The sequence below is a fragment of the Leopardus geoffroyi genome, chromosome B1, assembly GCF_018350155.1.
Source record: "Leopardus geoffroyi isolate Oge1 chromosome B1, O.geoffroyi_Oge1_pat1.0, whole genome shotgun sequence".
Lineage (NCBI taxonomy): Eukaryota > Metazoa > Chordata > Mammalia > Carnivora > Felidae > Leopardus > Leopardus geoffroyi.
The window spans coordinates 202927723-202996158 of NC_059327.1; the positions used below are offsets into that span (position 1 = coordinate 202927723).

Here is a 68436-nt window from a genome sequence, read left to right on the forward strand (position 1 = left end):
CAGAGCCTGGAGCCTGTTTCCGATTCTGTGTCTCCCTCTCTCTCTCTCTGCCCCTCCCCCGTTCATGCTCTGTCTCCCTCTGTCCCAAAAATAAATAAACGTTAAAAAAAAAAAAAAAAAGAGCCCCCAGTACCCGTTCCCAAATGGGAAGTGGGGGGTCCGTGTGATTCTGTGCTGCCGAAGGGCCTCCGTAACCTCGAACCCCGGCCTGGCTGGCTCCCCACTGCTCCCGGGTCCTGGGCTGGGAATTCTCGGCGGTGTCTCCTTCCAGGGCTCTGATGCCAGGGACAGATGGGCGCCGCAGACGGGGAGGGCGGCGGAGAGGAACGTCCTTCTGTGGCCCCAACCCCAGAGGACTTCCCACCCCTGGAATCCTGAGGACGGTCCCCTAGGCAACAGCAAATCCTGCTTAGCCCGGCTTAGCGAAACACGAGCGTTCGGAAAGATCTCGCCGTGAGGTTCCTCTTCTCCCCGGCCCCGCGTCACCCCTTCCATCCAACCACGGGGGTTCCTATGTGTCCAGAACAGAACAGCCTTCCTCTCCCTCTTGCCTCATCAAACCTACGTCCCTCCCCCTGTTCTCAGCGCCACCACCCCCATCCTGGTCAAGAGCTTCCCTCACTCTGCCTCCTCTGGTCAGAGCCCTCAGAGCCCCTTCTGCTTCCTGCGCCGACAGCCCCGAGGGTCATTCTATTGCCTGTTGACTTCATCCAGTGTGAGCCCCTGGAGGACACACATAGCATCCGACCCTCTCCGCGTCTTCAGAGCCCAGCCCAAGGCCTGATGCTCAGTCAGCACTCGGCGAGGGGGTAGATGAATGGTCGGGCCTCCCTGTACTGTTGCACAGGTTGTGCATTGCTCAACAATGCCCGGCCCAGGGAGCAGGCCGAAGCTAAAATCCAGCTTCATCTCCGCTCACTGCTCACCAAGCCGAGCGGCCCTCTGTCCAGAGAGCAAGGCTTTTCGTGATTTTCACGACACAGGCTGGCTGCCACCCAGCCGGAAAGCAGAGACGGAAGGAGGAAAAAGAAAGGAGGGTGGGGAAGGTGAGCCATGTCTACTGCTCAGAATGAGCGTTCACACACATTTTTACAGGTGCTCGCCGGGGCAAATCCCCCGCCGTCGGAACGGACGGACGTGTGTTCATCAAGGCAGGCTGAGTGACGCAGCAGTGACACGGAATCTCCGAGGGTTGGCACAGTTGAGGTGCATCTCTGCTCACGCTGAAGGTCTGCTGCGGGGACGCGCTCGGCCCAGTCGCCCTGGGACCCAGGCTGACGGAGGCTCCCGAGGTCGTGGCTGCGCCATCCGACGCATGCAGCTTCCTCGGCCGCCAGCGCGAGGGAACGGAGCTGTTCTGTCCACGTGGGACTGGCCCGGACCCGTCACCTGCCTGCGCTCACCGTGCGGCTGAGAGGCGCGGCCTCCTAGGTGCCTGTGGGGGAGAAACGCCAGTAACAGGCCCTCACTGTGGCGACACGGGCTGTCACGTGACCCTAGGCGCTCCGCTGACCTGGGCCAGTGGCTCAGAACCGAAGCCTGGCTCACAGAAGCGGTGCGCAAAGCACAGGGGCCTAGGAGCCCCCGGGAGGTGACCGACGTGCAGGTTCCCACCCCAGGACTGATGCAGGAGGGCCAGGCTGGGAAGCCGGGGTCCGGGACCGCCTCTGGGCAGCACTGGCCCGCGCAGGGTGAGGCACGTACCCCCTCACGCTGCCCCGTCGGCGCGCCCCGCCCCACATCGGGCACCAGCCCACGCACAGAGCTCCCCCGAGCCCGCTTCTCTCAGGCACCAGAAGCCCCTTCCCCACCCTTACCCCGTTTGGGAGGCTCACCCTTCAGACCCGGTTCGGACGTCACCTCCTGCCGACGGTGCTCCCTGACCCTCTGACGGGGATCACCTGACCCTTCCCCGATTGTTGGAGCTCTTCTCTTCGGGTCGTATTCTCATCAGCGGTCACCGGCCGGTGCCTGCCGCGGGCCGGGTACAGCCAGGGGTCTGTGTGTGCAGAAGTGCCGTGGGGCCACAGGATGAGTGTTACCCGGGTCCTCCCTCAAAGTACCAGACCCAGGGCTCTCAACGTGCCAGCAAAGTGGGGATTCCCTGCCTTACTTAGCTTGTCACAATTCACACGGCCACATCAAAGGCTCTGAGAAGTCCTGCAATTCAAGAAAAAGCTTCGGGGCGCCTGGCTGGCTCAGGTGGCAGAGCACGTGATGCTTGATCTTGGGGTTGTGATTTCGAGTCCCATTTTGGGGGTAAGGTTTACCTTAAAAAAACAAAACAAAAAAAGCTTTGAGTTTCATTTGACCCAAAGTCTGTGGGACCCAACGGCCCCTGAGCATCCGTGACTTGATGAACAACGGGCCTCTGGGAGCGTGGGTTTGGGGAACGCTGTCCAGGCGAAGCCTCGTCTGTATCCACTGCTTCTATGACGGGGTGCTGACAGCAGGCCGGGACCGCCGAGCCACGCTTGCCGGGAGGCGCTCACCCTGTAGGGCTCCAGCTCCGAGAGCCACGGCTCTGAGGGAGCATCAGCCACAGGCACCCAGAGCCCAGCAGCGAGGGAGGCTCCTGCGGCACGAGTGGAAACTGAGGCTTCCGAGGGGCTGGAGACACCCGAATTTGAGCTGGGGGCTGGAGGGCCCACTCTACCTCGGCCTGTTCCTTATCACACGCTGCATACAGGCAGCGCCCCATAAATGCTTTCTGGACACAATGGTAAAGAGACGCGATTCAGAAGCAGGCCACGAGCGTGGAGGGAAGGGCCTTCGGAGGAGGGGGGCGTGGCTCTAGAGAGGCCCAGCCGTCAGTGGGTGACTCAGGACGGGAGTTAAGGCAAGGGCCCAGCGGGGCAGCCGGGAGCCCCGAGCCCCAGCCGCCTGGCGCAGCTGAGGAAGGGAATGGCAAACCTAAACACTGATGCTCGGGGTGCCTGGGTGGCTCCGTTGGTTGAGCACCCGACTTCAGCTCAGGTCACGGACTCACAGCTCGTGAGTTCGAGCCCCGCGTCGGGCTCCGCGCCTAACAAACGGCTCGGAGCCTGGAGCCTGCTTCCGATTCTGTGTCTGCCTCTCCCTCTGCCCCTCCTCGGCTTATGCTCTGCCTCTCTCTGTCTCTCAGAAATAAATGAATGTTAAAAAAAAAATTACCAAAAAATGAATACATAGACACTGATACTCAGCGCAGACACCAGACTCTAGTACGGACTAGGATAGCTCTTGGGTGTCTGGAACGACCCGGCTGCGAGAAGTTGCTCTCTCAAGGGCTCGATCCGTGGCGCACAAACTATTTCCAGTGCAGACTAGGCATCCGATCGAGACACGAGTATACGACAGACAGCGGTGCCCAAACGTGAAATGTCCCCATATTGGCTAGCGATCGGAGCTGAAATGGTACTAATCTTGAACGTGCTGGATTAAATGATCACTTAATTATTCGCACCTGTTTCCTTTAAATTTTTTTTTCCAAAGGTAGGATTCTATTTTTTTTTTAGTTTAACTTTATTTATTTATTTATTTATTTTTAATTTTTCAACGTTTATTCATTTTTGGGACAGAGAGAGACAGAGCATGAACGGGGGAGGGGCAGAGAGACAGGGAGACACAGAATCGGAAACAGGCTCCAGGCTCCGAGCCATCAGCCCAGAGCCCGACGCGGGGCTCGAACTCACGGACCGCGAGATCGTGACCTGGCCGAAGTCGGACGCTCAACCGACTGTGCCACCCAGGCGCCCCATAGTTTAACTTTATTTATTTTGAGAGAGAGAGAGAGAGAGAGCACTGCTGGGGAGGGGAAGAGAGGGACGGAGGGAGAGAATCCCACGCAGGCTCCACACCGCCCTCACGGAGCCCAGCGCGGGGCTCAAACTCACCAACCGTGAGGCCACGACCTGAGCCGGGATCAAGCGGCAGACGCTTAACCGACTGCACCCCCCGGGCGCCCTCCTTTTACCTTCTTACTGTGGCTACCGGGAAACTGAAATCGCCCACGCGGCTCTCGTATTTTCTATCGGACGCCATTGCCTTAAAGCCTAGGAGGGCGAGTGAGTCTCCTGGGGTCACACAGCATGCTGCAGGCGTAGCGGGGCCCAGAACCGGCACTGGGTCCGGACACGCTTGCAGGGGCCAGCCGCTCTGCGACCAACCTAGACTGGGCCCCCCTTCTTTGGAGAGAGGCTCTTTACCGAGGTGCTCAGGTTAAATGAGGTTCTTGGGGGGCGGGCCTTGACCCAATAAGTGTGTGTGTATAAGAAGGGGACATTTGGGGACAGAGACAGATGTGCACAGGGGGAGGAAGGCCACGTGACCCGGGCCGTGGAGTCGGCCAATACCAGAAGCTGCCAGAGGCCGGGAGGGACCCCCCGCCTCCTCTGGAGCCTCTCGAGGACCTTGATTTCGGGCGCCCAGCCTCCAGACCGCAAGAGTCTACCTCAGCTCTCGTCAGCCCCGGTGCCCTGGTACGGCCACCCCGGGACACCGACAGGACAGCTGTGAACCCTGGTCCTCCTGGAGCCCCCCGACTCCATTCTCACCAGGCCCTGATGGTTTTGACCGGCTCCCCAGCCCCCCCTCCCCACTGCCTTCCCTCTGCCCACTCCACCAGCCCTCGCCGGCTGGGGCGGGAGGAAAGGGGGGAGGACGAACAGTGCCTTTCCTGGAGGCTGTGTCGGGTGTGGACCCAGCCAGAGTCACGCTGCGTGGTCTGCAACCTGTCACCTAACTCCACCTGCGGCTCGTGTGCCGCTTGGGGGGAGCCTCAGCCCCCGCTTTCTGCCCCCTGGGCCCAATGAGGAGACGCACACGCGGTAAAAGGTATGACCCGGCTCCTGGGGCCCTAGTCCCTCCGGGCCCCCTGGGCCCACGGCTCCAGGCGTCCCCCACCCCACCCTTGAAAGATCCACCCCTAGAGGGCCTGGCTCCAGACAGGTGGGCAGTGAGCGTTTGTTGAATGACTGAGTGAGCGAACGCGTGCAGACAGGGTCCTGGCTGGGTGAGGGCTGACAGAGTAGCTTTGAGGAGGGGCTACGGCTTCTGAGCGCACCTGTTGCTGTTGGCAGGAAGCAAGCGGGGCTTCGGAGGGAGCCCCCCAAGTCAGCTAAACACTCAACCCCAAGCACCGGGCCCCCGGGACTGCGCGTCCGAGCCCATAGCTGCCGTCCACCCGCAGGAGCCCCCGCACGACAGGGGAGGCCCGGATACCTCCTCCGGGCTGCTGGGCTCTGCCCTTCGTCACCTTCCCAGCTCTGGAAGCGTTCCAACTTCCCGGCTTCCTCCATCCGGCTCCCCCAAGTCCGGAGCACTTAGCACCCAGCACCGCCCCCTCCCCTGACCGTGGCCCTCGGAATGGAGCCCGGACTCCCGGCCAGGGGTCCGAGTCGTGCTTCCCCCTCCGGCCTGGCCACTGCTCTCCGGCGGGTTCCCTGGATCTGAGGACCTCGGCCCGGCGACGCCCATCATTCACCTCCACCACGCCCCTTGTCGCTGTCACCTCTGCGCAAACCGTGCCCTCTGTCTGGAACATCCCCCGGCCACTGCCCCCAGTCTGGGTAGTTCCCACTCGGCCTCGGGGTGGGTGCCTCCTCGCGCCCAGCGTCTAAGCCCCTCGCCACACTCACCAGCCACGTGACGGGATCTGCGCCCTCCCTTTGCGCGAGTCTCTCCGGCTGGACCGTGGAGCCGCGTTCTCCTGGAGCCCCGGTGCCCGGCAAGGCGCCTGCACACAGCCGATGCCCCGGGAAGCTGCGCCGTGCCCAGCGAGGGGGGCTGCAGCCTCTGGGCTCCCCCGCCCCTCAGCGAGCACGGGACCCCTCAGACCGAGCTCCGGATCCCGCGTGCAAAGGGGCGCCGTGTGGACGGCTGGAAGCCTGAATCGCTTCCCTGAGCGGACGCAGGAGCCGAGGGTGCGAGGGGACGGCCGGGGCACCCAGACCCACGTGTGCGCCGCTCTCACGACGTGCCAGGACAGGCGGGGTCGGAAGAGTGCCCGGGTCTGGGTCCAGATGGCAAAACAAAAGGCCTGTGAAGGGCAAGGCTTCCTTTCCCGGGGCCTGAACCCAGAGACGGCCCAGAGTCCCCTCCAGCCCAGGAAGTCGGGTGCCCGGGGGATGGGGGTGCCTTCCAGCACGGCTGTGCCCGGCTGGCTCCAATTCCCAGGACTCCCCATCGAGGTCGGCGGGAACAACGGAGGCACGGAGCGCCCGCATCGCCATCCGGGCACGGGGGCCCCAGCAGCGTGCAGGGGCGGCCCGTGGGAACGGCCCCTGCAGGGCTCCCCGGGGGCGGGGGTGAGGGCCCTCCCTGCGGGACAGTCGGGGAGGGGGCACCCCTGCCCAGGGGCTCCATCGCTCTCAACCTTCGGGGGCATCCTGTAAGCGCTTGACGCAGTCCAGGATCCTGCCCAGCACACCGGCAGGCACACACAGGTTTGGTGCAGTCCAGGGGGTCCGCAGACCTCCCGAAGCCCACACGTGGATCACCGAAGGCTCCGGGGGCCTCGGGTGAAGTCCCTAGAAGGGCAAGAGGAGCCCCGGGGTCCCACTATCACCAGCTGCCGGCGGCTGAGTGCCCTTGGGTCCGTCTCCGGGCCTCTCCATTTCTCCACCGAAAGACAAGGAGACTGAACCCCGCTCCCCACGTCTGAGGAGGGCTCCCTGCGCCTCGGCGAGCTGGCCGCCACCTGTGTCCCGGGCTGACAATCCCCCGGGACAGCAGAGACGGCCGGGCACCGCGGGGCCCACACGCCTTCCGCCGCTGACCCCCCGAGGCCAGGCCAGTGGGTTTGGTCACAGGTTGGGCAGGCGCTCGAACCCGTGCCTGGTCTCAAGGCGACACAAACAGGAAGCGGGTCCCGCCAAAGTCCTCGGAGACTTCAAATAAAGCCGGGATCTTCGAATAAAGCTGGTTCTCAGGCAGGGTGCCCTCCCCGGGCATGAGAGGTGCCCGTTGTGGGAGCTCTCCCCGGGGCCCCGTCCCTCCTGACTCCGAGGGGCTGCGGTCAAGGAGAACAGAGACAGCATTGACCCTGCATTCCTGGGGCAATCACTCACTCACGTTATTTTGGGTAACAGGCCTTGGGTGAAGCCAGTTGAGTGGCAACTTGTAATCAAAGTCACAGATGGGCTCAGCCAGCGGGGCAGACATCCAAGGAGCGGGGCTTCAGGGGAGGAGTTTAGCGGCCGGAACGGCCGGAGGCCCCGGCCCCGCGTCTGTCTGGGCGCTGGCGACCTTGCACTCTTTGGAGCAGCAGAGACAAAGCTGGCTGTGCACCTGCTGTCCTTTCCCCGCGCGCCTACTAGGCCCCACGTGATAGGGTGGCGTGTGCACGGGGCTACCTCCTGTGACCCTCTCCGGGTAGCAAGAGCTAAGGCAGGATGTTGCAGCTCAGAGAGGTCCGGGGCCTTGCCCAAAGCCACACAGCTGGAGAGCCGAAGCGCCGGGACTCCCTGGCCCGGCTGGCCACACCCAGTCCCCCTGCCCTGTTCCACCCCGCCTCGCAGGCAGCTGCACTCCTCTTGGCAGTCTAGGGCCTTCGGGCTGGGTGGGGGGGACCGCCCACCTCCCACACCCCCCAGCTGGGCTCCGTGGAGCTGCCACCCAGGAGGTTGGTTCCATCTGAAGATCTTTTTTAAAGTTTATTTATTTATTGGCGGGGGGGGGGGGGGTGCAGAGAAAAAGGGAGGGAGAGAGGGAATCCCACGACCCGTGAGATCATGACCCGAGCCGAAACGGAGTCGGACACTCACCGACTGAGCCACCCAGGCGCCCCCTCAACTGAAGATCTTCTAAAAGTCAGGGCCTCCTGCTTGCCCCCTACTACCCACCCCGCTCTGCGCCAGGAACAAAACTGTCTCTGGAAGTCAGGGGTGGCCGGAGAGGTGAAGGCAGAAATCAGTGAAAGGGGCCTCTGGAACATCCCTAAAAGCTGGGAGGAGGCTCCTTTGCCTCCTGCCCTTCCCCTTCCTGAAAGGAACAGAGATATGAAGGCTGGAGCTTCAGCAGCCATCTTGCGACCTGGAGGACAGAACCCGTGTATTGGGACGGTGGAAAGGAAAAGCAGAAGGAGTCCCTGGGTCTCTGGTGTCTTTGTGGAGCCCCGCACCAGCCCCGGGCTGCCCGTCTCCAGACTCATTTTACGTCGCTGTGGTCAGTGTTCTGTCATCAGCAGCCACACGCAGATGCCGACGGCCCAGTTTAGAAAGTCCTCCCGTGTTAGTTAGGATACTGACCCAGCTTCCTGAATAGAAACCAAGTCGCAGGGGCTTACGCCAGACAGGTTTCCATCTCCCTTACGAGAACGCAAGGTGAATGGTCCAGGGGTGGGGCGACTCTGACCAGACCCCGCTTCTTCTGTTTGGGGTTCTGCTCTGCTTTAAGGGACAGGTCCTCACCTGACTGTCACAGCCCCGTCCCGGCAGCCAGGAAGAGGAGAGAAGAGCACCGAGGGCTGCCAGCTTCCTGCTGAAAGAAAGATCTGGAGTCGCACACCGGTCAGAGCCTCGTCACGACCGGGCCGAGAGCTGCAAGGAAAACTGGGAAGTGTGGTCTCTGGGTGAGTGGCCGGCCCACGCTCAGAGGCCAGAGGGGAGAAGAGAGAGGCCTCCGCTCCCCTGGGACCAGGTAAAAACTGAAGAGTCTGTTCAGCTTGTTATGCTTTTTCATTTTGCATTTACGTCTTTAACCGCCGGAAATGGACACCGATGTCTGCTGTGGGCCAGTCTCCCGGCCCCCACGGCCCCCTCCGCTGCCCCCACCTGGACAACGCGGGAGGAACACCTACCACCTCTCCCTGTGCCGACCCAGCTTCGGTGGGCCCGGGGAACACGGAGGTGAGGGACGCACATCGGGCGTGAAAAGTGCCAGAGCCCAGCCCTGCGGTGTGGCAGCTGGCCGCAGGCCATGTCCTGCTCCCCACGGGCCAGTGCCCAAACGGGGGCCGACCCCGGGGAACCCTGAGTGGGCAAAGAGCCTGAGGCTCCTGGAGACGGCTCAAGTTCAGGTCCTGCTCCTACAACGCCCGTGGAAATCCCAGCGCAGGATGTCCCTTTGTCCTTTGATGTGCCGGGAGGATGTTAAAATCCACTCAGAGGCCAGAGTGCCTGAGTTGGCTAATGTTACGTGCCAGCTTGGCAGGCGTTTGCTTGGACTCAGGCCTAAGTGTCTCGTGAAGGGGTGTTTCAAACGGCATTAACATTTAAGTCAGTAGACTTTGAGCAAAGCAGAAGACGCCCCCGCCCTCGCCAGGGGGGTGGGCCTCGCCCAATCAGTGGAAGGCCTTAAGAGCAAAGGCTGAGCTTGGAAGTAGAAGGAATTCTCCTGGAGACAGCACCAGACAAACCCTGCCTGAGTCCCCGCCTGCCAGCCTGCCCTGCAGACTTCGGACTTTCCAGCCTTCCCTCTCCCCGACTCTCTCTCCCTCTCTCTGTCTCTCCGTCTCTGTCTCTCATCTATACCGAGCTGGTTCTGTTTCTCTGGAGAACCCTGACACGATACCGAAGAACAACGTGAAGAAGAATATACATTACTTCCACCGAGCAGAAACCGACAAACGTGGAAGATAAGAGGGAAGACCACTGTAAGAAATGCACTTTCCACCCCGAAATCAATGTGCGCCTGTAGACACGTAAAAAACAATTTCCACAAGCAACGCCAACCCCAGCGGGTGAGAAGCCCTGGATTGCTTCCCCTCCTCGCCCTGGTATCTTTAAGAACACACGTGTGCAGGACAGGGAGTCGTGTAGACGCGCAGGTAACCACCGCTGCGAAGGGCTGGAAGGAAGCCTGCGCCCCGCCATGGGCTTTCCTTGGGCTCATCACTGCCGGAGGAGCCAGTGTTGTGAGGTCCGAGGCCTGGCCCACATCACGTGGTTGATGCGGGGATTAAACCTCACTCCCACTTACTAGTCCTTCCACAACTGGTGACTGAGCACCTGTCCGGGGCGGCCTCCGAGCAGCTCACGGGGACGGCGGGCCCTGAGTCCTGCCCCGGAGAGCTCCTCACAAAGGAGTCAGATGAGAAACGGCAGTGACCGGGCAATGAGATGATGCGAGGGCCTGTGGGCTGCTGGGGTGCGGGAAGGGGTCACTTGGCCGGGGCAGGGGGGAATCAAGCTGGGGTGGGGTCCGGGCAGGCTCGCTGCACAGTGAGCCCCCACTTGAAGGAGTCCTGGTAGAGATTTAAAAACAAAAAAAAAAAAATGTTTGCTTCACCAGGCACTGAGTCCCTGGAACCCTCGGGAGATTTCCCAGGGAGGCTAGTTGAGGATTCGCCGCCCCCCACCCCCCCCCCCCCGGGGAAGCCCCTCAGCCCCAGGCAGGGGGACATGTTTCTGCATGACGCCTTGCAGCCTTCCCGCAGGGTGTGACCCCAAGGAGTCACCCAGGACGACTCAAAAGGCTTTGGGGGTGTTTCCCGGGCTAGGATGCATCTAGTCCCTCCCAAGAAGCCCCCACCCCCCCGGGGTGGGAGGGCTCTGGAGAATTCGGAGGCGGGGAATGAGGCGCAGGCAGGGCCTCTGAAAGTGGTGTCCAGGCAGAGCTAGAAACAAGAGGGTCTCAGACCGTTGGAAACCCCAGCCTGCGTGTGTCACCTCTCCCCCTCCACCCGAGGGCATGGGGTCTGTGGGTGCCCGTACGGCCTCTTCCGGGAGGCCAGCCTCCTGCAAGGGGGCTTCTTCCTGGAAGAGTGACAGGTACAGAGACAGAAGCGAAGGAGTAGGATGTGCTCACACCCAGGACGTTTGCAGGACGGCCAGCCCTGTGCGCTCGGGTCCCCAGCTCAGCACCCAGTGCCAGAGGACACTTTGGAGGATGGGAGGGAAGGGCAGAGAGGGCTGACGGATGTAAGCAGACCCGTGAGCAAGGTCACTCCCCTCTCCGGAAAGGCCGCAGGCACCTGATAGAGTCCTTTACGATGAAACAAAGAACACAAGAAATGAAATCAAGGAACAGCTTGGCAGGAGGGGCAGGGGCGAGCCAGGGGCACGGCCGCGTCCTTCCACGGGCTGGAACCGCTCCCGACTGTTTTTTCACTCCCTTCTTGGAAGCAGAACATCTGAATTGTGCGCACGGACAGCGTTGTGTCATCGTAACAGGAACCAGGAGGAGGGGGAGGAGCGGACATGTGCCCCCCCCCCTCCCGCTCTGTCCACTTAAGTCCTCTGACATTCATGGGACTTCTTCCTTCAAAAAAGCGGAGTCAGGTGGTGGCTACACGGGCGCGTTCGTTAAACTTGGTCGCGTTGGACCTTAACCGTGTGCTTTTCTCAGTAAGAGTGTCTCCATTTGGAAGCTGGGAGGGCGTCCTCCCACGCAGACGTGCTTACGGGTGGGAATGTTGCGTCCCGTCCCTTCGTTGCCCATTCTAAAACAATAAATAATGGGGGGGGGGACAAATTCTTGAAAACTCTGGCTGTCCGTGTAGTCGGATTTGTGATGCCTTTTTTTTCTCCCTTTCTTTCCTGCATTTTCTGCATTTTCTACAACGAACTGCGTTTCCCTGTGAACCGCAGGACCCTCCGCAGGGAGGAGGCCGAGGAGGGGGTGCAGGGGCGCAGGGTGCCAGGGCTCAGGGCTGCAGGGGCGAGGGGCGAGGGGGCCAGTCCCTCCGCCCGCGGGTTCCTGGGGGCGCTCCTGGCTCGTGTGGCCGCCTCCCCGAACGGTGTCCCGGCCGAGGCCTCCCGGGAGGTGTGTGCGTGGGGGGGGGGGGGTCCTTCCGCGAGGTCGCCGGGCTCCCCCAGCTTCTGGATCGCCCGCGGTCCTGCAGCGTCTGCCCCATGGACCTCGCAGGGCTCGTTCTCCGGGCTGCACGTTCCTTCGGCGCCAGGAGCCTGGGTCCCCGAAGGGCCCAGGTCGCCGCGGCCCCTCCCCCGAGCGAGCCCGCGCCCTCCGCCCGGAGCGCGCTCCGCCCGCGGCGTCTACACCGGCAGGGCTGCGGCCAGGCGGGTCCCACATGCGCGGGGCTGCGGGCGCGCCGGGGCGGCGGGGCCTGGAGAGGAGCAGGCGGAGGAGGGGTGAGGACCGGGGGCGGCTTTTAACGAAAAAGAAGTCGAATCATCAGCGAAACCATTAGGGCTAATGCGCCGCGCACAGACGCGGGATCAATGCGGCCTCGGGGTCGCCGCGGGTGGAGGCGGGGGACCGCGGGGTCGCCGGCCCCGAGCCCCGCCCACTGAGGGGAAGTGGATTTGCGCGATTCAAGAAAGAAACAAACTCGAACCCAAGTGAGCGGGGCCCGGATGTGCTGACGCCGCGGTTCCGCGCGCGGGGCCGGGGCCCCAGCGCCGCTCCGGGCAGGGTGGCGGGACGCCGAGCGGAGATGCGGGGAAGCGGTGCCAGGACGAGCCGCGGCCGGGGTGCGCCCCGGAGCCCCGAGAGTCCGGAGGGGCCGAGAGGCCCGGCTCCGGCCCCGGGCGGCCCAAGGCCCAAGACGCACGCTGAGCTCCCCGCCCCTGGCCGGTTGGGAGGGGTGGGCACCGTCACACACAGACGCACCCTTCGACCCCCGCCCCCAGTCACAGGCTGATTGGCTGGGGTCCCGGTGTCGAGTCCTAGGTGCTCCCTCGCCAAGCCTTGCCAAGCATCAGACTTTCTGAGGACAAATCTTGAGAAGTCCCCTGGAAACGGGCGGGAGATCGTGGAGCTCAGACAGGGCACCAAGCCCGGGGGGGGGGGGGGGGTCCTCAGTGACCAGGTTTCCAATGGGGCCTCCCGGTCCCTCCCCTGCACCCGACAATAGCCCCTCGTGTTCCCAGGGGACCTGGCCGCGCGTGAGGCCTGCCTCCTGGCGCTGGGCTAAACTGTGGCTCAGTTGAGGAGCAGAGGGGGGGCGGGGAGGGGGGAGGGCAGGGAGGTGGCTGGCTTCTGCTTCCGAGCAGCCCAGGAGCCCGTCTCTGCCTTTCCTGGGGCCGCATGGGGTTTATCTGTACCATTCCAACAGGAGGCGACACAGACTGGCCAGAGTGCCTTTCAGGGGCCGGCGCTTTGCTGGGGAGGTGACCCAGGGGCTGTCACCTGCCCGGAGAATGGAGTATTTTTAAAGCTTGCTTTTTTTTTCTTTAAATGTTTATTTATTTTGAGAGGAGGGGAGGGGCAGAGAGAGGGCGAGAGAACGACAGGCCGGTGGCGGGGTTCGGTTTCACAAACCATGAGATCATGGCCTGAGCCAAAATCAAGAACCCGCCGCTTAACCACCCGAGCCACCCAGGCGCCCCGAGAACGGAATCCTTTTAAGCGGCCCCATCTACAGAAACGGCTTGAATCCTCGGGGATCAGAACGCTCCGAGGGAGGCACGCTGCCCTGGGCGGCCTCTGGGGTACAGCCTGGGATACAGAGGGGCCGCCCGAGAACCCCCACGTAGGGACCCACATAGGGAAGGGATGTCCTACTGGAAGAGGGGGCGTCTTGAGGAAGGTCGAGGGGGGCCGGGCTGGAGGACCGAGACCTTCTGAGGTGATGAGCCGCTCTCCCCCACCCGCTCGCCCCAACCTCGGCCAGGGGGGTGGGCGGGGGCCGACCCTCCCCGTTCCCGAGTTGAACGCAGCTCTCTGCCTTCCCCTGCAACGCGGCCTGTGGGATCCGGGGTTGCACCGCTACCCCGATCTTCCTCGTAAAATGGGGGCATCACCCCCAGGTCATCGTGGGGGTGTCTGAGGCACTTCAGGCGACGTGCTCGGTCAGCTCCCAGATGAAAGAAAGCCCCAGTGCAAGGGGGGCGGGCTTAAAGGGCCGTCTACCCCTCTGCGGCGGGCGGAGCAGGGCCCGGCGTCTTAAGGCTTTGGCCCAGGGTCCGCGTCCACTTCTGGGAACGGGATTTCTGCAGCGAGGGGTGTGTTTGGGGTTAGAGGCTCAGTCGTCCTTGGTTGGGGGGGGGGCAGGCTCTGGGACACGCTGGGTCGCTGCTGGCGGCTGGGCCTAAAGGGCGGAAGATTTAGGTGCCTCGACGAGTGGGGGGCTCGGAAGCAGGCGGGGCCCACGGCGGCGCTGACGGTGCCTGCGGGGTTGGGGGTGCGGCCGTGTTCGTGGGCGGCTGTTGCGCATGCGTGCGCCGGCCTGCGGGGCCGGTCGCGTGGGCACCCTCAGGGGCGCGCCGCGTGGCCGTGTGTGTGTGTGTGTGTGTGTGTGTGTGTGTGTGTGTGTATACGGAGGTTGGTTCACTTGAGGCTCTCTGCGCCCAGACCGAGTGGGTTGAGCATCCCGGCGGTGCCACGGATGGGCGAGCTGAGCTCAGGGAGTGAAGCGAGTTTCCCAAAGGCACGCGGACGCGCGTGAAGGCAGGACACCGGCCGGCGATCTGAACTGTGCGCCCCATCCTTCCGGGAGGGCAGAATGGGAAGGGGGGAGGCCAGGCCCGAGAGCCAGACCGCAGACTGGGGTGGGGCCGCCCCCCCCCTCAAGAGCCGAGCCTCGGGGCGAACCGCCAGCTCCCCACCTGCGGCACACCCCGAGCTTCACCCCTCTCCAGCCCTCGGGTTTAATGCCGCCTCCTCCCAGAAGCCTCCCGGGTCCCGGGCGGGCTCGGGCACTTCCCTTCTCCCCGGCCCCAGCCCCTGCCCTGAAGCGTGAGCTCGCGGCCCTTCTCTGAACGCGAGCGCCGGGCCCGAGGGGGGAAGGAACGGGCGGGGGGAGAGGGGAGCGGGAAGGGGCGAGGTGAGAACCGAGGGGCGGGGCCCGAAGGCCGAGCCAGACTCGGAGACGCCACCGAGACGCCAGGTGAGCGGGGCTGGGGGGCCGGGAGGGGGCGCGGGCGCCGGCGGGCAGGGTGGGGGCGGGGCCGGAAGGGCTGCGGGGAGGGGGCGGGGCACCCGGGAGGACCGCGGGCGGCCGGGGTGCCCGCGGCCGGGGAGGGGTAGGGGCCGCTCCGCGCGGGGCGTCCGCCGGGTCCCGGGAGCTGGCGCCGCTGCCGGTCCCTCCCCTCCCAGCTCGGGCAGCCCCGAGGGACGCTCGGGCCCGGAGAGGGGACGAGCCCGGCCGGCGAGGCCCGGCGGGGTCCGGAAGCGAAATGGCGAAGCGGACTCCCCGCAGCCCGACCCGGGCGACGCAGGCCCCGGCGGGTCGGAATCCGTGCGCGCTTCCAACGGCCTAGGTCGAGGAGACGTCTCCGCAAAGAGCGAGCACGTTTCAGGGGGCCCCGGCCTCCCCGACCCCCGCCGGGGCCGATCAGAAGGGGGGAGGAACCACTTCCCGGAGAGGGGGAACGGAACAAAGCGGGGCCCGCGCGCGGTCCGCGGGGAAGGACGCGAGGGCCGAATCCTGGCGCTGCTGGGAGGAGCGGGGAGGGAAAGGCGAGAGACGCAGAGGCCGAGGCCGACTAAATCGGGGAATCGAGCGAGGAGGGAAGCGCGCAGTCGGGCAGGCGGAGAGCCCGGGAGGCACCGCCGGGGTCTTGGGGGTCAGCAACTCCCGCTGGACCCCAGCTCCCCGGGGGGTTGGCGAGACCTCGGGGAGACCCGCAATTCGCGGATGGGGCGCCCAAACCTCGGAAGCCCCTGCGTGCACCTCTCCGGCTCCCCACCGGCCGCTGCTGGGGCCTCCCGCCTGGACCCTCACACCCCCGCCGATCCGGGAGCTGATGCCCTCACAGGGGATGGGGCGCACCCTGAGGACTGGTCTGTCTCGCGGGATGGAGCCCCAGGCTCATGGGCCACCCAACCCAACTCTGCCAGAGTCTGGAGCGCTGTGGTCCCAGGGACGCCGAGAGCGCCAAGAAAGCACCGGGAAACCCACGACACCAACGCGGACCGGAGGGACCGCAGCCGGGCTCAGTCTCCCAAACCCGCGGCGGGGTCGGGCCCGGGCGGCACAGGCCGCTGGAGGTTGCGGTCCAAGGGCGGCGCCAGCGATCCTGCCGCCCTGCTGCGTCCAGAGCTAGACTCGGAGGCCTCCCCGCGGAGGTGATCCCGCGCGCCGGTGGGGAACCGGAGGGGCCCCGGGACGAGTGGGGAGGGGTGGAGGCAGGGAGGCCTTCGCGGAGAAAGAGGAAGGTTTGAGTCCGAAACGCTTGCAGAGATCGAGCGCGCGGGTTTTTAAGTGCCCGTTCGCAGCAAGCAAGGGGGGACAGCGCGCATGGTGTGAGCGGACCGAGGTCAGACCCCTGACGGGATGAGAACGGGCCTGCAAGGGAAGCGGACCCAGGACCCGGGGCACATCCCTGTGATGTTTCCCCGATCGTCACTTCTGAAAGCACTTTTATCGTGGAAGGTTTCAAATGTAAAACAAAGTAGAGGAAGCCTTAAAAAGAGCCCCCAGGTCCCCACCCGGCGGTTAACAATCACGGACTCCGGACCAACCCAGCGCTGTCTGTCCCGGCTTTCCTTTCTCCTGTGTAATTACTTTGTTTATTCGGTTGCGGTATTTGTAAGCAAACGCGGGCGTCACAGCATTCATTGGTAAACACGTAAGCGCAGCCTTAACCGGGAAGAACTTTTTAAAATTCACCGTTCGGCCGTCCGTCACCTCACAATAAATCCACAACGTGGCCGTGCACTCGGAGGCGGTTGACTTTTGAGGATGAAAATGCAGACAACATACTGTGTGTCAACTTTACCGCGACTTCCAGATAATCAGTAAAAAGCACTACTCCTTTAATAATAAAAAAAAAATTAAGCCAACAAAAACGGAGGCCAGCGGTTTGGGAAGCGGGTGAGGGCGGCACCACCAGGCACGCCAGGCGGTGGCGAAGCCACATGCTACGTCCAGGTTCTTGATTTCTTTCTTCGAGCCTTTGTCTCACGGGTCCGTCCAGATTCAGAGCTCAGCACTGTCACAATAGGATAGACCCCTTTCAGTCCACCTGGGAGGGGCCGTCCCCCTCTCCCCGACAGGGCAGACGGCCTGCAGGGCGAACCACCTTGGGGACCCGGCTCGGATCACGGAGTCCAGCACTGCTTCTGGCCAAAGGATTGAAGGAGGCCAGACCCCACTGCCCAGTGGGACCCCCCCCCATCGCCCCGCCTCTCCATAGGCAGGCAGCTTGGTGGTCGCCCGCCCTGGCCACTGGAGGGGCAGAGTGGCCAAAGGGAATTATCCAGATGATTCGGACCAGTAGGAAGGCAGATCGGGATGCCGCGCGAGTATTCGCACAAGCAGGGAGCGGGCACCCCAGTGCAGAGCCCCAGGGGTGGGCAGCTGAGCTCCTAGCACAAGGTGGAAGGAAGAAAGTTGAAGGGCCCCATGGCTGAGTGACCTCTTGGGGTCCCTGCCCCAGCATCTCTGCCCCTCTTGGAACCTAATTTCCCCTTCTGAGAATTGCTGATGGGGCCAGAAGGCCACTCGGGATGCGTGGGAGGGAGACACCTACAGACACGGAAACTCTTGCTGCCTCCCTCTTGACCCCAGCCGACCAGTTCCCTGCCCCTTCTGGGTAGCCGAGAGCTGGGAAACCTCCCACATGGCCAGGCCAGGCTTGGGGGGAGGCGGGGAGGCCACAGGCCACCTCTGACCTGACGAGAAGGGAGAAGGGCCCGAAGGGGATGAGTGGGAGGCACTGGGGGGGGGGGGGTTGGGGAGGACACAGGCAGGGTTAGAAGTGCAGGGGGTGGGGAACCGCCCACCAGGAGGGCATTGCCACCGTGCTCACCACGCCCTCACCGGGGCTCTGGGGGAGGGGGCCTGGCGTGGCCGGGCACGTGGGCCACACAGGGCAACTATCTGGGGAGAAACAGGGCAGGTGCTTCTGCTTCCGGCAGGTCTGGCTCTATGTGGATGGCACATAGATGGCAACTCCACGCTTGCCTTTGACCCAAGGAACGACCCGAGCCTCTAGTAGAATTTCCCGATGCCCCTTCCGAGGTCCTGGCGCGCCCGGGGGTGGGGGGTGGTGGGGGGTGGGTTCTGGTTCTCCACGTAGCTCTTGTAGGGCCCAGGCAGGGGGCCGAGAGGGGCGGACGGAGCGGGTCACTCCCCCAGTCCCACAGCAGCATAGGCCCCAGATGCCGGAGGAGAGTGCCCCTGTGGCCTGGGGAACCTTGACCCTTGCGCAGCTCAGAGAAAGCTACCCCTTTACAGGTTAGAGACCACCCTCCTCACACAGGTCTGCCAAGAGGAAACAGGCCTCGGAGAAGAGAAGGGATTCTTCCGAGGTCACTGAGCGAGTGGGGCGGGGCCAGGTGTCCGGACCCTGCTGGCCCTGCCTGGCCTCAGGGACTCTGCCAGCCAGAGCCCCGGGCGGCCCAGTGTGGCAGGAATCGGGCCTCGCTTTAAGGAGAAAGTGAGGTGGGGGGTTCCGGAAGAGTGGGAGGCAGGTATGGCAGAAAGGGGTCGAAGGCATCCGTCTTCTGCCAGGAGCAGAGCCCACAAGCCCCGGTGATGGATGCTGCTGGAACTTCGGGCCAGGTGCCTCCCCAGCCTGGTCCCGCGCTTCCTGGGCTGCCTGCGGTTCGCCACTGGCTTGTGCCATCCTCGCTGTGACACCCAGGATGCTGCTCGCTATGGGGTAGAGCCAGCTTCCCGGAGTCCAGCCGGCCTCACCCCGGCTCGGATCCACTGTCTGTAGGGCTCCTGGCTCCCGGCCCATCCCGCACAGCCAGCGGACAGCCCCTCTTTCCACCTCCCGGCTTCCTCCGTCCAGAGGAAGGGCCCACAGGCAAGGGAGCCTCTCGACAGCTCAACCTTTGACTGTTGCGGGGAAAGACACAGCCCTTCTCTCTGAATGCCCCGCATTTCTGGCTGCGACAGCGGGAGGCTGGGTGACCAGGTGGAGGCTGGGTGACCAGGTGGGCAGAGGGGAGGTTCTGGACGAGGGGCACCTGCACTCTCCTCTCCCTCCCCCCCCCACCCCCGCTGGGACTGTGGTTCCGACCAACATGGATGGCCCAGTGGTGAGCACCTTCCGACGGACCACGCCAGCCACAAACAGTCAAATCAAAGGGTTGCAGGTTGCATCGCACTGATAACCCCTCTGACTTGTAGCATTTGAGATCTGAAAGTCCCCTGACCTTGGCGGTCCCTGAGAACCATTTCCTCTCTGTACCACGGACAGGGTGCCCGAGGAGCGCCAGAACCCGCCCGGTGCCGGCCTGGCGTGTTTAGGGAAAGAGCACGGCCCGGAGGCCTCTGTGGTGCGGCTGGGTCTGCCGGCGGAAGGCTGGTCGCATCCTTTGGAGGACTGGCAGCCATGGGTCCACTGGCTTCAAGAGGCCACCACAAAAGCAAGAGAAGAAGAGAGGGCAGGGACCCCAGGGGAGCCTGAGGCAGGAGTGCGGAGGCCTGCAGCGGGCAGGATGGGAGCGGGAAGGAGGGGAGATGGAGAGATGGTCTGTGCTGCCTTTGCAGCGGCTGCTAGGGGCTTCCTGCCCCCCACTGCCCCCTGTGGCCGCTGACCGGGAACCGGCCTTTGAAAATAACTAGCAGCAAATTTGTTTTCTTGAAGCGGATCCTGGAAGTCCCTTCCAAAGTTGAAATGAAACCTAGTTTGGAGAAAAGCAGTGTGGACAGCTTCCTCACGCTAGCTAAGCCGGAGGAGAGTCAGCCCAGGAAGGGCTGCAGGGGGCTCAGGAGGCAGCTGGGAATGCACCTGGGGGGCAGGGGCTGCGCTGGGTGAGGGACCCCGGAGTGTCTCCTGACGCCCACCCCCTTAGGCTCTGCAGGCACCACGAGCCCCAAGGCACAGACCCAGAGGGGGCACTGGCTGCCCCTGCAAGAGGCCCCACTTTCTGGGACCCAGCCTCAGGGCACTGGGAGCTGGGGGCCGGGAGCTGGATGGCAGGGGTAGACAGACAGACGGACTGCCAGCCCAGGGAAGACCCCGGTGGCGCCTTCTCCCCGGCCGTCTGTTGCCTCCGCGGAGGGAGAACACCGAGCCCCTAGCGTGGCCCGGATGCTGTGGGTCTCAACCCAGGAGGCTGAAGCTGAGGGACAGAGACAGGTTTTCAAGGAGACCGGACTCTGTTACAGAAGTGACCCTCCCAAACACCCTCACAGGGGACCCTGTATTCACCCCAAAATCCGGTCTTGGGGGGTGATGGAGGCCGGCGGCCACCATAATGCAGGCTATTGGAATAAGCTTTGTTCAGAGCCCATCAGCTCAGTCCCCAGCTTGCCAGAGCCTGCGGATGGCCCAGGGGGACGGGCAAGCTGGAGAGCCGCATTTGCCCCCTGACCTTGCTGGGACTGTGTTTTGTTTGGGCCGAAAGAAGAGCGGGTATGCCAGCCGTGATGGTGACTCTCAGCGCTAGTGCAGGAAGGGGACTCGGATGTGGGAGCCACGTAGCTGGCAGCCGCTTGTGCCAAAGGAGAGTGCCAGCGGGTGCTTGGACTCATGGCTTCGGGTTCTGCGGAGGCCCCAGGACCGTGGGACACAGGATGCTCGGTCCCCTCGTCCTCCCCACCACGACGTCCCCTGAGGTCCTGCTGGGCCTCCTGTCCGGGGGGAAGTCCCCAGACCTGGGCTCCCCGAATCGGAAAGAGCTCCAGGAAGGAGGGACAGGCGCTTCTGAGGGGGCCCCGCCCCAGGGACCACACAGCGGCAGAAAGCGTCCAGAAAACGTCCCTTTTATTCCGTTACGCAAATAAGCAGATTCGTTTTTAAAAAAGTCTTCGCCAGAAGAACTGAAGGCCGCAGCCCGGGACTCCCGTCCGCCCCGGGGCGCAGAGCAGTCTGGCGGAAGGGCCACCTGGCGGGGTCTTCTCCCCGGCCCCTTCACGTGGGCGCTCTCCCTGGGGCTCCCCTCTGCTGGGCCCACCGGCAAGGCCATGAGGCTGATCACAGTTCTCCTGAGGCCTGCCTCTGGGCTCCGTGCAGTCCTGGGAAGGGACGTTTGTGTTGGGGGAGGGGGGCGGCGAGAGGGGAGCGGTGGCTTCCAAGCACCTTTGACAGCCCGTTTGCCTGCTTCGGACCGGGCCCGCGCTGGCTGCGAGCGGCTGAGGCCTGGCCTGTGGGGCTCCGGGCTGCCTGCCGGGCGCACTGCCTCTCTGTGATGCCCTCTTCCCTGCCAGGGATCCGGCCTATTTGGAAGCCACGGTCGAAGACGCCCCTGTTACATTCTGCACGAGCTTGGGACAGGACTCGGGCCAGGGCGGCAGCCTGCCACGGGGGGGTGGGGGGCAGAGGGGCCCTCGGAGCGTCCCGGCCCCTCCACGCTTCGCGGGTGCGCCCCAGGGGTCCCCGGCGGCCACCCGGAGTGGGCCCAGCGGGTGGGGCTCACACCAGGCCGGGCATCTGCGCCCGAAGGAAGGGCACGGAGGCGGCCGCCGGGAAGGCGGCCAGCGGGTAGGCGAGGGCCCCGGAGAAGCCGAGCAGCGGCGGGGGCGGCGCGGGCGCGGCGGGCGCCAGCGGGAAGGGCAGCGCGGCGGCGGGGGGCCCGGGGGCGGCCGCGGCCGGGGGGCTCTCGTGGTACAGCACCGGCACGCGGACCAGGCGCTGCGCGCCCGGCGGGGACAGGCTGGCCGCCTCCAGCTCGGCCGCCAGCTGCCGCTTCCACTTGTTGCGGCGGTTCTGGAACCAGATCTTGACCTGCGTCTCGGTGAGCTGCAGGGAGGCGGCGAGGCCGGCGCGCTCCGCGCTGCTCAGGTAGCGCTTCAGGTCGAAGGTGGACTCGAGCTGGAAGACCTGGCTGCGCGAGAAGACCGTGCGCGTCTTCTTCTTGCGACCGCCGCCCACGCCGACGCCACCGCCGCGCCCCTCGCCCGCCGCGGCCGGGGCCTCGGCCAGCTGCGCCGCCTCCTCCGCGCCGGCCGCCGGGCCCCGCGCCGCCAACTCCGCCGCCTCTCGCTGCACCGCTCCCGGCCCGGGGCCCCGCTGCCAGGCGCCCTCGGCGCGGCCCATCTCCTCGCCCGTCTCCGGTGAGTCCCGGTCGCTGGCTGCAGGGGAGAGAGGGGCGCACACGGTCGGTTCCGGGGCTGACGCCCAGACCCAACCTCTGCGGCCGGCTCCTCCCCCCACGGGCTCGCCCACAGCTGCAGGCAGGGAAGCACTCCCTGCGCAGGGCCCTGCACCCCGCACCGGGGCCCGCGGCTCTCACCCAGGGGAGCCGGGAGGAGGGGAGCCCGAAGACCAGCAGGCCGGCCGGCTCACTGTCCCTCACAAGTGCACACCCACAATGGAGGACAGAGGGAAGACGAGGAAAGAAAGGAAAAGGGAAAGAAAGAAACACAAAAACGCAGGCAGAAACGCAGAAAGGAGAGCGACTCCGTAACCACTGGCTCCCTCCGCGCTGAACCACGGAAAGGCCTTGCAGGCACAACCGGGCTGGAGGAGAGATGTCCTTCCGAGGCGCCTACGCACTGGAAAACAGACGGGTTCCCTGACTGCCCAGCACCCAGGCCCGCACCACGCGTCCCAGACACAGAAGCAGACTTGCAGGGACCCCTCCCCGACCACTCTGAAACTGAAGCGTTCCCCGTTCCCGCCTGCACAGAAACATCCCAAGACCGAGACCGAACCAAAGCAGACGATCCCCCAGACTCCAGGTGACACTGGCGGGCCACTCACTCCCCATCTCCTGTACCCCTCACCCAAGTGCCCACAGAGACAGACACGCCCGCCCTCCCCCCAGTCGTGCTCAAAGGGAGCACAGACACATGGGGCTCTGCCCAAACACCCAGCAGCTGCACGGCACCCCAAGCCTGTGGCTTCGGGGTCACAGAAGGCCACAGGGTTCCTGAGCTCATGCTCCAAATTCTGAGCTTCACCCGAACTCCCACAAGGAGATGCCCCCCAGGGCTGACAAGGGGTGGTCCCTCCCAGGTGAGGGGTCGCCCCGGGGGGCCCAGGCACTTGTCCAGAATCCAGGCCGGCTGGAAAGCGGCAGCGGCCAGCCTGCGGGGTCCCAGCCGGGCCCAGGCCACTTCGTCCTCCGCCTCCCCTGGGCCTGAGGCTCCCGTGCCAAGGCGTGGCAGGGGGGCAGTCTAAGCGAAGTGTGGCCCCGCCAGCCCTGGGAAGACAGCGGTGTGGCGGCAACGTGAGCGTCTCTAAGGCGCGCAAACACTGCTGGGCTCATGTGTGTGCTTGGCCATACCCCTGTGCTCACAGAGGTGTGCAGGTCTGCGTGTGCCCCTGGCCAACCCCGGTGTTGTGAGCTTTCTCGGTGCTAACAAGGAGTCGGGTTCCAGGCTGTGTGCCACTAGATAGTGGAGCCTCTGTCGCCATCCCCCTCCCCCGACACCCCAGGCCCCCAGACTCACAGAGGCCCCATCGCTACAAGACACCCGGCCAGGCCTGCCAGCCCCGGTGGGAAACCCGGACCCTAACCCGCATCGCACGAAATGGGGAACCACGTCTCCTGGAGCTGCCACCAGGCCGTAGGTGAAACTCTGGGGCAAGCTGGGGGACACGTTTCACCCTGCCAGATCTTTTCAGAAACACTCGTGGATGGGCACTAAATTTGGTCACCTGATTTCAGGGAAACCTCTGAGACCTGGTCCAGCGTAAGTGAAAGGGGTGGGAACCCCAGACTTTCTGGGTATGGGCTCTGAGAGGTGGGTCCCTTTGCAAAACGGTCTCTCCCACTCCAGAGAGGGGCTTTATCCAAGAGGTGACAGGGGTCTGGCCCACCTACCCCCCCCCTCAGCACACACTAATGGATTTCGGAGCAAGAGCCTGTAAGAGTCCACAGCTGGCTTTATGGTGTGTGGGTGCTGGCCAAGCCTGGGGGCCAGAGCTGGAATGGCTTCCTGGTGTTCCTCCCAGGGGTGTTCCTCCAAGGGGCAGGTCCCCGCGGGGGCAGTGACCCCGGGGAGAGGGGGCAGGACTGGGGGGGGATGAGTGGCTCTGGGGCTGAGAACCCCCACTCCCAGCCTCTGAGCCCTCAGCGGGGAACAAAGACGTGGAGGGGGAGGGGTAGCAAAGGAAGAGAGAGGAGTGGGACTGGGGGCTTCAGAAGGGGCGCCTTCTTGCCTGGCACAGCTGCGGCCATGGTGCCCGGGAGGACCAAGGCCAAGGCCCAAGCAGCCCAGGCCCTTTCTGCGGCTCTCTCTGAGGAGATGGGGCAGTGGGGGCACAGATGCTCCTGCCCGTGTGTCCAGCACCCACCCCCACCCCCACCCCCACCCCCAGTCAGTGGCTCCCTCTGCTCCAGCCCCCTTCACGTTGCCCCTTCGGGCTCTACTCGTCTTCCCTTTTTTGCTACCCTCCCGTCTTTCCACCGAAGCCAGAGGGTTCTGCTGTTACGACTTCCCTTCTCCGGGCTCCCCTCTCCCCACACCCCTCTCCTTCTTCCTCCGTCCTTCCCTCTTCTCCCATCCAACCTGTGCTTTCTTTCTCCCTCCTTCTCCACCCTGCTTCCCTCGCTCTTCGTCCACTGCCTGGTGTCCCCGGTCCCCAGACTCCTCTCCGCGGGCTCTCCAGCCTCCCTGGGACCCGCAGAGTCTGGCGATGGGTGAAGCCCGAGCCCTGCAAAGCCTTCTCCCCGCACGGGGACCCTGACCCAGGGAGTGGGCCGCCAAACCCGCCCCCACCAGGGGCTCCGCTGGGGCCCCGCTGCACACAAGAAGGAGGGTGGCCCAGAACGGCCTCCGACGGACCCAAAGTCCCCGAGCACACCGCCCGGCCCACCCCTCCCGGCGCCCTCACTCACTGTCCGGACTGAGGCCGCCTCCGTAGCCGCCGTGCGCCCGAGGGTACCAGCGCGTCGCGCCGCCGCAGCCCAGAGCGTAGGGCGGCCCGGGCCCGGGGGGCGGCCGGGGACCGAGGCCCAACGCGCCGGGCCCGAGCAGCGCCCGCGCCCGCGCCTCCCCGCCGGGCCCCGCGCCCGCGCGCAGCTGCCGCCGCCGCTGCAGCCGCCGCCGCCGCGCCTGCTCCGCGTCCTCGTCCTCCGGGTCGTCGTCGTCCTCCTCCTCGTCCTCGCGGCCGCCGGCGCCCTGGGCCGCGCGCCGGGCGCCCTTGGCCTCGGCCGCCAGCAGGTTCTCGATGAGGAAGGAGGAGGCGCGGGCCGGCGTGGCGCGCCCGGGCTCCGTCAGCTCGTCCGGCATCGCGGCCGCGGGCCCGTCGGGCTCTGCCGGGCTCCTCGGGGTCCCGGGCCCCGCTGGGGACAGGGGCGCGCGGCTCCCCCGGCGCACGCGCGGGCCGGGCCCTGCAGCCGCCGCCGGGAGCGCTGGCGTCGGGCCCCGGCGGGCGGGCGGGCGGGCGGCGGCCTCGGCGCGGGGCTGGGCCGGGAGCGGGTGCGCGCCGACAGCCGGCCGGGCAGCCGCCTCGCTCGCCTTTCACGTCGCCGCTCTGGTCGCCGCCCGGGCCGGCCCCGCTGGGGGCGGGGAGGGGCGGGGGAGGGGCCAGCGGGGGCGGGGCGGCGCGGGCCGGGCGGGTCGCCGGGGGGGCGGGGGGGGGGCGCGTGGGGTGGGGCCCCCGAGCGCGGCCGCGGCCCGGAGACGCCGCCGGGACCCGGGCGCGCGGGCGGTCGCGCGGCCGAGGCGGGTGTGGGGTGGGTGGGGGGCGGGGGCGGCCGCGGGGAGCCCGGGCCGGGGGTCGCGGCCAGGCGGGCCCCGCGTGATCCGCTGCCGGGGCCCGCGCCGCCTCCGCGCCGGGGGGTGGGAGGGGGCGTGGCCTCGGCCGGGCGGCAGCCCATTGGCCGCGGGGCCCCGGAGAGAGCCGTGCTGGCCAATCAGCGCCCGGCCACGGCCGTAATTGCCTCTCGGCGGGGCGAGCGCTGCGCCGGGCGTGAGTGAGTGTGCGCGCGCTCGCGAGTGTGGTATGTGCGGGTGTGCGCGCGTGGGGAGGTGCGCGTGCGAGCGGGGCGTGAAGACCCCGCGACTTCCAAGCACCGCCAGAGGCCGGGCCACAGCCGGCTTCAGGGCTGCGAGGCTGCGGCCGGTTTCGGTGCCCACGCGTAATAAAGTGTTTTCAGTGCCCCGGGGCGGGGGGGGTGCATGGAACCCTCTCGTTCCCGGGCTCAGCCTCAGAGCGTAAGGAGGTGTTCGCCCCCACCCCCACTCCTGTGGCCCCGCCCACTGCGCGCCCGAGGTCCCGCTCCCGGAGAGCGGGTCCCCGCCGTCCCGCTCCCCGGGAGGCTCGGGCCTTAGGAAGGGGGTGGGGGCGAGAGCCAGTGCCCCTGGCCGCTCAGGTCTTGGGGGGGCAGGCCCCATCCCTCACTGAGCCTCCGTTTCTAGACTCTGAACCCGTGGGGAGTCTCCTCCGGTTCCTGCAGCGGGGAGCGCGGCGACAGAAATGCGTCCCGGCCCACGCCGCCACCTCGGGGCTGTGTCAGCTCCGCCCGGGAGCAGGTGACGGCCCAGCCACCGGGTCGCAGCGCGGTCGCGCGGGTGGAGCCGGCTTCACCGGACGCGGGTTTTCTCCGAGAGAGAGCTACATCCTGCCTCCCAGTGCCAGCCGGGGTGGCCCCTGTCCAACCGCGTGCTGCCCGCGTTCTCCCGGGACGGCTGCAGGCCGGCCCCTGGCGCTCCGAGTTTCAGATCGGCCACGGCGGCCGGGAGCATCAACCCCATTTTCCGGAGGGGAAAACAGAGGCGAGGCGAGGAGAGACCACACCGTCTGGTAAGTGGCTCTGGCAGGCCTGAATTCCGGCGTTCGGGGCCTGGGGTCGGACGGGGGAGCGGAGTGGCAAGGCCGCGGAGCCGGCCCGGACGAGGCGTAGCCCGCGGGATTCTGCCGGCCTGCAGCCGCGGAGGTGAAACGCTGCGCACCCGTGTGCCTTTCCTGGAGTGCCTGCAGGAACCGGCTTGCCCTGGCCCGTCTCACCAGCCCCCGGTTTTCTCCCCGCGGCTGATGGGAAGGACCTCTGGGGGGTTAGGGGGTTTCTGCAGCCTCAGGAACCAGATGCCGGGCCCATCTTCTCTGGCCCTCACATCGGGCCCCAGAAGGGGCAAAGCCTGGCGGTGACAGGGGCTCTCCCCAGCCTGGAGGCAGACAAGGAGATAAGGGCTCTTCCCCCCTTTTTGTAGATGAGGACGCTGTGCAAGAGTGGAGAGAGCTGGGGTCTCCAAGTATTACTCCCTGGGCACCCCCCCCCCCTGCCCGGGTCAGAGAGACTCCAAGGGGTTGAGCCGGAAGGGGCTGAGCCAAGGGGAGAGCTGGCAACCCCAGTCCTTTGGGAAGAGAAGTGCCAGCCGGGTGGGTGGGAGCTGACCACAGGGTCTAATCAGAGGGCATTTCTGAGAGTCGGGGAAACTGAGGCCCGAGAGGTGCCCAGATAAGAAGACAATGGCTGTGGGGACGTAACCACCCACTTTAGGGGAGCTGTCCTGGGCCCTCCTTCAGCACACTTCTCGAACCTCAAGCCTGAGAGGCTGGTGCCCTCACTGCCATGATTTCCAAGCGTGGGGGCTTCCTCCGGAGTCTGGGTTCAGTTCTCCCTGCTCTCCAGTTGTGTGGCCCGGGGCAGGGGCGGGGGGGGGGGGCCTCGCCTCACATCCTGTTTCTTGTGAACCTCTGGGAGTCAGCGTCCCGCGGTGACAGGCTGTTGGGAGGGGGGGCTGGGTGCGCCCAGGCGGGGGACCCAAGCCTCAGTGCTCTCTTGCCAGGGTCGCCCCCCCTGCCTCTGCCGCACCGCCGGGTCGGGGACGGGCTGAAGGCGAGCGGAGGAGCGTGGGCCTTCTCGTGTCTCCCACCCGGGCCTTGTGGAGGTTGCAGAGGGCGCTTCCCTGACGCGGGCACGGGGCAGCGGCTGGGGCGCCCGGCGCTGGGTCCCCGAGAGGGTCACGACAACGGTGACGGCGGAGCCCCAGCGCGCGAGGCGGGCAGTGCAGAGCCGCAGATGGTCGCCGCTGGGCCGTGGGGTCGGCCAGGGAGGCGAGAGGTCGCCCGCCGCGTAGCGCTTGCCCAGGCCTCCCGCCGCTGTGCACAGGGCCGGTCCCAGAGCCGGAGCGGAGGGCAGCCCTGCATCGAGGTGGGAGGAGAGGCCAGTTCTGAGACAGGACCCTCTGCAGAGGCGGGAACCGGGGATCACCACCCCCGAGGCTGTGTGCGTTCAGACCCAGGCAGCTCTGAGGGGCTGGCCCTTCTCCGGCCCGGATGGTCTCCGGCACTCATCCCTGGGGGCGCTGTCTGGAGACTGCCGCCACCGCCTAGGGCCCTGAGCCCAGGTTCTGGCGCCCAGCGGGCCAGAGCTCACGTTTGCCATCCCCTGTGGGCAGGCTCTGGGCAGAGAGACTCCTGGGGCACAAACGTAGAGCGTGCCTGTGTCTCCGTGTCTGTGAGGCTCCCCGCAGCCGCCCACTTCTTCTCTGTCCATTCCTGTCCTTCCTTCCCCCCTCTGGGTCTCTCTCTCTCTCCCCTGTGCAGTGGGACCACGGTGGGATCCCAGCAAACCGTCCTAGAGGACGCCGGGTGGCCTTCTCAGCTGGACAGTGAGCAGGGGCTGTGCCCTGGCACCTGTGTCCCAAGTGCCTAGCTCAGAGCCGGTCGTCAACGGCGCCCTGCAAGGCAGAGACGCGGTCGTGGGAATAATCCCGGAAGGTCCCATCGGGAGTCAGCAACCTGCAGCCGGTCTCCACCTGCTTTGCTTGGTCTTAATAAGCTATTTGGGGGGGGGGGGTTTGGAATAATTTCAGGGAATGTCCACTTAAAATTTTTTTAATGTTTACTTACTTTTGAGAGAGGGAGAGAAGAACATGAGTGGGGAAGGGGCAGAGACACAGAATCCCAAGCAGGCTCCAGGCTCAGGCTCAGAGCTGTCAGCACGGAGTCTGACGCAGGGGCTCGAACTCACAAACTGCAAGGTCACGACCTGAGCCGAAGTCGGATGCTTAAGCGACTGAGCACCCCCCCCCCCCCGGGCGCCCCGGAATGTCCACTTTTGAATTACAATTCGTCTTACTTGTGCTTCTGTCCTCGCTCACCCCTATCCCTTTGGCCTTAGCTCACCCTCATGCCCACCGCACCCCCACCCTGTGCTCTTGTGTATATATCTCCCCTGTCCCTTATTTCCCCCCCTGAAAGTAGAAGTTTGAGATCCGGGCCGATCCGCGTGGCACGGATTTGTAAATCACTGGGTACTGACCCAGCTGCCGTGCCGCCTTGTCCTGGTTATTATGGCTGCATCACACACTTCCCCGAAACTTAGGGGTATACAACAACCCTGTGGGGTCCGGGGCTTGGGATGCCTTGCCTCCTGTGCGTGATGTTGGGGCCTTGGCGGGAACACTCGAAGACTTAAACAGACGCATCTGAAGCCCGGCGGCTCATTTATCCGGGGCTGAGGCTGGGTCTCCTCCACGAGACCTGGCTTCCACGCCACTTGGGTTCCCAGACCCAACGTGGAGGGGCTGAGGGGGAGGGAGAGGGGTGTGGGAGGGGAGAGTGAGGGGGAGGGGGAAGGAGGAGGGAGGAGGTGCAGGGGAGGGAGAAGGAGAGGGGTGGAGAGCCAGCCCTCCCGCCATCGTGCGCGTATCACAGCGAGGGGCAGACCTGCCTGTCTTTCTGAGAGTGGTGTAGGGGTGCATGCCCCCGGATGGTGCTCCCGGGTGAGGGTCTGGACAGATGCGCCATCACTCAGCACCTCAGAAAGACTGTTCGGAGCAGCCCTCCCGGTGTCCCTGCCCTCACCAGCACTTGCTTGTACCCGACTTTCGTGTGTGGCCCTGTGACGTGTGTGTGTGTGTGTGTGTGTGTGTGTGTGTGTGTGTGGAGGGGGGAGCCAGGTTGTTTTAGGTAGCAGTTCTCTGGTTATTCCTAGCATGAGGTCGCTGCACACCAGGGGCAGGGGTGTGAAGGGGGACCTGCTGCTGGGGAGGGAGGAGAGAGCGGGGATGGGTTACAGTTGAGAGGGCCTGTGTGCGGAGAGCTGGAGCATAGGGTTCTTAGTTTGCAGAGCAACAGGGAGCCACTGAAGGTTGTATAAGCAGGGAGGTGTCAGGGCTAAAGCAGAGCCGTAGGAGTAGCCTGGAAGGGAAGGCAGAGTGGATGAGAGATGGCCAAGCCCAAGGGAGGGTCCAAGTGAGGGCAGCGGTCGTGCCGAGGGGCCCTGTCTCCAGGGTCCGTCAGCGGGTTGCGGGGGGCCCGAGCGGGGCCGCGAGCAGAGCCCCAGTGCCTCCTTACCGGCCTGTCAGATGGTCTGCTCCCCACATCACAGCCAGCACGAAGTGTCCTTGCAGCTGTCGGATGCGTAGTCAGGCACTGAGCTCAGCTGCTGAGCCCCGCTCCGTGGCCATGGGCCCGACCCTGCCCCCGACACCCCTGCTGGGAAGCGAGGATAACGGAGTCCACCGAGAGGGGTTGGTGGGGGAGATCATGGCGCAGGGAGGTCTTCGGTGCATAACCCAAATGTTTGCTCTCAGAAAGACCAAATGTCTGAAAATTATTCGGGCTGCGTTTGAGGCTCGAGCCACATCCCTCCTTGCGAAAGTCCCCCATTTTAAGCACTCGAAAGAGGAAGCTAATTTTCGTAAGGCGTCAAGGGGATGGTTCCCAGAGTTCCCCTCCCTGGGGTGGGAGAGGGAGAAGGAGCAGTGGGGGAGGAGGAGGGAGTGGGGGGAGGGGAGAGCAGGGGTGGGAGGAGCAAGATGGCATCCTGGGCACCGTAGCCCGTGGAGCAGGGGGGTGCGAGCATCACCCCGCCAACAGCCAGTCCTGAAGACACCCCCTCCCCACAGAAGCGCCCGGAAGGGGCCCAGCCCTTCCCACTGACAGCTCGAGTGAGAGGGGCCAGATGAAAAGATGTGCCAACCCCTGTCCCCTTGGCGGGGTCAGCGGCCCTGACAGAGCCCCCCTGGGAATGGGCTGCCGTGCGAAGAGGCACCTCCATCTCCAACCGTCAGTCAGGGCCTTTGCGGGGAGCACCCGCCTGGGCCAGAGCCGGGCCGGCCCCCTCTGCTCACCCCTACCCCAGGCTTGGTGGCCGCGTCCTGTCCTGTCCTGTCCTGTCCTCTCTTGGGGTGAGCGCCCACCTGATTCCCACACCTCCCCCCGCCCCAGAGCAGGCGCCCCCGAACCCTGGACCTTGCTGATAACTCTCACTCACGAGGCGGTATGTTTTCTCCCCAACGTTTTATTCTGAAAACTTTCAAACGTGCGAAAGTTGAAAGAATTGGCCAGAGAACCCCCAAATGCCTACATCTAGATTCTTCCCGTTGTTAGCACGTTTGCTTTTCCACATCTGCCCGTCTATCCGGCCCTCCATCCACCCGTTAGGTTGTTGTTTTTTTTTTTTCTCAGCGCATTTCAGGGCCATGTGAGAATTTGGGCCCCAGCCCTGCAGAGCGCCCCCCGCTGGGACCCAGCGAGCAGCACTCTCTCCCCCGGGAAATGCGCATAACCGGGCTCCCTGGGGCCGGAGCCACCGTCTCCAAAACGGCTGCTCCAGAAACACCCCTTGGATGGACGCGTCAGGACTGTTCTGGAGCGTGATGACGTGTTGCCTAGTTGCACCTGGCCGGATGCTGCCGGTTCCTGCCTCAATAAAGACCTGTGAGGCTGTGGTCTCTGAGGCCCAGGGGTGCAGACACGTCTGGGTCCAGTATGAAGGGGACCGTCCGGGGGAAGCGGGGCTTGGCTTCCTCAATGGAGCGGACTTGTGCTCAGAGTTACCTCCCAGCCGCTGGGGACCCTCAGACAGCTTGGGCTGCCCGTGACCTTGATCGGAAGTGACTTGGAGAAATGAGTCTGGAATAAGGGCGGGGACCACAGTGTGGGGAACCTCTTCCCAGGCGCTGGGGGGGGGGGGGAGTTTCTGGAAACCTCAGCCGGCCAGCGCCAGCGTGGGAACCCCACGGTCTGGCGGGCTCGCCCCTTTTGGTCCTGGACCGGATGGCCCAGCAGGCCGCGTTTGTGGCCCACCCCCGTGCAGGGTGCCAGCTGGAGCCTCTTCCCAGGAACGTCCCCCTACACTGCTCGGTGTCCCTGCCGCAGGGCCCCACCCTTCACCCTCCCCACACACAGTAGTGAGTCCCACGCCCAGCCCGGCGGGTTCAGCAAGCACTTCCCGGAGCCCCAGCTGTGGGCAGGCCCCCGTCTGGGGCTTCATACGTGTGACCTCATGACGCTCACAACCCCCCCCCCTCCCCCAGAAGGACCGTGGGCAGGGCCGTGGACCACCCGGAGGTAACTCACCGCCACAAGCCACGATGGAGAACCACCGAGAGCCCACGCGGGGAGCTGGCTATGTAAATAGCACGGTGATTCCTCGCCACGCTGCCTCCTCCTGCAGCCTGGGATAGAAGGGGGTGCTCTCGATAGCGGACCCCCACCTGCGGGAATGGGGGGGAAGGAAGCAAGCCAGAGCACAGAATGTGAGAAATTGGGGGGGGCAAGTACCACGAGGTCCATATACACACACACCCCCACATAAGGTATGTTCGCTTATACTCCCCTGCGCCCACTTCTGTGAGGGGCTAAATCGCGTCCCCCCGAAATTCCTGTGTTGAAGCCTTAACCCCCAGTGCCTCAGAATGTGACCCGAGCTGGGGACAGAGTCCTGAGATTTGGGGGCAGGCGTAATTAGTTAAGATGACGTCACACTGGAGTCGCCCAGCCTCTGATCCTGGTGTCCTTCTAGAAAGAGCACGCTGAGGAGGCAGACGCACGGGGGCGGCACCGGGAGGACTGGAGCTAACGCCCACACCCCACCGGGAGCCTTCCGGGGAGCGCGGCCCCCGGACACCCCCATCTCGGACTTCTGGACTCCAGAGCTGAGGGACAGTCGCTCTCTGCCGTCCTGAGCCCCCCCCCCAGTGTGTGGCCCCGAGTTCCAGCAGCCCCCGCGTGAGTACAGCCTTGGTGTTTGTGGGAAGGGACGCACGGGGGGGGGGGGCTTGGGTGACGCTCCCTCCCGGAGACGAGGGTGGGACGCTGTCGGCTGTCATATTGCTTGTACCTTGGCGCAATTTGGGTTTTGTGCCAGGTGCGAGGATTACTGAATTTAAACAAAGAAATGGAGAAAGACGTCCCCAAAGTGATCCCCTGGGCGGGGGGGGGAAGAGTGGTGAGGGTCATCCTGCCGGGGCCACCCCGCGGTGGAATGGGGGGGGACGGTGTGGGGGAGAGGTCGGGGGATCCCGGGGGGGGGGGGCGGAGGGGGCCGGCGAGGTCAGGACTGTCTGGGCACCGAGCCCCCGACCCAGGGGAGCACGGGCCGAGGGAGTCCCCCGAGGCCGGTCCCTGGGCCACACGGATGAGGGCGTCCCCGAGGGCCCCCCCCCGGCCCAGACGAGGCGCCTGCCCCGCTCCCCCGGCCCTCCGGGGCCCTCACCCCATTCTCTTCCCACCGCAGAAGAACTTTCGTATCATATAAATAATACATGCCCGGCACGGAGGATCTGGAAATGTGAAAAGTCCGCGATGATGTAAAGGAGATAATGCGGGCCATCTGGACACCCGCCACCCCGACACCCGCCCCTAGGGCTCGGCGGCCCCCCGGCTTCTCCTGCTCCCCTTCGGGCGCACGGCCACCCCCCACGTCCCCCGCTCACTTCCAGCCACGCCCCGCACACTCGCCCCCACCCCTCACACACGCTTACACACTCAATCTGCTCCCATCACACATCCACACCCTCACACACACACCCTCATACCCACGCACCTACTCGTACACGCTCCCGTAATCTACAAACACGTATAACACGCATGCACACCCACTCTCACCCCCGTCCGCCCCCCACGCTCACAGACAAGTGCCTACCCACACCCACACCTGTCCCCATACACCCTCGCGCATCTGCACACCCCTCCACGCCTCCACACGGCCACCCTCACAGCACGCCCCCCACCCCCACACCCACACATCTGTCCCTTGCACGCACAGGTGGACGCCCTGTCTGTGCCCCTTGCACCCTTGCGCGGCCTTGGGCTCATGTGCATTCTGCCGTGGTCGCCCTCAGTGTCCGCCCCCCACACCTTGTGCCCCTGCAAACCCACGCCGCCCACCTCGGGGCACCTCCCCCCTCCTCCCCGGACCCACTCAACCCCACACAGACCCGCGGAGACACAGACGTGCGTGGCGGCAACGGCAGATGCCTTAGGGTTTCGGAGTCGCTGCTCGACGCGGGCTCCGTCCGGGGCCTGACTTCGTGCGCGGCTCGGCTGTCACCCGCGTGGCGGCTGCGCCCATCCCGTGGCGGGTGGGCCACACTCTCCCCCGTCTTCCTTTCCACGGCGTTGACCTAGTGTCTGCCTTCACGGGACGCTGGGTTTGCGTCCTCTCCCGCGAGAGCGTGTCCCTGTCCCCTTAGGTGTGGCTCCCTCTGTTTCTATGGGACAAAACCCCACAGCAGGACTGAGGGGCCCAGTAGCACGTGCGTGTGCCACTGATACGCTTTTCCACCCTGCTTTTCCAGCCGGCTGCCGCGCCTCACACCTGCACCAGCCCCGAACGGGGCGCCTCTCCTCCGCACCCCTGCCGACAGGCCGCGTACCTCCTTTTTCTTTCTTTCTTTTTTTTGCCAGACGAATGGGCATACAGCGGCACCTAAGGTGAGGGACTGTCCCTGCCCCTCGCCTTCGTCACCCCCCACCGGGCCCCCTTGTGGGTGGACGGGCAGTTTAGACCCGGAAAGGGAGCACTGCATTTGGAGTCCAGCCAGCACACACAGCTGCTGTGCGCTGATGAGATTATACCTTCTCCTCCCTCCTCCTGCCCCCTCTGAGCCCGGACCACCCACCTCACGCTCGCCCCCTCGAACCCCGATCAGTGACATTGCCATTGGCAGGCACCGCTGCCCCCCAGCCTCCTAGCCCCTGGCCCAAGGCTCCGAGCCCCCCCCCCCCGCCCCGGGGAGAGGCAGTCAGCACCCCGCTCACCCCGGTCCAGTGAGCCTTCTTGCCCGACGGAGGGGCGAATTGAGAGTGCAGTCACTTCCCAGTCCTTCTGTCGTCATCTGCCCTCCAGCCTGGGCTGCTCCCGACGGTTCGGCCGGGACTGGAGGCTCGGCCCGGGGAGACCCTACGGACGCCAGCTCCTCGTCCGAGACGCTCTCCCGCCATGCCGCGTCTCGCTACAGGGCCTGCTCGGAACATCCACTCCGCCCTTGGCAGAAGCTTGATACCTCGAGTGTGACAAAGATTTTGAAGGAGAGGAGGCTCGGGTTTCCTCCCTGGCCCCGCCCGAGCTCCATGGGGCTGCAAGCCCCCCCCCCCCCCCGACCCCGGCCACCAGCATCCCTGTGGGGGCGCCCGGCCCTGGCCACACTACTGAATCACAAACTGGGCCACTTAAAACAACAGAAATGGATTGTCTCAGAGTCCAGGGGGCCAGGAGTCCGACATCGGTGTTGCTGGGCCGAAATCAAGTGTCCACCCGGTCGTGCTCCTCTGGGGCTCTAGGCAGTGATGGGCTTGTGGCCGCCCTGCCCCACCTCTGCCTCTGTCTTCCCTCTGTGTGTGTGTGTGTGTGTGTGATCTGTCTCCCGTTTATTAGCATACGTGTAATTGCATTTAAGGCCCATGTGGGTAATCCTGGATAATCTCAACATCCTCAACTAATCACAGCTACAAAGACCCTTTTCGCACCCAAGGTCAAGTGCGTGTTTTCTGGGATGAGGACTGCCGTCTCTGGGGGACGTTATTCAGCCCACGAGGCCACCTACTTCCTTACCAGCCCCCAGTGCAGCAGCTTGGGCCGGGGTCCCTCCACACTTACCGGCTACACCCGTCGTTTGCTCTTTGGGCCTGGGTGAGGCAAGCCAGAAAGCGGGCTTTAAGCCACGCCTGGACATCATCCTGGAAAATTAATTCAGAGGGAGGGTCCCGAACCACGGCTCAGTGTAGAATCTTCCTAACAGGGGTCATCCATCTGCTGCTCGCACACCTCTCCTAACAGGGAGCTCACTACCACACAAGATCGCTCACCACCTCTTTTCCTGCTCCTGCCATCCCCTTTACTCACACTCGTGAGGATGAACAGAAATATTGGGCCTCGGAAGCCGGGTCCCAGCTTGTGTGAGCAACGGTCTGTGAGAGCCCGCTCGCTCCGAGGAAGAGGAGAGATCCAGGCGGGTGCACACACTCGGGGCTGAGGCAGGCTGGCCGTCCAGGGGAGTGTGTGTGTCTCTGGAGAGGAGCTGTGGGCCCAGAGATCCGCTCCCTTCCTCGACAAGACCCCGTTTCCAGTGCGTCAGACAAGTCACCCTACGGCCGCGTGGTTGGGATCCCGTCTCCCCCGTGCACGTGGCTCCTGCTGCTGGCTTCTCCCCGGGGCTCCCTCCTTGGGCTGAGCCCACGCGAGGCTGGCCAGAGTCTGCCTGGGGACAGCCGTGTGGATTGGACAGGCAGGGGTGGGCAGGGAGGGGAACCCCTTGGTGGCGGGGAGGGCGCGCTGGATTGCTGGGCTCCCGCGCCCATCAGGTCGGACGTGCCGCTCACCTGACTTCACACAACACCCCAAACCCGTGCCTTCGAGGAGTGTGGGGTGATGGCAGCTTTCCTGAACGCTTCATGCCTGAGGGGGTGGGGCGGGGTCCAGTCCTGCCTGCGCCCCTCAGTTAGAAGCCTCTGTCCACGTGCGCGCCCCTCAGGCTGACAGCAAGCCCGACGCCGCGCCCCGCCGAGCCGTCCCCTGCGCCCTCACCCCTCCGCAGGGCCCCCAGGGGTGTGGTCCTGCCTCCTGGCGGGTCTCTAACCTCCCCCAGTGCCCGCAGCCCCCGTGCTTACCACTCTTCCTGACGGGTGAAGCTTCCGGCTTCTGTGGGGCACCCCAAAAGGACGAGCCTGGCGGGGGTCACGAGGTGGGAGGCGGAACAGGTTGTACCGCGTCCCCGCTGCAGGCGGAAACCAGCGGCGGCCGCGTGCAAGGTGGGGCCTGGTCCTCAGCCCACAGTGCCCCCAGCGGCTCGCGGCACAGCGACAGGGGTTTGCAGAACCAGCCGGAAAATAACTCCCGAATAAATGCGTCCAGAAACAGCGAGGGTCCAAATCGCCTTACGTTACACTCCCGGGGCCAGGGGAGGACGTGCTAAAACAAAACAGCTTCTTGGACCTGAATCTCTAAATAAACCAGATTTTGCTGGAATTCTGCAGCGCAGAGGAGGTAGGCACCTAAGGCTAATTGATTCTGAAAGCTTAAAACGCAGAAGCCACGCAGGGGCTGGAGGAGCGGGTCCTGTCCCAACAGCACCACCTTGAGGACACTTCGGGAACTGGCTCGAAGGAACACCCTTCTCGGCCGAGGTGTGCGAATGGGCGCTTCCCCCCTGAGGACCGCCCTGCATCCTCACACCATCCCTGCGAAAAGCACGGTGCGGGAGGGGTCCCGAGGCCCCAGCGTCCTTCTCACCCAAGCTTTGTGACCCAGCACGTAGCCACGGAAGAACAGCGTCCCCCGAGACCCAGAATCCATCAAGGACGAGATCGCCGCCACAGGGGGCCCAAGTTCAAGGCCAGCAGCAGCCTTGGCACCCAGGGGAGCCCATGTTTTGGTGGCTTTCTGAGCCCACGGTTAGCGGAGGAGGCCAGCGGCGGTGGGGGGTGGGGTTGGGGGGGGGAGTGCCCAGCCTGGCCTGTCTGGTACACGTGTCAGTGGAAATCTCACTTTCATTTCCTCTTCCTAAAACCAGAAACAAGGTGGAGGGCAGAGAGCCCTCCACGGTTCGTGGGTTCGAGCCCCACGTCGGGCTCTGTGCTGACAGCTCGGAGCCTGGAGCCCGCTTCGGATTCTGTGTCTCCCTCTCTGTCCCTCTCCCGCTCATGCTCTGTCTCTCTCTGTCTCTCAAAAATAAATGTTAAAAAAATATTTTTTAATGTAATTCCCAGACAGGGGCCGTGATCAGACCCCAGCCGCGCCCTCCCCCCTTCCACCGAGGGGAGGAGCTCCTCTGGGAAGTCTGTAAGGACAGACCTTCATTTAAGGCCTGCAGAGACACCCCGAGGTGGGTGTCCCCAGGGCTGTGCTGAGCTGCCAGGGTCTCAGCCCCGCCGCCCTGCAAGGCCAGCTCAGGGTCTCTGAAAGCAGCTCGGCCCTTGCCCTGCGCGGTCCGGGGGGGCTGTCCTTCGTGGCGGAGGAGGATGCCACGAGCAGCCGCTCTCCGGCCTCAGGGTACTCCACGCCCAAGCTCGGGGCCCACAGCCCCCTTGAGCCTCAGTTTTTTCAGGGGGATGATGCACCTGCTAATGGGGCTGACCCAGCCAAGCCGTGCAAGTGGCAGCAAGGAGCACGGGAGGGGCCCCGGACGCCCCCAAGGGGCTGAGACGGCGACCCCGCCCTCCCCTCCTCTGGCAGCTAAGTGGCACCAGCGGCCCCCCTGCTCCCTGCAGCTCACTGGGGACCCCCCACCCACCCCCAAGGCCGCGAGGAGATTGAGACATCTATGTCGTCCACGGAGCCGAAAAGCCACTTCCTGGAGGGCGGAGACCACGCCTTCCCCCACACCAACGGGAGAGTGCGAGGGACCCCAGATGGCCGAGCTTCCCCAGCACCGTGTGCACCTGGCACCGCTCTGTATGGGGGCGGGGGTGGGGGGACCCGGCGCCAGGAGGAGATGAGCTGCGCGGCCTGGGGGGCGGGGGGCGGAGGCGGTTGGGGGCGCACGGGCCTGCACCCAGCAGCACTCCTTCTGAGCCTTCTCCCTGGGGGGGGGGGGGGGGGCGGAGCTGATGCAAAATGGTCCAAGCCACCGACCTCTGCAGAGGGCAAAGGGAGGGCTGGCCCGCTGTGAGTGCGGGGCTGGGGGCAGAGTACTCCCCGCAGAGTCCTCCCGAAGTTCCAGTCCCATGCGCCCCCCCCCCGCCCCGCCGCCCGCGCCGCGGGGCAGCCCCACGGTGGCGGGGGACAGTCCCAGGGGAGGACTCCCCTCAGTGGAGGCAGAGCTGAGTGGGCAAAGCTCGTGGCCCCAGACTCGCCGTGTCGCGGGGAGTGGCCGGTCCCTGAGCCAGGAGTGGAGTGCGCCTGGGGCGGGGGCGAGGCGGGGGGAGGTGCTGCTTCCTCCCAGGGCTTTGCCGAGCGTCACCGTCACCTTGGCCTAGCGTCACCGTCACCGGAGACAGCCCCAGAGCAGGTGTAAGCAGGTGGACAACATATATTCTGGACATAAATCAGAAACGCCCCTCAGAGTCCGGCGGCCCCCAGTTCCTCAGCCTCACGCCCCCCCTGGGCCTGCTCGGCCCCAACCCAGGGCACCCAGGAACGGCTGCCTTTCCTGGAATTTCTAGAACTTCCGCTGCCTCTGCCTTGCCTCTCAGACACCCTCCCCGGCCACTGCTGCCAGCGGGCCGCCCAACGGACTTGGCTACACTGGGTCCTGGCGCAGGAGAGACCCTGCCCGGCGGGGGCCCAGGGGTCAACACCTCTGGGGCCCCTGCTGAGCTCGGCTGTCCTTGAAACCTCTGCGGGTCTAGTGCACACGTGGGGGCTCTCCCCCAAACTTCCTCCCTCCCTCCCCTCCCTCCCTTCCTCTCTCTCCCCTTCTCCCTCCCTCTCCTCTCCCTCCCTCCCTCCTCCTCCCTGTGTGGGGTGGAAGGGATCCAGGGGAGCACCAGGCAGAAAAGTCCGACGACAGGAAGTGAAAAGGGAAAAGTGTGCAGGACCGCTACCTTTCTGATACGTAGTCTTGGCGCCTGGCCCAGGTTTGTCCAGGCTCTGCCGGGAGGGAGCGGAGGTCCTGAGAGGTGGTGGCACTCACCCAGGGCCCCCACGGACGGTGGCGGAGTCAGGAGTCGCCCCAGGGGACCCTGAGACCATCCTGCCGATCGTTTCCAGGACCAGTGGTCTCATCTGCCTTCAACTGAACACCGAGAGCCAACCCCTGGGGGAAAGGGAGGCACGGAGGCCAAGAAGCCAGGGCCTTCCCTAGGTCACCTCTCCACCAAAGAGGGAGGGAGCAGCCGAGGAGCAAATCCCAGCCGAGCCCCCGGCTGAGGGCTCCACACAGGCCCCAGCAGTGAGGCACCACAGCAGAGCTGTCCTCATACGGGTGCTGTCGCCGTCCCCACTGTCCAGGGCAGGACGTCCAGGTGAAGGGGCTCACGAGGGGCCCAGACAGGGCCGGGAGCCCAGAGGCGGGAGGGTTTCCTGGGATCCCCACACCTGACGCCGTCTTAATTTAACCGGCTTAGCCTGCCCAGCCCTGAGTTCCCCCCCAATCCCGCACCCATCCATTTGCTGACCCAGAGCTAATGGGAGAGCCAGCCCCCCCCCGCTCCGCCCCGGCCCAGGCGTCCCTGGCACCTCTCCCCAGGGCCTGCGCAGGCCGGCTGAGGTGTGGGGGTCCTGTGCTAGCCCGGGAGCTGGTTCCCAGGGCTGTGGCCAGCGGCAGGGGTGAGCTATGGCTCCACACCCCTCCCCTTCCCCAGTCACCGCCTGCCCGGCTGCCCCGAGACAGCACGGGAAGGCTCAAGCTTGCTCTGCTTTGAATGTCTTTGGCAGAACCTGGCCTCAGTGGGTTTGTCTCCCCCGTACCAGCTGTCCCTGGAATTATGAGGTACGTGCCAGCTGGCCTGACCTCGGTAGTGGACCCCAAATCAGGCACACCTCCTCCCACTCTGCTTAATGCTGTTTTGCCGAGCAACTCAAACCTCTGCTTCCCCATCTAGAGAATGGGAGCAACAATGATCCTGACCTCACAGGGCGGCTGCAGGGCCACTTACCCCCCCACCCCGTGCCTGCACTGACCCAGGGGAGGCTGTGGTCAGCTGCAGGGCGAGGCCACCGGGCAGCCAGTCCTGTGATCTCCCTGTAGGCACGCGTGTGGGTGGCAGTCAGGGCCTCGGCTTTGAGGGAAGGCCCCGTGGCGCCTGCATTGCACAGTCTGCCTCTCCACCTGCCTCATAAAGCCTGGCAGCCACTGCCAGGTCCTGTCCCTTCCCCACCGGCTGCCCACGGTGACACCAAACCCTGTGCCTCCTCTGCTCCGCCGACCCCGCCCCCAGCGTGGAGCCAGGGGTCTTGTCGCTCTGGCCCAGCTCAAATGCCTCCTTCTCCCGCCCAGACACGGCCTGTCCTCACGGCCTGCAGTGTGGATACTGCCTGCCCACCCCACCCCCAAAACCCCCCAGGGCAGCCTGGCTTTAGTTCACTGCCAGTCGGGTCCTCAGGGCCTAGAACCTTGCTGGGCACGAGGAAGCCGCTCATCAAACATTTGCTGATTGCAGGGGTGAGTCCCAGCTGCTGCCACATGCTTGCCAGCGAGCCAGTGTCCTCAGCGGGACACAGAGGGGACCCAGGGGACACGGGGAAGGAAGGCGCACTCAGACCAACCTTCAGAGTGCAGCCTGCGCATCACCTCCTCCAGGCAGCCCTCCCAGCCAGAGCTGCTTCCGCCTAGCTCTTCGGTCCCAGCTCAGGCCTCCAGCTCATGGGAGGTGTTCCCAGCACGGTGCCGCGAATCCGGGGAGCCTGGCTGGGAGAGCCAACCAGGGAGTCTTAGGAGCTGCGGGTGGGGAAGCCTGCTTTGGTCCCAGGCCTTCCTGGGGCTGCGGGGGGTGGGGGGTAGGGCGGGGTGTGGGGAGGAGGGAAGAGGGAGAAGCCCAGCGAGCCCCTGCGCTGGCATCCAAAAGACCCCAGGTTATGCCCTGGAGGCCCTGTTAGCCCCATTTCACAGAGGCCAAGACCGAGGCTCCTTACGCGGAGCGCAGGGTCACCCCTCAAACACCGCTGCGTGCAGAAGGCGCTGGCAGTTCAGGACAGCTTCTCGGCGCGGGGGGGTGGGGGCGGCGGGTAGCGCCGTCACTGACTTGACCCGAAACACCCCCTCCCGCGACACCGCCCCGGCCGGAGAGCTGGGGGCTCGCGGGGCAGCTCCACGGGAAGAAGCAAACGGTGCTGGCCCCACACCGGGCTCCTGTCACATCCCGCCCGGCGCGCACCCGCGCAGGTGCCGCACAAAGGCCGGCGGGGCCGGGACTTCCGAGGGCGGCGGCAGGGGTTGGGGGTGGGGGCGGGTGGCTAACTGCGCGAATCCGCGAATCCGCGAATCCGCGAATCCCCGCATCCGCGAACCCTCCTTCCGCCCAGCCTGCAGCGTTTGCGCATATTTTAAGCAGGATCCGACGCCTCTGTCGGCGGTATCTGGGTTTCTTTCTTGGTTTCCCCGGACTTCGGTGTGCTCTCTCCAGGGAGGACACCCTATGGCCGCGCTCCCACTCCTGATGCTGTTGGGGACCTCAGGCAGCTTGGGTCTGGTGGCCAATGACTGCCCTCAACCCCTTAGGTCGGCGCCTCGCTCCAGAAGAAGCCTCCTCCGATTCTCTTTAGCGGACGGGGGTGGGGGGAAGGGCGGCGCTGGCAATCTGCTGACTGGACGCACTCGCGGGGACGCAGGCCGATGACTGCGCACAGCGGGCGCGCACCGTGGTGGCAAGTCCCCGGGGCACCCGGCACCTGCTTGCCCCGGGTGGGAATTAGGGTCCGACGGGTGAAGCCCCCGGCGCCCGAGCTCGCGCAGGCACAAAGCCCGAGGGGCAGGCCGGGGACCTGCGACCAGGCGCGGCTGGGTGTCAGGGTGTCGGAGCCCCAAGCGCTTGGTGCGAAACCGTCCCAGGGAAGGACCCCCCACCCCGCCCCGCTCCAGCTCGGAGATACCCCACCGCCCCCTTCCCGGCCCCTCTGGGCTGCCGCCCCCCTCCCAGCCTCTGCGCCTTCGGAGCGGACTCGGCCCTTCGGTCCCAGAGTGGGTGCTCCCGCTGGTCTCGGGCCTTTGCTGGAGTGGCATCCTCCACGTCGCCCCTCAGCTGTGCCCTCCTGCCCCGTGGCCACTCCTGCCCCGTGGCCAGGAGCCGCCTTGGCGTCCATCCCCCGAGGCAGAAACCGAGTCTCCGCAGAGGGGGGAGAGAGGCTGAGCCGCGGACGGCAAGCCCGCCAGGGAGACCTCGGGGGCCAGGCTGCCTTCGCCGGGCGGCAGGGATGTGTCGCCCGCAGACCACGGCCGACGCCCGCGCGCTAGCGCGGCGCAGGCCGCGCCCAAGTCTGGGCAGCGGGGAGCCCCGGTGCCCACGGCGCCCGCGCGCTCTGGCTCCGCGAGCCCGACCTGCAACCGCGCCCCTGCGCCCCCTGCGCCGCCCGGGTCCACACACGGCGGGTCAACACCTTCCCCGAGGCCGAAAGCATCTCCGCGGCAAGAACAAAGACCTACCTTAACGCGCCCGTGCCCCGCCTCTGCCCTCGGGTCGCGGCTGTCACCCCAGCACTCGGGCTCCAGTTTCTACGTGTGGTTTGAAATCTCCCGCCGAGGCGGCACCTGGGTGGTGGTTCTGGGAGTTTCCGACTCTGGCCGCCAGGCCTGGATCCCGCCGGGGCTGTCTCCAACCCGACCCGCCTGCCCCGGGGTTGTCCTGGTCTTACCCGGGCCGGGCCCAGGCCCTGCACTCCTGCCGTTAGGCGGCCCCCACTCCGCGCTGATCACCCCCGCCCCCCACCCACCCCAGGGGCAGGTGGCCTTCCGCTCCCGCCGATGACCTCCCCTCCCCCAGCAGGACTCCCCGGGAGCTGGGGACGCGGCTGCTCTCCCCGTGCAGCCCCACCCCCCTCGCCCTCTGCTTGTTTAACCTTCCCACCCAGCCTTGACCCCCTACCCAGCAGGGGCTGCCTGCGGCTTTGGCGTGGGGGGAGGAGGGGGGACAAGGCAGGCCTAGGCAGGGCCATGAGGAAGGAGACCCTCCACCCGTCCATCCTCCCTGGGTGGCAAGGCACGGAGTGGGAGGCCTAGCTGTGCCCCGGGCCCTGCACTCTTGGGCTCTGACACCCCCTGGGAACGCAGGCTCCCTCTTCTCCAGGCCTCTGTGGCTGCACAATTCTGTGGCAAAATGCAGACCCTTGTTCAAAAATTAATAAGCATCACGACGTTCCAGGCAGTGACAGGGAAGAAGGGCAGAGCCCTGTGCGACTGTCCGGGTCCCCAGAAGGCCGGGAAGCCCGCCCCAAGCCCCACAGGGCCTCTCCCAAGCCTCTCGCTCCGCACCGGTGCTCTGTCCTGGGGCTGCCTGCCAGGCGTGGGTCATTGTCAGTCCCTGCAAATCTGGGTTGTGCTGTCCTCCCAGGCGGCCTGTGGGCTGCCGTCTCCGACTGCACTGGGGACTCTAGAGGAGCGCCAGCTGGGCCAGTGACAGGGACGCTGGGCACCTGCAGAGCCTCCCAGGCCTCCCCTCAAGCCCCCCCTCCTCCCGTCTGCTTCCCCACCTTCCCTTCGGCTCTGAGGCCCAGGCCTGTGGCCTCTGCCCAGCTGCCTGGGTCCCTCCCAGCCGGGGCTGAGCCTAGGCCAACCTTCCCAGCGGTGACAGTGCAGCTGAGCGCAGGCTGGCAGGTGTGGGCTGAGGGGACAACCCACTGCGCACGAGAGGTGGGGCGCTGGGCAGGGCCGGGGGCCCGGGGGCTGCAGAAGGGCGTCCCGGGCGGGGTCTGGCAACCCAAATTCAAAGGCAGATTCACTGTGAACACGGAGCCACCAAGGGCTGTTCATCACCGGGACCCCTTTCCAGGCCTCAGGGACCCCAGGCCAGGTGTTCACCAGGACGTATGGTTTGTTTAAAACGAACAAAAATGGGGGGTGGGGGCGGGGGGGCTCAGTAGGTTAAGCTTGTGACCTCCAGTCTCTGACTTCTAAGAGTCCGACTTCGACTTGGGCTCAGGTCACGATCTCACAGTTCCAGCCCTGCTTCGGGCCTGTGCTGACCGCTGGGAGCCTGGAGCCTGCTTCAGATTCTGTGTCTCCCTCCCTCTCTGCCCCTCCCCTGCTTGTGTTTTCTCTGTCTGTCTGTCTGTCTGTCTCTCTCCCTCCCTCCTTCTCTCTCTCAAAAATAGAAAAAATAGGAACCCCCCAAAACAAACAGTGCTATGTCCTTCTGTTTGTCAGACGGGAGCCCCATGATCACATAAGCCTCAGGACCACCGGAGTCCAGCCACGCCTGTGGGTTTCTGGGTTCGTCTCTCCGTGCCAGGCCTTCGCCTGTCTGGACCACGATGGAGATCCTGTGGCAGGTGTGGCTTGCTGGGAGAGCGGGGGCACAGGATGCGTGCGCTCACCCCCACTCGGGGACAGGAACGGAGGCCCAGAGGAGCCGCGTGATGCCCCAGGCCTCTCGATGGTGCTGGGCACTGACGTCGTGGACTCGGGGAACCCGTGGGTCTGGGGAAGCCGAGGGACCCAGGCAGCCTCTGTGGAGATCCACAGTCAGGCTCCTTCACCCACCGGGGCAGAGGCACCAACTTCTCTCTGCAGACCACCTGCCTCAAAGGCGGGAGAAGCCTTGGAGGCGGGCTGCTACCTGAATGCGCCCCGACTTGGGTCGCAGGGCCGGTAAGGGTGCCCACAGAGCGCACTGCTCCTACTCCCACCACGAGGGGCTTCTCTTCTCTCATCTGGGGACCCAGCTGCACGCAGACAGGGAAGGGACCCAGCCCCAGCACAGCAGGAGAAACGCAGGCAGGACCTTGGTTCCTGGGAGTTCCGGGAACTTAGGGGGCTTTAAGTGTGTGTGTGTGTGTGTGTGTGTGTGTGTGCACCTACTGGGCCTGAGTGCTCTCCCAGCTCAGCCTTTCTGGGTCCTAGAGTCCAAGGTCCAGCCTGGGGCTCCACCCCAGCCTCCAACACAGCTGAGTCCCCTCCTGCGGCCAGACCCTGACCTGGCCTCCCCGGCCCCCAGCTGGGCTGCAGGGGGATGGAAAGGACGAGGGCCCCAGCCTGGACCGAGCCTGAGCCATACCGACGCGGGGCCCTCCGCCCGTGACCTCGCACCTGACTTTGGAAATTCAGTTCCAGTGGGCTGAGGCAGTGTCCGAGATGAACCGTCCTTCCCTGACTCCACACGGGGAGGCTGAGTGGGGTGGGGCGTCGAGGGGGCTTTTTCTTCTTTTTTTTTTTTTTCAACGTTTATTTATTTTTGGGACAGAGAGAGACAGAGCATGAACGGGGGAGGGGCAGAGAGAGAGGGAGACACAGAATCGGAAACAGGCTCCAGGCTCTGAGCCATCAGCCCAGAGCCTGACGCGGGGCTCGAACTCACGGACCGCGAGATCGTGACCTGGCTGAAGTCGGACGCTTAACCGACTGCGCCACCCAGGCGCCCCAAGGGGGCTTTTTCGACAAACCTGGTGACTGAGTTCTCTCAGCAGCCTGGTGAGATAAGGGCCCCCCGCCCCGCCCCTGTTTGTTGCTCATTGATCGGGAAATGGAGGCACAGAGAGGTCAGGGAAGTCACTAAGGCCACACAGCAGCAGGAAGAACGGGACTTGGACCCAGGACACCGACCGACCGCCTTGTGCTGCCCAGACTCTGCACACACGCGAGCACGTGCACACTCGCGCCATCAGGGATTGAACCCGTGAGCTCCCGGCCCGAGGCGCTGGGCAGAAAGCCCACCCCAGAAGATGTGAATACACATCCATTTCCTTCGAGCTACGATTGATTTCGCTTCAAGAGCTCCTGCATTATGCAAGACGAGGGCCTCTGAAGGACAGCCGATTTACATGGAAATAAGTCCCGGAAAAACAAATCAACACGGCCCCAGCTCAATGCCCCGAAAAGCACGTGTGAGCTCGGAGTAAGGGCTGCACGGGGCCGGCCGATTCAAAGAGAATTTGGCAGAGCTGTTAACCCTTCTCCCGGGGGTCTCGGCTTGGGAAGATGTCTCCAGAATCGCCGGGTCCTCCGTGAGATCACTTCCCATTCTGCAGGCAAACGGACGTTACCAGGGAAACCTGGAGGGTTTTAAAACTCCCCCTCCCCCCCCCCCCCCCCCGCCCCAACTAAGGAGTCTGGTTTTTTTCAACTGAGCACTTTTTGGGAGAGTTCACCCACAAGGGTCTGGAATCTCCGGCAGCAATTTCCAAACAGCCCCGCGTTCCGGCGAAAAGCTACACATGTGTCTTCCCTCCCATCATCAGTGTCGTTTCTGGAAAAGCAGGGAGCAAGCAACCAGGGCCCTTCCCGAGTGGGAGTCGTGGCCTTTAGATGGCACCCCGGCTGGCCTGTGAGGCGACTCAGGGTCATCAGTTTAGAAAGGCAGAAACCAGGGCCTGGAGAGGCGACGTTCCCAAGGTCGCCCAGCACCCTGGTCCCTTAACCCGGCACCAAGCCCTGCCCCCGGGCCCTCCTCTGCGTCTCCTCCTGCAAACCCCTCCCTGCAGTCCCTGATGGGTGAGCCCACCCACACCTCCGTGGCTCTGCCTCGGGGACCATCTCTCTGCCTAGCCTGTCCTACTCGCCACCCTAGAAAGCCAAGCCCCCGTCAGAAACATCTCTCGCCATCGCTGAGAGCTTGTATGTCCTCTGGGCAGGGAGGTTCTCCGCTCCCGTGGGCGGAGTCAGCCCCCCTTGCTCCGTCCCATCGGGGCCTTTGTCCCGAGGGTGGCCCCAGATCCCTGCTGCCCACCCCCTCAGCGGGCACAACCGACACAGCTGTTTTCAGTGTGGGCTGACCAAGCGCGTGAAGGAAACGAGCAGGAGGGGACAGGTGAGCCACGATAAGGAAGAGGAGGGTGTCTGGTGAGTCCGGGGTGGGGATTCTCAGAGGGGCATCCAGGTCTCAGGAGTTCATGACCCTGAGAAGGTGGCCGGGGGTCCCTGAGGCAAGCAGGTGGACAGCGGAAGCCAGAGGATGACATCCTCCCCAGCCCGCATCATCCCAGCCCGTGGTTTTAATTAGCTTCTGGCACTTTCCGGCTATACCCCTCAGGAGCTAAAAGCACTTTGGTCTGCAGCTGCTGACCAAACGTGGGAAGAAACCTAGAAAGAAATAGCATCCATATTGTCTTTGGAGCATATTTTTGGCTCTAGGTTTGAGATTAGCACAATAGTTGTCCAAAGCTAACAGCAATGCATTTTTCCTGTCTGGAGATGTGTTAATGATATTTCAGGGAAAGTGTCTTTTGAGGGAGGGGAAGCCGGTTCCCTGCACAAAGATGAAGTTTGCTCGCAGTGAATTTATTTTCATATGTTCCCCCCCCCCCACCCTTTGGAGGGAGCAGAGACATCTGGGTAATGTTTATCATCATTTTTTGTATCTTAAGCACATGTGCTCCCCATCTCCAGAGCCAAAGAATTATGGGGGGGGCTTGTAGAACCAGCCTTCCAAGGGCGGCTGGCATCTCTGTCATCATGTGCCCCCACAAACCTGGGGAGGCATCGCTGAGCCCACTCTGCAGCCGTGAGGACCAGGCTGGAGGCAGAGCGGCCGCTGGCCCCCGAAACCTGTAGCCCTGGACGGGGGACCCAGGTCCTGCCTCTGGATTGGACCCATTGAGCCAGGGATCAGTGTTGCCTGTCTGGGCTCCCCCGGGCCGCCCGCCGTCGTCCAGGGCGACACGCGGCCGGCCGTTTTCTTGCAACGAAAGGTGTTACCTGCCCTGATTTCCTGAAGCGGCAGCCTCTCCCCGAAAACACAGGCTCTGGAAACCTCGCCCTGTCCGCTCTTGTGCAGAGACAGAGACAAGGGGAGGGGGAGGCAGCCCGACGGCAGCCAGACCTGGTCCTCCCACCTTCCTGAGGGGGAGCCCTGGCCTCGGAGGGGTCGCCCCATGGCGGGCCTCAGCTTGCGGCTGTCAGAGCCCCCAGCACCCGGGGATGGGCTGTGTGGGAGAGGGTGTCACCCCCCCATACGTGTGCCAGTCGGGGGGCTCCTCACAGAGGCCAGAGAGCCCAGAGTTGGGGGGCCAGTGGAGCAACAAACACCTGGTGGGCTCCAGGATGAATATTCGGAGCTGACCTATCCCGTGGCCTCCAAATCCGGCTCCGCGTCTCCCAAGACGCACTCTGTGGAACTTGGGGGTCCTTCTGGGGTTCTCACACAGTGACTACTCAGGACCCAGAGACACCCAGGCTGGACGCCCCCCTCCCAGAGACCTGGGATTAACCCCTCGAGACCCCTGCAGAGAGGGCCTTCCCCTGAAAGCAGGCGAAGCCAGCACTTTCCAAACTTGGGGGCACAGAGACCCCCTTCCCTCATCACTTCTCAGGCAGGTTGCCCTTGGGGCAGAAAGCAGTTCTTTCAACAGGAACTTCATGGAAGGAACCTCTAACCAGGCGTCAGAGACCTGGAAAGGCGGGAAGAGATCCTAGGAGGTCAGAAGACAGCCACGGTGGGAAGAGGCCGCACCCCCAGGGCTCCAAGGAGGATGCACAGAGGAAGGAGTGATGGCGGAGGGGAGGACTTGGGGGGCTCAGGCGGTTGAGCGTCTGACTTCAGCTCAGGTCATGATCTCAGGGTCCGTGAGTTCGTGCCCCGCGTCGGGCTCTGTGCCGACAGCTCAGAGCCTGGAACCTGCTTCGGATTCTGTGTCCCCCCTCTCTCTGCCCCTCCCCCACTCGTGCTCTGTCTCTGTGTGTCAAAAATGAATGAGCGTTAAAAAAAAAAAACTCAGCTGCCTGATGGGGGGGCCGCTGGTGCCGGGCCCAGACCTCAGAGGGGGCGCAGCTGTGAGACTGGGGGGGGGGGCGAGCAGGAGCCACAAACTGGGCTCAGGGGCTGCAGGGGAAACAACAGCCCCGGCAGGTGGAGGGGCGTTGCCATGGCAACAAGCTGGGAGCCGACAGGAAGGGGTGGGACCCTCCCTCCTGGGCCCTCCCCCAGCACTCCTGGGGGCAGAGCCTGAGGGGACCCAGCTGGCCAGGGGAAGGGGACACAGACCCCAGCTCCCAGAGCCCGTTGCAGAGGGACAGCCGTCACAGTCCTGGGAACCGAGGATCACAGAGCACACCTTGGGGGGCAGTGAGGCACAGATTACTTAGACACAAGCTGACACAGGCTGAGTGTGTGCCCCAGATTCCTGCGTTGAAGCCTAGCCCCCGGTGGGAGGTGTCAGGAGGCGGGGCCTTGGGGAGGCGAGGAGGTCGCGAGGGTGGAGCCCCCGCAAGGGGATTAGTGTCCTCCCGAGAAGAGACCCCGGGAGGTAGCTTCTCTCTACACTCCCGGGAGCTTGAGGCAAAGAGGCGGGGTCTGCAGCCAGGAGCCTGATCTGCCGGGGGGCGCGCCCGTCACCCGGGAAACTGGAACCTGAGACACGAAGCCCTGTCGCCCGAGCCCCCAGTCTGGGGCACGGGGAGTGTTGGGGGGCCTGCCCACCTCCCCCCGGCCTCCACCCCGCCTGGCCCCTCTGAGGGCACACGCCCACGTCCCTCTTCCCTCCGCACTCACTGCGCTTGGATCCCTTGTCCTCCCCTTGAGCGGCTCCCTCCTCCAGGAATGTCTCCGACAAGCTCCCTTTGCCCCCAGAGCTGTTTCAGGACCCCGTGCTCACCTTCCTGTCCGGGTTGTTGTCCCCGGTGACCGCAGACCTGCCCCTGAAAACCACAGCGGTCCTTTCCCACAGCCCGGGGGGCCTGCAGTCCCCAGTCCGGGGGTCACGGACCCTTCCCCTGGCTTCTGGCGCACCTGCGCTCATGGCCACGTCGCCCCATCTCCGTCGCCCCATCTCCGCCTCTGTCTTCACGTGTCCCCCACCCCCTTTGTGTCCCAGCCGCCTTTTCTTTTGTCTCACGAGGACACGAGCCACCAGGAACAGGACCCACCTCACTCCAGGGCCACGTCCTCTGCAGATCTCTAACAGAGTCAGTGGCACCGGCCAAGACCCTTTTTCCAAGTAAGGTCACCGTCACAGGTCCTGGGAGTCAGGATGTGGACCCGTCCCTTCAGGGTCACAGGGCGCCCCGCGGGGGCACAAAGGGACCGGTGCTCGAGGCTGCTGTACCTGAGACCCAGCTCACAAGTCCCCTCCTTCCCGCTGACCGTAGCCGCCCGTCCTTCTTCCCTAGAACGTTGCACATCCGTCTGTGATGGATGTGTCTTCGCCCATCCGTCCACTCATGCAGCGGCTTCCTTCCCACATGACTAAGTGCAGCCGCTGGTGTGAACCGGGAGGGGGTGAGCCAGCGCGGCCCTTAGGAGTGAGCGTTCTGGAAGCATCCACCGACTGGCCTCGGAGATTCAGACAGAAGCCTGCCTGGGGCCCCCCGCCCCTCCCCCACCTCCAGGCTGCGAACTCAGCTTCTCTTTTCTGTGACAGGCCCATAATGCCGGCCCGCTCGGTTGTCAGGAGGGTTCCGGGGGCTTCCGGCGCGGTCGTGGCCGTCTGGGGTGCTCAACAGGTGGCCCCACCCACTGCTCCATCCATCCTGGGCTCCAGGACGTGCTGTGGGAGCCTGGGCCAGAGAAGGGAGGAGGGCGGGAGGCAGGGCTGGGCAAAGGGGCCTGGGTGCCCTTGCTCACACCTAAGGACAAATATCAAGCTTCTAAGGGTCTCAACTCCAAAAGGCTGGTCTGCAGCCATTCGGGCATTAACCTCCCCTCCCCGCCCCCCACCCCCAGAGGCTGCTCAGGGAGGGGCCTCGCCACCCCAGGGACCAGTCCCTGGGGGACATTCGGAAACAAATGGCCCCAGAGAGAGAAATCCCTGCCTTCCCAGGGCTTCAGGATCAGCGTGCCCAGTCACAGAGCCACCGGGCCAGCCTGGGGACCCCGCCCTGCCCAGTGACCTCCCAGCAGGGGCTCTGAGGGTTCTGAGGGAGGGGTGGCTCCCTGCCCAACTCCCCAGCTTTCTTTCCTTCAGGCCCCTGGTGGGGGCCGCTGATGGATGGCTACCTAATCCGTCCTGAACGGAGCAGAGAGGACCCAGCGGCCCGTGAAGAGTCCTTATCCGCACCCCTCCTCCCCACCCTCCCTGGAGTTTGCTTTACAAATTAGAGAAGGGCATTGGGGTCACATCCGAGAAGCCAGCTTGGGGTCAGAGCAACCCGTGGGAGCGGGCCACGGGGCTCTGCTCCTGGAGGGCTGGCCCGGGCCAGCTGGGACCCAATGCTTGCAGAAGAGGGGGAGAAAGAGGGGGCTCGTTGCTGCCAGGCACAGGCAGGGCGAGGCGCCCCACACCCGGCATCTCATTTAACCTCACAACCGTCCTGAAGCCCTGAGAGCAGGGTGCGTACCGGCCAGGGCTGGGAGTGTAGATAGGGGCTGGGGGTGCAGACTGGGGCTGGGAGTGTGGACGGGGGCTGGGGGTGTAGACGGGGGCTGGGGGTGCAGACCGGGGCTGGGGGTGCAGACCGGGGCTGGGAGTGTAGACAGGGGCTGGGGGCGGGTCTTGCGCAGGGCAGAGCGCAAGCCCCCCTGACGGTTCCAGTGCAGCCACCTCACGGACAGGAGGACCCAGGACCCAGCAGACTCCGCTCCATAGTGGGAAGTGGCCCACGGTGCCCTGCTGTCCCAGCATGCACTTCCCTTCCAGAGGTGGCCTCGCGAGGGGACTGGCTGGGACTGTCAGAATATGGTGTGAGGCCCTTGTAGGAGCTCTGAGGCCTTGTCCCTTCTGCTGGGGCCCTCTCGGACCCTAGGCTGGCACAGGAGGGAGCCCTAGCTGGCCCTCCAGTGGGTGAGAAGCCACACAGAGAGCCAGGTGCGGCCACGGTCAGCGTCACACCGCACCTGCTTGGGAGGCTGTCCTGGACCGTCTGGCCCCCCCTAGCCCCCCTAGTCCCCCCAGCCCCCCCCCCCCCAGCCCCGCCCAGCCCCTGCCCAGCCCCAGGCTGCGCATGAGGCCCCGGGGACACCTGCAGAAGAACGGCCCAGCTGAGCCCACAGACCCGGGACCTAGTGCATGATCATAGTCTCGGCCACCACCGTGAAGGTGCCGCAGGAAGTGACGAATAGACAGTCCCTCTTGGTGCCCGAGGCGAGGGAAGAAGGTGTTCCCTGTTCAGAGGGCTCAAGGAGCCCTTTGCACTGGAAGGAAATGTCATGGGTTGAGGTTATAGGTTGAAGTCCTAACCCCCAGGACCTCGAACGTGACCTTATTTGGAAACAGGGTCTTTGCAGATGTAATTAGTTAAGGGGAGGTCATAGGGGGAGCATACTAATGCAACATGACAGGTGTCCTTACACAAAGGGGAAAGTGGGACACACAGGAAGAACACCACGCGAAGAGGAAGGTAGGGACCCGCCGAGGGGATGCCGCAGACCCCCGGCAGCCAGGGCAGAGGCTGGACAGGGTCACCCTCGCCGCCTCAGGAGCAACCTGCCTGCCAGCACCTTGACCCCGGACTTCTGGCCTCCGGACCAGCAGGACGGCAAACTTCTGCTGTTTGAGCCACGCGGCTTTGCAGAACTTATAAAGGGAGGCCAGTGAAAGCCCCCAGCTCCCCTCTGGCCTCGTGGGGCGTCCCGTGAGGAACGGCCCCGAGGCCAGAGCAGGAGAGGACTCGCCACCGCAGCGTGACCGCCGAGGACCTGCCCTGAGAACTGCCAGCTGCCAGAGGGACTGGAGGAATTGCGCCCTCAAATGCCTTGCCGAATTTCTGGCAAAACCGCCTATGTGTTCACCCTTTCACCCGGCAAGGCCGCACCCAGGAATTTGCTCCAAAGGTACATGGGCGGCGTCACAAAGTGGCTTCCCTTCCGCGGCCGTTGGTCACGCACCGGGGCTGGTGATGTTCCGCAGGAGTCGACGGAGGCCTTACGTCCTCGGCGGGGAAATCACAGAAGACGTTCTGTAGCCTGTATCGTCCTCACTGCGTCTGGCCGCGTGGTTCCCGCCCGCTCCGTCCCCTTCCCGGCGACGGTAAGTATTCTGGAGGGAGGGGCACTGTGATGGGGGAGCACCGTCCTCCATCACACACTTTCCCGTCTCTGGCCGGCGGGGCTCCTCCGCGGTGGCCCGTTGGTCGCCTCTCCCGCCTGGAGGGCCCCCTTGCTTTCTAGCGCGGCGGCCCGATGGCCCAGGCTCGCCGGGTTCTTCCCTGCCCCAGTCCTGGGTCGGCCACCTCTCCCAGGACCCTGCCTCCTCTTTACGGAGAAAGGGAATTAGAAGCCAAGATGGAAGGCTACCGCTCCAGGGTGGCCGCGGTGGGGGTGGGGGGTGGGGAATGTGGATGCCTCTGGCACGCGTGCACGCACACACCCAATGACACACTCACACGCACACACATTTACATGCACGTGCAAGCACTTCCATGCCTGTGTGCGTCACAAGCCATGACTTTACGCCTCTGATCCCAACTCAGATGCAACCTTCAGGGTTTTCTCCTCTTTCCCCCTCTCTCTGTATCTGTGAGCCCCTCCGGTGGCCGCAGGACCCTGGGTTTTCCCATCCTCAGCACGTTGGCTCACGTAACCGTTGTCCTGAATGCAACCAGCCTCTCTGTCCGCACTGAACTCCGTCCCACACACCCCACACCAGGCCGCCCTCAGGGCGGGTGCCTCTGCTCCCTTCGGGGCTCTGACAGCCGGTACAGCAGGGGGAGCCGCCCCACCCCTGCCCTGCCGGGCCCTGCTGCACCGCACCCCTGCCCCTCCTCACCCTGTCGGGCCCCTGACCCTGCTCATTCCCGCAGCTGTGACCTCCCGCGCTGGGCCCCGGCACCTGCTCAGGCCTGTCCCCGAGGCAAGCAACAGCCCAGCCCGGCTTCCGGGGCTGGGAAATGAACCCCACGTCTTGGTGGGAGAAGCTGCAAACTGCCGTGGCCACGGCCCCGTGGCCTGCAAAGCCAGACATCGAGGGGAACTGGAGCACTTTGAGGCAAACAACAACGGAGAAAAGTGGCAGCTGAGGTGGTGAACAACCCCACCGGCAGCCCCTCACTCAGGGGCGTCGGCCGGCCGCTCTGCAGGGCGAAGGAAGACCCCCCCGGGACCTCTGAGAAGCCGGTGGGGGAGGGGGGCGCACCATCGCTGCCTTGATGAAAGCGAAATGCCCGTGACATCAAATCAGGGTGTAGAGCTTGGTGGCACTTAGGACAGGCACCGGGTCAGGCCGCCACCGCCCCTCCCGCTCCCAAGACATCCCCACGGCCCCATTCACTGAGTCCCCCCGGCCCCAGCCCCGGCAACCCCTCGTCTGCCGTCTGTCTCTCTGGGTTTGTCTATTCCGCGTGATTCACATAAATGGACCCACATGGCAAGTGGTAGCCCCCCCCCCCCCCGTTCCTCTTCGTGGCTGAACGTGACCGGGCACGCTCGCGGCTTGTGACGCGCCACATTTCCCTTACACATTCACGCGTTTCCCCAGCTTTATCGAGGTATAACTGACACACAAAATTGTACATGTTTGAAGTGTGTGGTGTGATAATTTGACCTACGAATGTGCTTTGACACGATCCCCAAGTTGAATTCATTACCGCGGCCATCACCTCGCGTGTACTCTTTCAGGGGGGTGCGAACGCGTAGGGTCTACTCCGTTAGCCAAGTTCAAGAACGAAAAACGGCACAGTTGGCCACGGGCGCCGTGCCGTGCCTTTGGTCCTCATCGGCGCTTACCTTATAACCGAAATCTGTGTCCTGTGACCGTCACCCCCTTTTCTCCACCCCTAGTCCCTGGCAACCACCGTCTGCTCTCTGATTCTATCACTACTCTATAATTTGGACTATTTTTTCTCTTAGAATTCACACGTAAGTGATGTTGTATGCGACATTCTCTGCCCGGCTTCTTTCGCTCCGCGCGATGCGCTCCGAGGTCATCCACGGTCACCAACGGCAGAACGTTCTTCCGTGGGGTTGGCGGCCGTCCTCTTGTCTCCTACACACGGTACACGGCCTGTTCTCCCTCCGGTCACCCTTCCACAGATGCGCGGATGGTTTCCACGTCTCCGTGGTGCCAACGTGTTAACGGTGCAGGGAGCACGGGGGCGCAGATGTCCCTCCCAGACACTGACATCAGTCCCTTCAGACAAATACCCAGGAGTGGGGTTGCTGGGTCGTGGGGTAGTTCTATTTTTCATTTCTCAAGGAGCCTCCGTCCTGTTCCCCATACGTCCCCGCCAGCAGCGCACGGGGTTCCTTTTTCTCCACATCCTCACCAACACCTGTTGTGTCTTGTCTTCCGGACAATTGCCATCCTAGCAGGCAGGAGGTGACCTCTCCCTGTCATCCCTGATGATGAGGGATGTGGGGCCCTCTTTCACGTACCTGTGGGCCATCCGTGTGTCTCCTCGGAAGGATGTCTATTCAGGTCCTTTGCCCATTTTTTTCAGATGGGATTATTTGGAGAGGGGGCTCTTGTCATTGAGCTCTGGTGTCCCTTGTGTGTTTTAGGCATTAACCCCTTAGAAGATACAGGATTTGGAAGTGCTTTCTCCCATCATCTTGTTGATTATTTGCTGTGCAGAAGCTTTTCAATTTCGTGCGGTTCCCCTTGCTTATTTTTACTTTTGTTGATGGTGCTTCTGGGGTCGTGTCCAGGAAATCACTGCCAAGACCCACGTCAAGGAGGCCTTCCCCATGTTTCCTTCCAAGAGTTTCACGGTTTCAGGTCTTACGTTTGCATCGTTAATGCAACCCGCATTGGTTTTTGTAAGTGGTGTAAGAGCCTCCCTCTTCTGAATGCGCAAATCTGGTTTTCCCACTACCGTTTACTGAGGAGACCGTCTTTCCCCGTTGTGTGTTCTTGGCACGTTCGTCGTAGATTAATTGATCATCTATGCGTGGGTTTATTTCTGGGCTCTCATTCCGTTTTGATGGCCTGTGTATCGACTTTATGCCAGCACCGTACTGGCTTGTAATGTATCTGATTACTTTTCTTGGTAATATAATTTGAAATCAGGACTTACGACGCCTTTAGCTTTGTTCCTGTTTCCTGATGGCTTTGGCTCTTCGGAGATTTTTGTGGTTCCACATGAATTTTAGAGTTGTTGTCTCTTTTCTATTTCTGTGGAAAATGCCATTGGAATTTTGACAGGGATTGCTCTGTGTCTGTAGATTGCTTTGGGCAGTGTGGACGTTTGAGCAATATTAATTCTTCCCATCTGTGAGGATGGAAAGTCGTTCTATTATTTGTGTCTTCAAAGTCTCTCATCAATGTCTTACGATTTTCAGTTTCACCTCCTTGGTTGAGTTTATTCCTGTTTTTTTTATTTTTTTTTTTTATGCAATCGCAAATGAGGTTGCTTTCTTAATTTCTCTCCCAGTTACCTCGTTGCTGGCATACAAAAATGCAACTGGTTTTTGCGTGCTGGTTTTGTATCCTGCCACCAGACCGGATCTGTTCTTTAGTTCTAACCATTTTTTGGTGGAGTCTTCCTCTCTGACTTAGATGCCCTTTTTTTTTTAAGTTCTCATTAATTTATTTTGAGAGAGAGAGTATGCGTGAGTGGAGGAGGGGCAGAGAGAGAAAGAGAGAGAGAGAGAGGGTCAGAGAGAGAATCCCAATCGGGCTCTGCACTGTCAGCGCAAGGGGCTCGAACCCAAGAGCCTCAGATCATGACCTGAGCCGAAACCAAGAGTCTGATGCTCCACCGACGGAGCCACCCAGGCGCCCTTGACTTAGATGCCTTTTATTTCTTCTTCCTGCCTGGGTCCTCTGGCTGGAACTCCCAGCGCTGCACTGAGTAGACGGGGCAAGGGTGGGTACCCTTGTCTTGTTCCTGATCCCAGAGGAACCCTCCAGTGGGTGTGATGTCAGCTGGGGGCCTGTCACGTACAGCCTGTGTTATGTTGGGGTATGCTTCTTCTATACCTAACTCATTGAGAGTTTTTATCGTGAAAAGATTTTGAATTTTATCAGTTGATTTTTCTGCATCTATCGGAATGACAATATGATCTTTTTGAAGTTTATTTATTTTGAGAGAGAGAGAGAGAGAGAGCAGGGGAGGGACAGAGAGAGATGGGGAGAGAATCGCAAGCAGACCCCGCACCCATAGCTTGGAGCCCAACGTGGGGCTCAAACCCACAAACTGTGAGATCGTGACCTGAACTGACACCAAGAGTCCGACGCTCAACCGACGGAGCCACCACCCAGGTGCCCTGAAATAACAGTATGATTTTTATCCCTTATTCTTATTCTGTTAACGTGGTGCGTCCTGTGTGTTCGTTGGTGCCACGCCGATCCGCATGTGTCGAACTATCCTGGCAGCTGCACTTTACTCAAGGACTAAGTCCCACTTGACCGTGGTGTATGGTCCTTTTAATGTGCTGTTGAATCTGGTTTGCCAGTGTTTTGTTGAGAAATTTCGCATCCGTGCTCATAAAGGGTATTGCGCTGTGATTTTCTTCTTTTGTAGTGGCTTGTCTGCCTTTGGCACCAAAGTGACGCTGACCTTATAAAATGAGTTTGGAAGCATTCCCTTCTCTTCAAATTTCTGGAACTGTTGGAGAAGGACTGGCATTAATTTTTCTTTAAATGTTTGGTAGAAGTCACTGGGGAATCCATGTGGTCGTGGGCTTTTCTTTGTTGGGAATTTTTTGGTCATGGATTCAGGGCCTTTACTAGTAATTGGTCTGCTCAGATGTTTAATTTCAGTTTTCCTGCATTGTATGTTTCTAGAAATTCATCCACTTCTTGGGGGTTACCCCATTTCTCCGCATATAATTGTTCATTGTAACCTTGTATGGTCCTCTGTAGCTGTCTGTTGTCCTGTCTCCTTCATTTCTGAGGCTACGTATCTGAGTCCCCTCTTTTCCCCTCAATAGGTCTAATGAAAGCCTTGTCAGCCTAGTCCAGCTGTGAAAAAAAACAGCTTTTCATTCTATCAGTCTTTTCCATAGTTTTTCTAAGCTCTGCGTATTTCATTTCTTTCCATTCTTTTTTTTTTCTTTTTAAGTCTATTGATTTATTTTGAGAGGCGGGGGAAGGGGCAGAGAGAGAGGGAGAGACAAAATCCCAAGCAGGCTCTGCATTGTCAGCGTAGAGCCCTACTCTGGGCTCGATCCCACGAACCACGAGATCGTGACCTGAGCTGAAATCAAGAGCTGGATGCTTAATCGACTGAGCCACCCAGGCGCCCCTCATTATTTCCATTCCCATATTTATTTCCTTCCTTGTGTTAACTGTGGGCTTGGTCTGTTCTTTTTTCCCCCTGGTTCTTTGAGGTATACAGGTTGTTTCTTTGAGATCTTTCTTTGTTCTGAATGTAGATGTTTACGACTATAAACTTCCCTCTTAGAACCATTCTTCCCGCATCCCACGTGTTTTGGTATGTTGTGTTTTCCTTTTTGTCTCAGGATATTTTTTTTTTACTTCCCTTTTGATGTTTTCTGTGACCCATCAATGTTCAAGAGTACGTTGTTTAATTTCTACGTATTTGTGCATTCTACAGCTGTCCGCCTGTTGTGGATACCTAGTCTCACACCAGTGTGGTTGGAAAAGACACGATGTGATTTCAATCTTCTTACATTTGTTAAGACTTGTTTTGTGACCTCGTACATGATCTATCCTGGAGAATGTTCCTTGTGCACCTGAAAAATGGGTGTTCTGCTGCTGCTGGATAGACTCTTCCGTGGTCGTTTAGACGAGGACCATCTGGTCTTACATATAGTTCAAGTGCAATTTTTTACTTATTATGATTTCCTGTCTGGACGACCTACCCATTGTTAACTGTGGGGTCTGGAAGTTTCCTACCATTCTCCTGCTGCTGACTCTGCCCTCACGTCTGTTCATATTTGCTCACTTTATCTAGGTGTCCGACGTTGGGTGCATGTGTATGTATAATCGTTACATCCTCTTGATGAATTAATCGCGTTATTGTTATGTAACGACCTTCTTTGTCTCTCAGTACAGTTCCTGCCTGAAGTGTACTTTCCTCGATGTAAGTGTAGCTGTGCCTGTGCACTTGGGTTTCCATCTACACGGAGTGTTTTTTTCCCACCCCTTCACTTCCAGCCTAGGCGCGTCCTTACGGCTGAAGGGATTCCTCATAGGCGGCACGTAGTTTGGGCTTCTTTTTCTCCCCTTCAGCCACGTTATGTCTTTTGCTAGAATTTAATCCATTTACGTTTAAAGTAGTAACTGATACATAAGAACGTACTGTTGCCATCGTGTTAGTTGTTTTCTGGCTGTTTTGTGTTTCCTTTGTTCCTTCCTTCATCTCTTGCTGTCTTGCTTTGTGACTCAGCGCTTTTCCTTAGCAGGATGCCCTTTCTCTTTCGAGTGTTTACCACAGGCTTGTGATTTGTAGTTAAATCTTACTGTGTTAGCAGTCTGTTTTAAGCTGATAACAGCTATCTTTGATAACATACAAAAACTCCACCCTTTTTCTGCCCCCCCCCCACATACAGTGTATGTTTTAGATGTCACAATTTGTATCTCTTTATACCATATATCCATTAACAAATTATCATAGCTATAGTATTTTTTAATACTCCTATCTTAACCTTTATATCAGAGTGAAGTGAATTACAGACCACCATTACAGCGTTGGAGCCTTCTGAATTTGCCCCTACGCTTACTTCCGCAACAGCTGGTTGTTGGTTCCCTTGGGCACCTGCCACGGGGCTGATACAGATACGTGGGGCTTCTTCTTTGTTCCTAGCGGGCTCCAGACACGTCAGCAGAACAGTCCCCCCAAGGATCCTTTCCGCGAGGTCATTCTCCATCCTTGCCCAAGGTTCCTCACAGGGCTGTTTCCACTCGCAGGTGGCGGTCCGACGGTTCCTGTGGCAGGACAAAGGTAGGATCGTCTACTCTGTCATCTTGCTGGTGTCACTGTCTACCCATCCTCCCACTGGGGTTCACAGCCCACCTTTGGGCTATTGTGAATATTGCTGCAAGGAAGATTCACGTGCAAGCGTTTGTTTGAACACCCGCTTTCCATCCTCTGGGCTGTGTACCTGGGAGCAGAGTCGCTGGGTCATGTGGTAGCTCCGTGGCTACTTTCCGAAAGACGGAAGTGGCTCACTTTGAGAGTTTGCAACAAGGGTCGTCAAGAAGAAAGTGACATTCATGCTCCAGACCCACGTTACTGGCATTTTCCGGAGATTTCCTATTTCTGCTGTCCTCGGTATCTGTCTTGAAAACCACGATGACCAAAACCCTGCGTCTTCTTGTGTCACCAGGTGACAACCGGGCCCCTCCAACCACGGAGGCGTGAAGCAGTGGTGTTGTGCATTAACCACACGTCGCAAAGGACTCGGGGAAACAGGACAGAAGGAGAGGAGCCCTGCAGGGGTGAGCACCACGAGCGGAGTCCTCGGGTGGCCGGAGAGGGGCTACCTGCACGACTGTGGCCGGACCGTGGGCTCCAGGAGGCCCGACCATGCCTGTCGTGCCCACCCCTCCACCGCCAGGGACCGTGCGCGCAGAGACGTCTTAAATGATGGAAGCCTTGGGTCGTAGCGCCGTGTCTGAATTACTCCTGTGCCGAAGCATGGAGAGATTTCATTTTCCTGCCTCTGTGCCCTCCTCCTTGAAAGCCACTTCCTGGAGGTGTGCACTCTTCCGACAGCCGTTCACACTCAGAGGTGCGCCGTCCCGGCCTGAAGGACATCCCCTGCTCCTGTGCTCCAACGAGCTGGAGGCCCCGCTGTGCCCGGGCAGAGAAAGAAGGGCCCAGGACGTCACCCCAGGCACGTTCTGCATTCCACTCCATCCGGGCGACTCTGTCCGGGTGGGTGAGCTCTTGTGTCATGGCCGTGGGGTCCCGTGCCTGGAGCGTCCAGTCCACAGGCTGGCGTTCCCTCCCCGTGGCTCTGAGAGTGGGGGCGTGTCTTGTAGTGAGGGGGACCCGGAGGCTCTGGGAAGCCCACGGCGGGGCCAGCGTGCCCAGGGGGGCAGGGCGGGGGCCGGCGGGTGTGGGAAGGGTCGGTGGGGTTCCCTGCGGGAGGGGGCTGGTGTGGGTCCTCCCGGCTTTGCCGCTCAGGAGCTGGTGCCCATAAAGCCACACAAACTTCTTCAAACTGGTGAAGTTCACATACTGTTGAGTTGATCGTCTTAACCATGCTTACAAGGATGCAAGTGAGTGGCACTAAATTCAGCCACTGAAACTCTGTCCCCAGCCCCTGGCGACCACCTCCTACTTTCTGGCTCTGTGACTTGGACTCTGGGGACCTCCCATAAGCGAAATCATGCAGATTTTGTTTGTTTTATTATTTTATTTTCATTTCATTTCCTTTTATCATTTTGTGACAGATTTTTTTTTTTCACGGAGCCCAGTGTCTCCTAGATTCATCCAGGTGGTGGCAGGTGGCGGGATTTCCCGACCTTTCAGACTGAGTAATATTCCATTGTGTGGAGGGGCCACATTTTGCTCATCCGTCCGCCCGCCCGTGGCTCTCGTGAGTAGCGCCCGCTGTGAACATGGTACATGTTTAGAAATACGCGCCCGAGTCCCCGCCGGGTAAACATTTGAGCTCTGTTTCTGCACGAGTGACACAGAGGTGTTGGTTCCCGCGGCCAGAGGGCAGCCGGAACGATGAAATGCAGGGCGCGTGGCACAGAGAGCAGCTAGGGAAGCGTCTGCTGACGGCTGATGGCGCGTCCGCCAACACGAAGCCCGCGCCCGGCGTGCACACAGGTGGCCACGCGTGCGGTCCCTGCAGCAGACTCACGGGCTGTGCCCACTCGCCCGTGACAGACGAAGAAACGAGGCTCTTGCTCCGGGGCACGGAGGCCGGGGGAGAGCCGGGGAGAGGCCGGGGCAGGGGTCCGGGCGGGCAGTGAGACCACAGGCCCCTGCACGGCCGCCGCACGGCCGCCGCGCTGTTCAACAGGACCCGGGCCTCCCGGAGCACAGCGCGAGTCCGTGCGCCTCTCTCACAGATGCTGGCTGGCTCTTCTGGAAAGGGCAGCGGATGCCTGGACAGCTAAAACCGACGCCTGCCTTTTCCGCATGCCGTGTCTGGGGGAGAACTGCCGTGCCGGGGCAGGTGCACAGGGTCTGCCTTTGGGCCACGGTTCTGACACTTGGAGCTGCGGGGGCCTCGAAATGAGACACTGGGTGGTCCTGGGATCAGGCCCTTCTCTGGGCTGCGGACCCCGCCCCCCGCCCCCTGCCCGGTTCCCTCTGGAGGGGAGCCCTGGGGGGGCCGGGGGCAGAGACCGCTCTGTCCCCGGCTGACGGTCCCCAGGCGGGGGGCCCATCTCGCGCCCACGTGCGCTGCCGGCCTGCAGGCGCTGCCCGCGTGTCTGAGGCCTCGGTCCTCAGCGGGGTCGTGGCCAGGCTGGGCTCCTTGACGCACACGGGGGTCCGAGGCGTGTGGTGCTCCTCGTTGGCTCTTTGTCTCGTAGAGAAAAGGGGCTGGGGGTGGGGAGCCCAGGCCCCCTGCCCCAGCCTGGACCCCGGAGGGGCCGGCCGCTAGTGACCCCCCCAGTCCTCTGCTCCCTACCAGACCCGAGTTTGAAAGAACGTGCTGGAACCAGGCAGGACGAAGCCCTCAGCCACCTCTCCCTCCGCCTCAGGACAGGCGTCCCGGGCGCCCTCGGGCCCTCAGTGCCTCCTGAAGACGCCGTCCAGCCGCTGCGGCCTCTGGGCTGAGCCTCCTCTGCTCCTTCCCCTTCTGTATAAATGCTTCACGCTTATCCACGTGTGGCACGCGTGTGTCGTTACGCACGGCTCGGAAGGGGAGACGGGACACCTGGCCCCCCGCCCCACCTGCTCGCCACACCCACCTTCGGTGGGGTCTCACCTTCCTATGCCCTCCTCGTGACTCTCCCCTAACCTCTTCTCCTGGGCATCCCTCTGACCTCTGCCCAGCGCTCACCGCTTCCAGGAAGCCCTCCTGCACACACTCCCTGATGTACTTCCCCAATCGTTTCTGTGCTTATTCACTCAATGTCTGTCTCCCTTCCTAGACGCCGAGCCTCTGGGGCAGGGACGGTGCCTGCTCGTGTCCTCAGCGCCTGGCCTGGCTCAAGGGAGGGTCCCGGGAAATGTCTGTGAGGCACACAGAGGCAGCCCCCGTGCTGTCCTGGCCACCCTGCACTGTCACCCGTCCCTCTGCCCCTGGGCAGGGTTGGGGGGGGCGCATTTGCTAAAATCGCTCCTTACTAGGACGCTCTACGTCAAGCTCAACAACACTCCCGGGGCCTTGGGGCCACGTTCAAACCCCCGTTCACCCTGGGAACTCTGCAGGGATCCTGGCACGGGTGCATTCGTGGATCCGCTTGTCCCTCCGAGCGGCGGGACGCCAGCAGGCCCCAGACCCCGCCGAGCAGTGTTCGTGGATCGGCTCAGGTGGCATCCGCCCTTTCTCCCTGCGGCTCCCGGCGGGGCCCGGGCCTTTCCGGGTGGCTCCGCCTGGGGGTTCTCCTGCACCTGTCCGCTCGGGCTGGAGGCAGCCTCTGGGGGCCGGGCTGTCACGGGTCCTCGGTTGTGGGGGGAGGGCAGGGGCAGGCAGCTGGGTTCATCCAACTCGTCTGCAAACGTATTGTTCTGTCATACTGACGGAAAGACAGAAAGAGGGACGGGAGAGCCTGGGGGGCAGGATGCAGGGGAGAAGCTGGAGGAATGGGGGACGGGTGGGGGTTCCGTGCCCCCTGCACCCCCGGCCCCTGTGAAGGGGTCTGGGCTCAGCCGGTTCCCCCAAGGAGGGGGCCCGGCTACGCCTGCTGTAGCCTCTCCATCACTCCCCCAGTGCCCTGCTGAGCCTCAGTTTCCCCACCTGTAAAGCAGGGCTCCGGGCTTCACAATGTGGGGCTGAGGGGACACTTCTGTCATGTGACCTACAGGCATCCCGCGCTGGGCAGGCATCCAGATGTTCTTAGCTCTTCCCGCTGAGAAGGACGGTCTCGGGGTGAAGTGAGTCCCCAGCAGCAGACCCGGACCACCCAACTGGGGTGTGAGCTCCAAGGCCAAGCCTCGGGTGTCCTTGGTACCACACGGAAGGCAGAGGTTGGCTTCCCGTGGCCGCAGCACCGAATCAGCACAAACGCGGTGGCTGAAAGCGACGCAGGTGAGATAGTCCTCGGCCTGGGGTGGGGGGGGGGGGGTGGCTGAAACCCCAGGTCTGGGTCCATAGGGCTGGTTCCTCGTGGAGGCTCCCGGGAGGAACCCCCGCCCGCCCGTCCAGCTTCAGGAGCCCCCCACCCCCTGCCCCCCGCCCCCCGGTTCCTAGGCTTGCGGCCCCTCCTCTGTGCTCCCTCCTCTGACCTCTGCTCCCGCACTCCCCCTCCTCCCTCCGCCTCCGGCCTGGATCTCCCGAGGGCCCTTGGCCACGCACGGGAGGCCCCTGAACGCTTCTCCTGACCCACCTGCGAGGTGGCTTTTCCCCGGGTGGTCTTGCGCCAGGGCTCAGGACGCGGGCGTCACCGGGAGGCACTGCTGAGGACCACGGTCCAATAACCAAGCCAACAGTAGCGCAGACGGTGATGGGCGCCTGTTTCCTCCTCCGGCGGGGCCCGTGCGTGCCGGGAGCCTGGCTGTGTGCTGGGTGGCGAGGAGCCCTCAGGGCAGGCGCGGCGGGGGCCTCCCCAGGCGGCAGCCCCCCACCCTGCAGGCTGACCGTTCAGGTGACCTGGAGCCTGCCACCCCGCCCTGTGTCCAGGGCTCGGCCAAGCCGGGGGCCGGCGAGGGGAGAGCGTGGGGCCGGCTCGCCGCAGGTGTGGACGAGGAGCCCTCCCCGAGCTCCTGGGAGGCTGAGCGGGGCGCCGGGCCGAGGCGTCCCTGAGCAATTACGGGCCGAGGACCGGTGAGCAGCCGTGCGGCCCACACTCGGGGGTCTAGGCGGCCTGACCATCTGGCGGAACGTGAGGGCCGCTCTGTTTTCTGTGCGAGGTTCAGGACGCAGAGCAGCGGCTCTGGTTCGCAGCCAGCCCTGGCCTCCACTCGGCCTCTTTCCTGCCCGTGGCACCGCCTGGCCCGGCCTGTGCTCTCAGCTGTGTCTCACGCCGGAGGGCAAGGGGATGGAGAGGTTGAGTTACCTGCCTGGGGTCCCGCGACTGGGCAGTAACAGGATTAGAAGCCACACCTGTTTGCTCTCAAACCCGAATTCCTTCCCCCTCCCAGGGGCCTTTCCTTCCTTTGTAGAGCAATTGGGCTCACCCCGTCCCCCTCCCCGCCCCCCAGGTGTTACTGCCCAGACCCAGGGAGGCGGGCACCTGCCCCGGTTCCCCTGCGCAGAGAGGAGGGGGCCCGAGCTGCAGGGGAAGGGGGCCCCTGGCCTGGAGGGTCAGGCCCCTTCCTGTTCCCGGTGGGGGGGGGACCTCATCACGCTGCACGGGACACGCGAGCGTGGCCCATGGCTGTTGGCGCTCCTTGTCTCCGAAGGCCTTGTAAGCGGGTCCCCATCCCGCGAGCCCAGGCCCTGCAGACTCACGGGGCGAAGTGGGGGGGCTGCCGCGCAGAGCGGGGCGGCCGTCGGGCAGTGCTCAGGGCGGGCTCTGAGGCGCCCCTGCAGGCGTGGGGACGAGGGCGGCCGTCCTCAGGGAGGCGGCTGCCGAGGTGCCGGGGAAACTCTGTGGGCCCCAGAGTCCCGAGGGCCCGAAGAGACCCCCCGCGCACGGCCCAGACGCCAGAGCCTGCTCCCCAAAGCCGGAGAGGCTCGGGGATGCCCTTTAAACCCTAATTTGCAAAGACAGTTTGGAGCGATTCAATAAAACCGGTGAGGAATTACAGATTCCCGGTTTGGACGGACATCAAAGGCGCCTCACGGTCCGCGGTAAATTTATCTGCGGAGGAAGGAGCCGAGATCGCGTGAAATGCGGCCAGAATGCGAATCAGGCGCTGCAGGGCGAGGCCCCGACAGACAGACAGACAGACAGATGACCGCCGAGTCATCCAGACACCGAAACGTCCCGGAAACAGCCCGCGAGTCTGAGCACAGAACGGGACAAGGCGGCCCCCGTAAAGTGACAATAACCACGACCAAACTCAAACTGCGCTCGACGCAGGCAGCCGGCCTCCTCTTTCTGGCCTTTGTGTAGAAAATGACGTGAGGGCCTTGTCACATGGCGAGGCCGTGGGGAAACAGACGCCCCAAAAGTCGGGCAAGGATGCTTCACGTCGTCAGGCAGGGAATAAAAATCATATGTTATTCTTCTGGATTTCTGAGGATCTGTGGTATTTGTCGGGTTTTGTTTTGTTTTTTTTTTAAACGGATGGAATTCTGTGATTCTTTTTCCTCGAAAGGAAACACCCACCTTGGTTCCTAACCCGGCATTCACAGTCTTGAGGGCTCCCGAAGTGCCCCTGGGCCGGGCCGCCCCGCTCGCTCACGTGTCCGTGGCTGACACGGGCCCGGCTGCCACCGGTTGGGATCATTATACCTTCGGGCGACTAGATCCAGGCTCCGCTCGGCCCCTTGGGCTGCGGGCGTGTGAAGGTGTCACTCCCGCAGCCGCCCTGCCCCCCTCCGTCACAGGGCACCGGGACCCCACCTCAGGGACAGCGAGCCCCCGGCCAGGCCTCGCCCTCACCTCACGCTGCCCCCCAGAGAGGAGCAGTGGCCTTGTGGGGCCCCGCCAGAGCCACGCTGGCCACCCCGCCCTCCACCGCTGACCGAATATCTTCTGCCCGGCTTGCCGTGGAGACGGCCCTGCCCGGGCCTCTCTGAGAAACGAGCCCCCCACCCCCCGAAAGCCATCCGTGTTGGAATCCCCAGACACTAAATGTGACCTAATTTCAGCAAAGTTTTGTGGGTGCGACTGAGGACCTCGAGAGGGGGAGATGTTCCTGGGCTGCTGGGGGGCCCTGAATGTGGCCAGCGGCCGCAGGGGAGAGAGCCAGAGGGGGACGGTCGACAGGGGCGGAGGCGCCGTGTGCGTGGAGGCAGGGACAAGACATGTGGCCGCGAGCCCAGGAATGCCGGCGGCCACTAGAGGTGGAAGAGCCCAGGGACAGATCCTCCCCCGGAGCCTCCGGAAGGAGGGAGGCCCGGTGATGCCTCGATTTCGGATTTCTGTTTGTGGCAGCAGCCACGGGAAACGGAGACCCCGTCGAGACATCTGGGCTGGGGAGGGGGCTTACTGTCTGGCCGCCCTCAAACACATCGGGCCTCTCCTGCCTCAGGGCCTTTGCACTGGCCGTGCCCTGTGCCTGAGACTCTTGGCTCTCGGTTTCGCGTGGCCCGCTCCCGCATCTCCCTTAGGTCTTTGTGCCAACGTCCCTCTGCCTTGATCACCCTCTTTAAAACGTCAGCTTCCTCCTCCCTGTGCCCCATCGTGGTATTTTCCCCCGCGGCGCGAACCGCCTGCCTCCACGCCTGCTCGCGTGCTGTGGTCGCGTTCGGCGTCGCCCGCCTCACCCAGCGCCCTCCACGACGCAGGATGGAGGCTGGCACGGAGGCCGGTGCTCAGCACGGTTCGTTAGATGAGGGGAATTGGGGAAACAGATCCTCGTGCCGGGGGAGGCCCCACTGCATTTCTGGGGCTGCGGTCTCTGCGCCTGGATCCGTGACGGCGGACAGACGTTGACGTGACAGAGGAGGAAAAGCCACCGCCCGGAGCGCCGACACCAGCTGGCTGTTTCCTCTGCTGCACCGGCCAGGGTGGCACCTGGCCACACGTGCACTTTGGTGACCGGATCACGGGAGTCAGGGCATCAGGACCTGAGCTGGCACGCGCGTCCCCACCGGGGGCACTTGACGGGCCTTGCGCCCCGAAGACCCGAGTTCAGATCCGCCCGCCTCCTGCTGTCCCCGGGCACTGGTCCGCGTCCCAGTGTGCCCCCAGCACCCAGCTCCTCCTCCAGCGCCCAGGACGTGGCATTTTCCGCTTCCTCGGCCGTGGGGCGGGTCAGAGGTGAGGAGCCCGGCGCCAACAGAGCGCCTGGCGCCGCGCGGAAGGTTCTGGCCGGTGGCGGCACTGCTCGGGGGCGGCGAATCCCGGTGGGTCGCGGAACCCCCGCCGGCCCCCGCGGGCAGCCCTCCCCACGCGGGCCCCTCGGGGGCATCTGTTCCCCATTATACCGGGGAGCTGACAGACGTTCGGAGGCTGCCCCCTGATCTCCCCGCCGGCGGGTGGAGGCCGGCGGCGAATCAAGAGCCCAGACCCGCCCGCTCCGCACCCTCCGCACCGAGAGGCGGCGTCGGGAGCCGAGCAGCGCGATGTGGCCGCCCCGCCCGACAGGCTGAAGCC

The 68436-nt window shown here is 63.5% G+C and overlaps 1 protein-coding gene and 2 long non-coding RNA genes across 4 annotated transcripts; 1 reads left to right on the forward strand and 2 right to left on the reverse strand.

Annotated features, from left to right (window-relative positions):
• Nucleotides 1-20472: 20472 nt before the first annotated feature.
• On the reverse strand, nt 20473-25001 carry HMX1 (H6 family homeobox 1). Its single transcript, XM_045474699.1, has 2 exons — nt 24511-25001; nt 20473-21796 (listed from the first exon to the last, which is right to left on the reverse strand). Exons 1-2 carry the CDS (start codon nt 24902-24904, stop codon nt 21138-21140), a joined length of 1053 nt encoding a protein of 350 aa, XP_045330655.1. The 5' UTR covers nt 24905-25001; the 3' UTR covers nt 20473-21137.
• A 574-nt stretch (nt 25002-25575) lies between these two features.
• On the forward strand, nt 25576-35328 carry LOC123596236. The gene is made up of 4 exons (XR_006711615.1): nt 25576-26420; nt 32377-32582; nt 34154-34289; nt 34705-35328. It is a non-coding gene; the product is annotated as an uncharacterized LOC123596236 (long non-coding RNA).
• On the reverse strand, nt 30853-34826 carry LOC123596237. 2 transcript variants are annotated; one of them, XR_006711617.1, is made up of 5 exons: nt 34608-34826; nt 33794-34066; nt 33070-33136; nt 31932-32068; nt 30853-31469 (listed from the first exon to the last, which is right to left on the reverse strand). It is a non-coding gene; the product is annotated as an uncharacterized LOC123596237 (long non-coding RNA). The 2 variants fall into 2 exon arrangements; XR_006711616.1 differs by having other exon boundaries at nt 30853-31484.
• Nucleotides 35329-68436: the final 33108 nt, after the last annotated feature.

Coding starts and splice junctions, on each gene's coding strand:
- HMX1 (XM_045474699.1), bottom strand. CDS start 24,904: ATGCCGGACGAGCTGACGGAGCCCGGGCGCGCCACGCCGGCCCGCGCC. Junction 21,797..24,510: donor AGGCGGCCTCAGTCCGGACA/GTGAGTGAGGGC, acceptor TCTCCCCTGCAG/CCAGCGACCGGGACTCACCG.